Here is a 72,089-nt window from a genome sequence, read left to right as displayed (position 1 = left end):
TAAGCTTTTAGATAGTGCCAGAGCTTCTTTTAGTAAAATGTCTTTAGATTTTTCTAAAGTTATCCAATATTTAAGGATGCCTAATAAAATAGATAATTGTATTGGTAAATGTCCCACATCTGCCATGACAGCATTATTTGTGCTCTTTCTGTTCACACTAAGTATATATTCACAACTTTTTACATTCAGTTTTTCAAGTATAAAATCATTACATAGTTTATAAAAAGATGAATGCTTGAGTTTCGAGGGACTGCCAGCACCCCATATTTCTGATCCATACAGTAAAATTGGCTGAATTTTCTTAGTTTAAAAAAGGCCTTTAACCCCTTTTTGTAAAGTTCAGATTTTGCCTCTGTAAATGCACCAGATGCTGAAAATACAACTCCCAAATATCTATAATGTTTAACATTTTCTAAATTGATATTATTGATAGTAAATTTCAATAAGCGACCAGATGTGTTAAATATCACACATTTAGTTTTTTCATAGTTTATTTTCAGGTTCCACTGCAGCAATAAGATGACAGCTTATTAAGAGCGGTCTGCAGTCCCTTTTCACTTGAAGATAACAATACCATATCATCAGCATATAACAAACAACTCAATGGATTCTTATTTAAGAATGCTGGATCACTAGAGATATCAAAATCATTCTTTATGTCATTAATAAATATTTTGAACAAATTTGGGCTTAAATTGTCTCCCTGTCTTACCCCAACATCAGATTAAAAAAAAACAGTCAAATTATGACTTGATTTGACACATAGTTTAGTATTGGTATACTATATTGATAGCATGTCTTAAACTGTAGTCAGCCCGTCTTATTGTACATATAAGAAGTAGCAATATCCTTTAACTCTACTTTTCGCAATATAGATGATATTCTTTCACTAAATAATTCAAAATTTGGTGACTATGTGGAACGCATCTATCCAATCGAGCTAGAGATAAAGGATACTACAGATACAGTTAAGTCGGCCTCATATCTTGACTTACATCTAGAAATTGACAATGAGGGTCGGTTGAAAACAAAACTTTACGACAAAAGAGATGATTTCAGCTTTCCAATTGTGAACTTTCCATTTCTAAGTAGCAACATTCCAACAGCACCTGCATACGGGGTATATATCTCCCATTTGATACGATATTCCCGTGATTGCATTTCCTATCATGATTTTCTTGATAGAGGGTTGCTGCCCACAAGGAAGCTATTAAACCAAGAGTTCCAAATGGTGAAGTTGAAATCATCCCTTCGTAAATTTTACGGACGCCATCACGAGTTGGTTGACCGTTATGGAAATTCACAAATGATATCGGATATGTTCCTTACGTCGTAACTACAATCCCCTTCCCTTTCATGAATGTGACCTACCGAATTAGACTATTTACCATATTTGTTATCACATAAGCAACACGACGGGTGCCGCATGTGGAGCAGGATCTGCTTACCGTTCCGGAGCACCTGAGATCACCCCTAGTTTTTTGGTGGGGTTCGTGGTTGTTTATTCTTTAGTTTTCTTTGTTTTGTCGTGTGATACGGTGCTTTTTGTCCGCAATTTGCTTTCTGTCCGCTTTTGCTTTTTGTCCGATAATTTTGCTTTTTGTCCGACACTTTTGCTCTTTGTCCGTTGCTTTTTGTCCGTTTTGCTTTTTGTCCGATAATTTTGCTTTTTGTCCGACACTTTTGCTATTTGTCCGTTGCTTTTTGTCCGTTTCGCTTTTTGTCCGATAATTTTGTTTTTTGTCCGACGCTTTTGCTTTTTGTCCGTTGCTTTTTGTCCGTTTTCCTGGTTTAGCTCACCTGTCCCAGAGGACTAGGTGAGATTTACTCATCACTTGGCATCTGTCGTCGACGTTAAATTTTACAAAAACTTTCTCCTCTGAAACTACTGGCACAATCATCCTTAAGGTATCTAGTTTAAAAAAAATATCCGATGATCCCGCCCAATAATCAAGATGGCCGTCATGTCTAAAAATAGAACTTTGGGGTAAAATTTAGATTTTGACTTATATCTCTGAAACCAAAGCATTCAGAGCCAATCTGACAAGGAGTAAAATTGTTCATCAAGTCAAGATCTATCTGCTGAAAATTTTTTTCGACACATCGGATAACAATTTTTGGGGTTGCTGCCCCTTAATTGGTTATTTTAAAGAAAATTAGCAGATTTAGGTTTTTATTTGAATGAAGTTTTATTTTTAAATCGTTATAACGACTAAGCTTACTTGTTATAACGATTAAGCTAACTTGTTTTAACGACTTAACCAACTTGCTTACTAAAAAACTTCTTTTTTAACAGAATTATGTTTGATTATAATACTTTTTTTTTTAATTCATTGATATTTTCCACTTGTATCACATATTAATTTCTTAAATTCAACCGTCTGGGTAACTGAGGCCTGTTCCAGATTTGATTTTATTTCTCTTTCTTTTTCGGGACTAATAACTGGGGATACAGTCATCTATCTTTGGTAGGTACATGCATAATCCGAAGAAATATATAAGAAATTAAAAACCAATTGTTCAGAGAACAATTGAAGGTCTTTCCACCAGTTAATATCTATTTTGATATTAAAATATTAAAAATCAGACTAAAATGTCAGTTCATATGGCTTTATGATGTATAGATATGAATTTAAAGCAAAGGTCAAAATCTAGAACGTCAAATTAACCTATGACCTTGACCTCAATTTCAAGGTCACAAACTGAGGATCTCAAATCAAAAGACCCTAGGTCTCTAATATGTATGGTTAATAAGTTATATCACTTTACACATAATTTTAGATATGATAGGGACAAAAACTCCCATTCATTGTCTACGCACCCTTTCAACTAAAATTATTAAGTTATGACATGTCGCAACTAACAATTTTGTCAAAATAAATTGTCGATATCTTATATGGTTTCTGGAAATGAGTGGAAATAAGCCTAATTCAAAAATTAGAATATGACCTTGACCTTTGACCTTGACCTAATTTTCATTTTTTTGGACCAAGGACCTCAAATCAAAAGATCCTAGGTCTCTATCACTTATGGTGTTCCAGTTTAAAATACATTTCAAAATTTCAAATACAAAAGGGGAAATAACTCTCATATGGAGCGTTCATATTGCTTCGGTTGAAATTGGACAAATCATGCGAAGGATATAACGAGCAATTTTATAAAATAAATTTGACGTAATCTTTTACGGTTGCAAAGGAGTCGTGGACACAAGAAAAAATGTGTTTGGGGAGATAACTCCTACAAAGAAAAGTATTCGGTTACGCAGGGTAAATTTCAAAAGCGCATAAACTGTTCGATATCATATACCAAATATCTAAGCGACACATTGCGAAACAAATATTTATCGCAAGAACAAAATTAGGCGGAAGAAAAAAAAATAATCAGAAGAAAACAATAGGTCTTTCCACAGAAAAGTGAAAAGACCTAAATATAAGAAATATACCGAAAACTTAATAATAGTTACGGGTTTTATGAGTATCGCATTTCAGTGAAGAGGAAAAAAATAACAATAACTTTTAACGCCCTACAGACTTGACCAATTTTAAAAATAAACATTGTTGATGTATTTATTTCAAATATTTCTATTATAAAAGTGTTTTATATTTAGAAATGCACTATGTGTACATGAGATATTGTGCATGTCTATTTCGTTATAAAAATTAATTAAATGCTAAGTAGCCTTTTTTTTTGCTGTTTTTTGTTTGTCTTTTTCATTTTTAGCCATGGCGTTGTCAGTTTGTTTTAGATTTATGAGTTTGACTGTCCCTTTGGTATCTTTCGTCCCTCTTTTAAAAACGATATATTTGGAATTTCTGATTTCAGAACAATATTTAACGAAAAAAAAAATAACAAAAAAAGCACACTCCAATGGAAATTAAACACAGAAAGTCCCTTATCAAATAGCAAAAACAAAAGCTCAAATACATCAAACGAGTGCAAAACAAATATCATATTCCTGACTTGGCACAGACATGTCCTCATTGTAAATATAACGGAATTTGACGAGACTGTTGGACAAAGGTTTAGTGCTATAAAACCAGGTTTAATCCACCATTTTCTACATTTGAAAATGTCTGTACCAAGTCAGGAATATGACAGTTCTTGTCATTCGTTTTTATGTGTTTTGTCTTTTGAAGTTGCCATGTGATTAGGAGCTTTCCGATTTGATTTTTCTCTGAGTTCAGTATTTTTGTGATTTCACTTTTTAGGTAAAAGAGGGTTGTAAAAAACGTTGAAATGATTTTTTTATGGCTTAAGAAACAAAGCATTTTACCAAAATTGATTAAAAGTAATAAGAAACACTTCTTTCGTTGAACTATTCAAACTCTGATACTATTTATACTAAACAAAGATGTCAAGTACATGCAATATCTTTAAAGTGGGAAATTATCTTTGCATTTCTATAGAATTACATTTGATGTATTTCATTATAATACGTTCTTTTGATTGGCTAACTGCAATATCGCGTTATTCCTGACTTCAACTTCACAATAAATTGTAACATCCATGATGACACGTGCTTCTACAATAAAGTGCATAGGTACGTAAAAGAAAAAACTTGATAGTAATCTTGTTTTTATGATCATATCGAAAAAAATGTAGTTACAAGTATTGACAGCTTCTTTTTTAAAGTAACTTCATAGCGTTGACCGTGCGTACATTTTACAATAAAGCGCTTCCGCGCTTCATACAAAATGTACTTCGGTCAACGCTTTTACACCCCAATGAAGTTACAAAAAGAAGCATTTGATTCTTAAATATTTGCTTACAATTTATACTGTCGATTATAATTCAATTTGTATCGTTGTTTATAGATAGAAAGAAGCACGATACGAAATAATTTCTCACAACAAAATGTTGCATTAAATCAGAAAACGTGATAGCAAAAATTATATTCTGCAATCTGGACAGTTAACTAAGCAACACGAACATCCCTTAACGCAGAATTCATTCTATATAATTTGTTTTGACAACGGCTAACTTGGTTAAATAAAAAAAAAACCCGCTATCGATTAAAAAGTTTTATCACATTTAATCATTCCAAAAAGTGAAATAAAACACCAAAATCCAAGGCAATGTACAAAAAGGGTAAGTCCATGACAACTGACAGATTAAAACCCTATCAATCAAAGGAACACGTATCTCCCTTTATGTCATTGAGTGGTTCGGAAAGTTAGTAAGTATCATTATTTATCACTTAAACTTCATTACCACACGAGAGTGTCCATTACTAGTACTTCTGCGAGTTGTAATATTTTGCGGAAATTATTTTTATAAAAAAATTACATAAGTCAGAATAATATACAATACTGAATAATTATATTTTGGAAATTAAAAGACTATCTGAATTGATTCTTAAGATATCGAATAATGCACTTTTTTACAAAATTAATTCTTTAAAAATTCAGTTTTTTGTTACCATTTGATAGCTAACTAGTGCTACCGCCTTTTTCTGTGGTATTCTGTCCTTCCAATAAGCAAAACTGGTTAAGCTCAGCCAGTTGTTTAAAGTTGAAACATGTATCACTGCACAGATATGTTTAGTTTGCGTATTATATTTGAGAACCTCCATATGTGGTGTATTATGGTTATTATTAACAACATAGTGTGTTAGTGACCTAATACAGTATATTTGGGGTCAGTCAATTCCATATGGAGTGAGAGCGTAATATGTCATCAGCACACTGTTTAACAAATTCATCTAACCGATTAGCGTAACATGTGGTATCTAGACTTGTGGCCTACCATAGTGATTAAGTCTTTAATATTTGTCCATATACAAAAACAAATTTCAACAATAACATAGCGTTCCCTTTAAATGTGTTTTATGAATTTATTGTCATCACTTTTGTATTCAAATAAGCCCCGCCTACTAACCTAATATCAAATAAATACGGTCTTAACGCGATTGCTTCAAACCAATTATATGACTATGTAGGAGGTAAAATAGTTACCCATATGACATAAAGTGTTAATGTCAGTCAACCTTTGTCGTTTTTCATACGATATCTGAGAAAAATATTCACCTTTAAATTGGTCGAATATCGTTTAAATGTTATTCCATTAGTTCAAGCACCGAAATGACATAGATACCAGTATAAAATTTCAACGGTTTATGAAACACAATTATTTATTAAAAAGTTATAAATAAATCTTATGATATTTACTCAAAACTGTATTTGTAGGGTAACAGTACGTGATATCCTTGACGAAACATTACTTAACTTAACACGATATATCAGTATAACTCAGTTGTTAATTTAAAGTCTATGATTATGAAACTGGTGAGTGATGAGAAATTAATAACTATGCTATAATATACTAGTAAAAAAACCATTATCTAATCATAAAAGGAAACGATGGATGGCACCAGACATAATTTAGAAAATCAATAAATACAGTACAAACAGAAATTTCCAACACATATTAAAAGTGTTAAAGGAGCAATTCATCAGCAGGATAAATATTAAGCCGATTAAAAACTAGAAACATACAAATACCATTTGCTGCTGGGAGGCAAAATTGCTTTATTTTAATCAAGTTATGTCATAATTTATATTTATTTTCACCATGTGTAAACTAAACAGATATCCCTCCAACGACAGAATGTGAACAAACCCTTATTAGTACATTTACTTTTATTTTACTTCGTTATAGTCACAAAAATGTGTATACTTGAAAAAAAAAATACAAACATAATGTTCGATGATTATTCTGAAATTCATAACTTAATAATATACTTACATAGTTAAAAAGGGAAAGAAAATCGAGAAACGTAGAGCTTTGATTTAATCTAACCGAAAAAAGAATTATTAACGAGTTTGTTCTTGTATGAGCAACATGATCGATTGAATTTGAGTATTCCTTTGATATGTAAAATCAGGAGCCTGTAATTCAGTGGTTGTCGTTTGTTTATATTTGTTTTTTGTTCATTTTATTTTATTTTTTATATAAATAAGTCCGCTTTTGAATTGTTTTGAATTGTCTTATCGGGGCCTTTTGTAGCTGACTATGCGGTATGGGCTTTGCTCATTGTTGAAGGCCGTACGGTGACCTATAGTTGTTAATGTCTGTGTCATTTTGGTCTCTTGTGGACAGTTGTCTCATTGGCAATCATACCACATCTTCTTTTTTATAAGACCTCTCTTGAGTATCGAGTACAAACTAAATTAACAAGAATACTGGACTCCAAGGGAAATTCAAATCGGAAAGTCCTTTGTAAAATGTTTAAATTACAAGCTCAAATACATCGAACGATTGGATGTTTTAGGAAATAATTTTAAAAACCTTTTTTTTTTGTAAATTTATTATTGCAATCGATAAGGTTTGAATGAGGACCGGAATGAAAACCGAAATTGAGATTTGACGTAATCTGTAATATTTGCATTACCGTTATATCAACAGAGAAACCGGATACAAGGAGACTTTGTTAGTATACTTGTTATTTGTACAATAGTTGGCTGATTACATGATTGGTATGAAACGTTACAACTTAAATTTGATTACTAAATGATTGACAAAAAAGTTTGCCAATAAAACATGAAATCGTCCTCTTTTGAAATATGTATCCATTCTATATTATAACCAGGATACTATCGTAACGAAGAATTGTCATTTCAAATGTCCGCTATAAAATATAAATTAAACGTAAAGTCATTAGATACTGATGGCAGAAACATACCTCCGTGGCGTTTAATAGCTTGCTATGCGGTATGGTTTTGGCTCCTTTTTTGAAGGCCGCAGAATGACTAATAGTTGTTGACATCTACGTTTTTGGTTTCAAGTTAATCGTTGACTTATTGGCAATCATACCATATTTCTTATTCTACATTCACATATCTCGATTGTACGTATATTTTGCGTAACAATACCAATTTACTGTAACAGATGAACATTTCGACAGTTGGTGTGTCATCTTAACATCATCAAACCACTATTTACCGATATACAATCCATGACCATTTGTTTAGAATTAATGTCTGTAAAATCATTGTAGAGTAATCCGATTATCGTACTTTTATGCGTAAACAGTTCAATTTAATTCGAACAATATCCCTAATGCACCTCGAAATGAGGAACTCAAAAGTCACGTGTAAAGAAAACATCTCTGTGTAGTGATATTGGGTATGTTTCTATTTTTTACAAATGACTGAGCTTAACCATTTGTGGTGATTAGGAAAGTAGAGGAACATAGAATAAATTTGTAAAAACTATGGAGCTATTAGATGTGTTCAAAGTATTAAATTTTCAAAGAACTTATTGTGTTAAAAAGGGGATATTTTACCACAAGGAGCTGCATCACGAAAGGATGTTCGGGGTATGCTAATTTACGGGAAAAGTAATCTCACTTCGTACCCCGAAAATTTAACTACATATGTGAAAATGTCACAGCTTCGAAACGAGCTATAATACATATCCAAGTTTACGATACAGACTGAGCTACAGAAAAAAACGTTACCATTACCGCCTATGTAAAAACAATGAAAGATATTGACCCAATTGCTTTGTTTCAAATCAGATCAAATTTAGATATTTTATTATATCGCGTTACAAAAATTGTTATTGAGAAATTAAAGCTAAATTAAATATATACAAAAGTTGATGAAACATCACTGAAACGAAAATTTATCAAGCAAACTGTCTATGTTTTTATGAAAATTGTATATGCAACATTATTTCCGATTTTTCTTAAAATGTATTTGGGCAATAATATCACATAATTATTTTTCGATTTTCAACATATCGAATGTATTTTTAAGTTATGAACAACACTCTTACCTCAGGATTAGATTACCTTAACTGTATTTGGCAAAACTTTTAGTAATTTTGGTCCTTAATGCACTTCAACTTCGTACTTTATTTGGCCTTTTTAACTTTTTTTTGGATTCGAGCGTCACTGATGCATATTTTGTAGACGAAAAGCGCGTCTGGTGTATATACTAAATTTAGTCCTGATATCTATGATGAGTTTATTTATCAATATGATGAAAAGGTTTTATTTCATACAAAATCGTCTTTTGACTTGGTCGTTATGGACGCAATGTCAATTATACCAATGAAGGAAGACATCTTGTAAAACGCAAAAGATATATGTCAATTACAATCGTCTGAGGTCTAAAGCTCACCCTTATGAATAAGTAGACAGTAGCATTTCGTGACAGGCATGTGTTCGCGGTCTTAAATATCAAAATACAACAATATTCCTCTGATTTCACTGTATGTTCCTTCAAGCCAAGCAAATACAATGTTCTGACTATTCAAGCTATGCCAGATCTGTCATGGTTACCGATATACGAAAATAAAGAGATACATGTATGATATATTTGGTAATGATACAAGTCTCAATAGAGACCAGATCATGAAGATGTATGTAACTATGTGTTACCGTGCAACCTTTAACAATGAGCAAATCCGATAACATATTAGTAAGTTAAAATAAAATATGAAACAATACAAAATGTATGTATCCGAAATTATGTATTTTAGGTCTATATTTTCTTTAAATGTTCTAAAAGGTATACATCTTCCAATATATTAGAAAAGAATTTAATGTGCCACACTATTGTATCACTATTATAAAAAGTATAAACGGGTAAAACATCACAAAAATGGTAGAGTAATGAAAACAGAGGCTTCATATTTAAACATCCCAAATAAATAGCAGTTTGGTAATAATTGAAAAAAAATAATGATAGATTTTGACTAAGGTTAGATAATTTAACCTGACTGATGTACATCCATCAAAAAATGAATAGAACTGAGTAATTTAAACTGGTATAATTCAAATTCATTTTAGAGTTGACAAAGTAAATGGATAGTAACAGAGATTGTGAAGTTATATGTTTTATGCTGAATTACCTTTACTCTGGTAATTTTGTTCAATATTGAAGTTTTTGGGGAGGAATAAATTCTTTAAAACTGTACGGAAGCAAAATTTACTTACCAGTTAATGCATATGACTGCAAACGAAATATCATGAATAGCGCGACCGACAATTGCAATAAAACCATATTCCCTATTTCCCGGTCAGAGATACTATATGGTATAGTAGTTATTATCATAAAAAGAATTAATAAACCAAATGTCACTCGTTGTCCAACTATATCCGTATAGCAAATACATAATATTATTTACCAGTATACCATCTTGCGTTTCTTTTCAATGGAATTGATACAAGTTGAAACAAAATAAAAGATTCTATGTACGTTAACGTCAGGAAATATTAAATGTTAATTTCAGAAGAAGAAAAAAGCTAGACATTGTTCCTTTCAAGGTCTGTACACAGTGCTCTATCACAAACTTTACAGAAATCACGCACAACGTTAAAGTTGGATTATTTTTGTATGATTGAAAATATTTCACATTTTCAGTTCGAAGCCACCTTGTCAAATAGATAAGATGCTAATTACAGGCAGAACTCAGTATAACTTTTTAATTGGCACAACCATTTATTAAATATATGATACTGTGCAATTTATTATTGACTTTCTGTCTGTTGCTAATTACTAAAAGTTTGAAGTCATATTTCAGACGTGACACTAAATTTCATTGTCAATGTATATTGATTCATAAATTGAACTTATCACAAAAAAATGTCGAGTAAAAAGGATTCTTTTTCTATCTTTTCTGACATCAAAAAATCTTTAAAAGCTTAAATTTATCTGTGTTAATTAACTCATGTCAAGCTTATGAAATTAAATTGACGTAGGACGGAACAAGAAATGTATGCAAAGGTTACCAGGTAAGCATTGCAATAGAAAATTGTATCGAATAATTTTCCTGATTTACTTTCGTTTTGTTTTACATTTTTCCTTGTATGGTGCTTTAAAAATGGAGGATTCCAGACACCAAATTAAATTTGTTACGCAGTGACGACATTTAAATATTACATTACGACTTTTTCCAAGATTTAGTAAACATGTTTTGAGGCAGGTTTACTTGAGCATTACAAAAATAATGCATATGTCCAAAAAAGGAGCCAGTAATCAAGTATCTACTGCTTGGTTTGTTTCTGTCATTATTGACATAAAAAAGAAGACGTAGTATGATTGCAAATGAGACAACTCTCCACAGGAGACCAAATGACACAGTAACTAACAGCTTTTATTCCATCGTATGTCCTTCAACAATGAGCAAATCCCATACCTCAAACGAGAAAATTAACTGGCTAGTTAATGTACAAAAAATGAACGAAAAACAAATATGTAACAGAACAACAATCGACAACCACCGAATTACAGGCTCCCGATTGGGGACAGGCACATACTTACAAAAGAAGCGAGGTTAAACATGTTAGCAGGATCCAAACCGTCCCCTAACCTTGGACAGTGTTGTAAAAGTACAACATAAGAACGAACTATAAAAATCAGTTAAAAAAGTCTAAACTCATCAGATGGATACAAATAGAAATACATATGACCAAAACATAGAATGGACGTGGCCGGTTACATGTACATCCCAACAACAAAAAGACACTAAGTACATATCTGAGAGTACTCCCAGTCACTGACAGCTAGTTCATAGCCAATAATAACTAATAAAAAAACTATGCACTTAAGACTAAATTATACACATTCAAAGTCCAATGAAAAACATGACCTTTTGCAATGCCAAGATACAGGAATCGAAAGATTGTAGATAAATGAATGTGCATATGTTTTTAACAATAGTATTTATATTTTTCATTTACTGGAATTAACACTCCAAAAACAGTGGCATTGACCCAGTGGTTAGCCGTGTTGTAGTGGTTAGTGCATCGGACTACTAACACAAAGGTTCCTGGTTCGATTCCCGTTTGGGACGAAAATTTCAGGAACTCAATTTTCGGCTCTCCTTTGACACCATTTGCGAGTATGGTCTTGAGGAAACGATGATACTCCATCGGAAGGGAACGATAAATGGCTGACCCGTGTTAACTGTTTGCAATAGCATGAATTGTTCTATATAATAAGAATGTTCTTATCCCGGGCATACAAACAATGCCGTATTTGGCAAAACCTTTTCAACTTTTGATCTTCAGTGCTGTACAACTTTGTACTTTTTTCACTTTCGATCTTTTATATCTGGGCGTCACTATTGAGTCTTGTGTGGACTAGACGCGTTTTTGGCGTATTGAATTTTAAACCTGATGCTTTTTGTTATCTATTAATCATGCTTTTCTTTGTCTAATATGGTCTCCTTTTTATTTGTATTGTAGTCCTGTAATATTATGTTGTCATTTCAATGTTATATTTAACTTTGCCATTAAAGTGCGAGGTTTGGCATGCCATAAAACCAGGTTCAACCCACCACTTTTATTCCCCTTTAAAAGTGTCCTGTACCAAGTCAGGAAGATGGCCATTGTTATAATATTGTTCGTTTCTGTGTGTGTGTTGCATTTTAACGTTGAGTCGTTTGTGTTTTCTCTTATTTTTTAGATAAGACGTGGCACGGTACTTGTCTATCCCAAATTCATGTATTTGGTTTTGATGTTATATTTGTTATTCTCGTGGTGTTTTGTCTATTGCTTGGTCCGTTTCTGTGTGTGTTGCGTTTCGGTGTTGTGTCGTTGTTCTCCTCTTATATTTAATGCGTTTCCCTCGGTTTTAGTTTGTTACCCCGATTTTGTTTTTTGTCCATGGATTTATGAGTTTTGAACAGCGGTATACTACTGTTGCCTTTATTTAAGAGAGAGCCATATCTCTTGCACGTTAAAGACACCCTTGTAGATTTCGAAAAAGAGTAGGCTAATGCCACTACAAGGCAGCACTCGCAACCGCAAAGTGGAAAGGGATTAATATAAGTTGCAAAACTTGTTTCCCAATCCACTATAAATAAATATGTTTAAACTAAAGTGGTTGTAAATAAACTCATCATAGATACCAGGATTAAATTTTGTACTTACGTCAGACGTGCGTTTACAAAAGACTCATCAGTAATGCTCGAATCCAAAAAAATTGAAAGGTCAAATAAAATACGAAGTTAAAGAGCATTGAGGACCAAAACTCCGAAAATTTTTGCCAAATACAGCTAAGGTAGAAAAGTGGTCTTATTACGAAATGTCGACCAAGTCAGCTTCGTTTCAACCTTCACGTTGATTTGACTGCTTTGTCTTTTGTTGTTTATTCTTTAGTTTTCTATGTTGTGGCATGTGTACTATTGTTTGTCTGTTTGTCCTTTTCATTTTTAGCAATAGCGTTGTCAGTTTATTTTCGATTTATGAGTTTGACTGTCCCTCTGGTATCTTTCTCCCTTCTTTTATGTCCGTTGTAAACTCTAGAACAGCTAGGATTGGTATAGTATTGATAAGCTCGTATATAGAGCACTGTGAAGACCAACAAAATTGTGATGTAGAGCATTAACTGTGTGAAGTGGTGATTAATATCAATTCAACCAGGTTTTACTCCACCATTTTCTACATAAAAAATGCCTGTCAGGCGTATGACAGTTGTTATCCATTCGTTTGATGTGTTTGAGCTTTTGATTTTGCCATTTGATTAGGGACTTTCCTTTTGAATTTTCCTCGGAGTTTTTTTTATTTTACTTTTTGAATCGTTCTTCTTTCTTATGACTCCTGAGTAGGTTGTATGCTCTAGATATACCTCTGTCTCTTAGTGTAGTCACCACGATGCAAAATCTATTTTTTGTTTATAACAATCAAAATATATTTTTGTTTAATATTTTTTTTCAGGGGGTTTACTCATTTCATCCAATTACTGACTGTTCACCATCGTCTTGTCTGTAATAGAGATTAATTTCGTTGGTGTACACATATATTTAAGTCCAATTGCAAGTTTAAATTCTTAAAACTCTTACACACGAAAAGTGTTACATGCGGAATTTAACACTTATTATTTCACTATTTTCTATTTCCTATTAATGACCATGTAATTTCTTACAGTCAAATATATAGAAACATTCATAACTATACAAATATTAAGTTTTATCTTATTTTGAATTCTAGTGCAACAAAAAATAATCTAAGATAAGATGTGTTAAATACAAATTGCAAGTCTATTTAATAATCAAAAGGTTAATATTAGCGGAGTTGGCTTGTGGTGGTTTGGATCAAATGTAAGATATTTATAATACCGGAAGTGAGTTATTGACCGATATTTGATCGGAAGTGATGTTCAATACTAAAAATAGGTAATTAAATCTGCATTCTATCTAGTAAAATTTTTAATAAAATACAGACAATATTTATGTAGAAGGGAACATATATTTGATTTATTGCACATGGATAGTGGTCATTTTGAAAATCAAAAATGACCGCCATAATGAGATGTTTTTTTTTCGTTGCTACTCCCTGAATATGATAACATACACCTAAAAGCATGTTTAAAGTTTCATGCTTGTATCCCCATTTGCATGATTTGCAAGCTGCTCAACTAAGTATTCCGCCAACTTTAATAAGAAATTAGGCGTTGATAGTGTATTTTATTCTTTTTCAAGTTGATAGTTAAACATACATTTTCTATTTCAAATGTTTAAGTTGTGTTAAGTCCTATAAACTATTACGAAATGATATCAACATAATAATTTAAGATTGCCCCTTTCTTTGAAATTTAATAAGAAATGTGCCAACTTTAAAGGTTGGTTGGCCGTTATGGAATAAACGTTTCACAGATGATACCAGATATGTACCTTGCGTCGTAAGTACAACTCCCTTCCCTTTTCATGAATGTGACCTTCCGAATTAGACTATTTACTGGGTTTGTAAATACATGACCAACACGATGAATGCAACAGGTGAAGCAGGATCTGCTTACCCTTCCGGAGCACCTTAGATTACCCTCAGATTTTGGTGGGTTCATGTTGCTAAGTCTTTCGTTTTTTTATCTTGTGTCATATGTACTATTATTTGTCTGTTTGTCTTCTTCATTTGTAGCCATGGCGTTGTCAGTTTATTTTCGATCTATGATTTTGAGTGTCCCTCTGGTATATTTCGCCCCTCATTCAAAAACTAGACTTACATCCTTTTACACAAGGGATAGTTCGTTAGGCTACATGAATAATCATCCCACTTGAAATCATGGTTCACCATCATCCCTAAACAGTGTTGATTGTTCCCTGCATTGTTTGGTTCATTCGGAAACCAGTTAGTGTATTCGATCAGTTCCATATCGTCTGCCCACATCCACATACCCTCCAGTAACATATCTGTTCCTCCCAACCACACTTCTGTTGAATGACCAGTTGCTAGAATATAGTATTCGGTTATTTATTTTTATATTTATTTTTATTATTTGCAAACGCAAAATTTTAAAAGGGAGGCAAGGGGACATTACATTGGCAGTAAAACTTTAGAATAATTTAATCTTCGTTTAGCTGTGCAGTATTTATGAATTATTTATAATTGTTGTTATTGTTAATTTGCCGTCCTAAATTGTATTAAATGTTTCCCCGATATGATTTCAACAAGAACAATCAATCGATTAATTTGTGAATGTTATACCAGAAATATGCACTGTTAGCATGATACATATATTAGTCTTCTTAACTTCAACATCTAACCAATAACCTGTATAACTATGTTTTAAACCAGTAATTTTTGTTTATTATGAATTTCCAGCTCATGAAATCATGTCATTTTGCAAAAGCAAAGATGACAAGTCCGAATAAGGTTTGTAAAATACGGTTTCGGCAGTTATGTTATACTATTTGAGATGTTTGCACTGATAAGATTCTGTTTTTTATAAATTTGACTGCTATTGGAACCAATGATAGATATAATAAAGGCAACAGCAGTATCACTGTTTGATAGACAAAATACGATTAAGCAAATTAAAAATCCGGGTAACAAACTAAAACCGAGGGAAACACATCAACTATAAGAGAAAAATAACAAAACAACAAAAACACTGAACTATGGATGTCCCATGATGCGTATTGTGCTCAAGAATATATATTAATTTTTTGGTTATTTTATCAGTGATCCAAAAAGCATCTGTACTTAACATATATTCACCTTAAGAAATAACTAAAAGATCACTTAAAAAGTAAGCATTTTTTCACACAAAGATAAGCAACACACGGGTATTGCATGTATGTTATCTTTTCCTTTGTACTCTTTAATTCAGGATGGTTTAGGATAGTCATAATGCAGTCATTTATTTAGTTATGGGTATATTGGAAGACGGTACAGAATATACAGACATGATAAATGGGTACAACTTAATTCTTATATTTGTTTAAAAATTGTTACTGCCGTACATGGGTAAAAAAATTAATCATCAGTTTAGAAAAGAAGAAAATTGCCATGGTGAAAAAATTGAAAACAAAATATTATGTTAACACAAATTGTTAAAAATCGTAATTTCTGTTTTTCAGATTACTTAATATGAGGGAAGTTTCTGTTTTCTGAAATTTTATTCTTCAACTTAATCGTTATTATTTTGTCACAGCTCCCTATATTTTACAGCTAGTTTATTTCACGTATAGCTGTTAAGTTGAAACGTGTATTTTGTTATATGTACCGGATACCATCATTGATTGGCATCAAAACCAGAAATTTTCTGTGCCATGAAAATATAATCTATGTCATTATATTATGAACATAAAAACTTTCGTGGTGACAAACAAAAGCCACTTTTCAACCTGGTTATACTGTAACTAGGAAACAATGCTGGTGACATTTTAGAACCTTCATTAAATTCATCTAACTATCCGATTCGCATTACTGTATATACTTACTGTTTGCTCTTTTCAACATCTGAACAATGAATGTGTTCTCTGCGCCGTTTTCTATCCATGCCAATTTTGCTTTTACTGCATCACAGAGTCGCTAAATATATATATTAATCAATATAACATAATTATAATTATTAACCGGATTTTACTTCTATTATTTCTATAGCCTTTTTTGTAATTAGTTAGCCGTAGTTTAAGTTTCTCTCAGACTTTTTGAGTCAAGTATGCCCAAAGAGGCATCATGCAGAATCCCTTGTCATGCTGATCATTTTTATATTCTGGTTAATGTATGTGTTACGATTTGCATAATGATTGGATGTATCAGGGTTTTGATTCTTTAAAAATTGTAAACTGATTATTGCTAAGTGTTACTAACACTAAGTAAACCTGAGTCAGTGATCAGTCTCACAGTAAAATGCCAAAATACAGCTGGCAGATATAGTCGGTTTTTTTTTTTCAAATATTTGGATGACGACTAAAGTCTACCTTATTTGGTTATGGTTTGAACATTAACTGACAGAAACCCATTATCAAATTTGATAATAGTACTGAACAAGAGTATAATGTTTCGATATATTTGAAATGTGTATATGACAGTGTTATCACAACATGGGAAATTAAGGTTTTGGAAAAAGCGAAAGGTATGAAAAGTGCTGAGTTTTTAGCATTACTATTTTGTTGAATAGTCATAGTATTTATTTCGATTGTTTATTTATTTCTAAATTAATATTTGTAGATTTGAAACAAACTTAATATTTTTTTGTAACAGGTTACTTAAAGTAACTAAATCTCAGTTATATAGTTACCAAAGCTTCCGCCCACGTAGTTGGAACCGGAAGTAACACATAACAGTTGTTTTCATGCGTGGTAAATCCCGAAGGACAGGCACACGACACTATACAAAAAAACAAAGAAAATTCGAAAAAGTTTCAACCAATATCATCTTATGAATGTATAACGTTAAGCGACAAATATTTCATACAGATTCGAGACAGCACAAAAAACGTGACGCTTTAATTGTACATATCTGGTGTTATCTTCTTTAGAGCGCTCAAAGAAATTTACAAAAAGAGCATCAGATTATATTATTTATGAACATAATTTTGGAGGACTTTTGAGTTTCAAAATATTTCTGAAATGCACAAAATCAATTATAATCTTTATCTAAAAATATTGTATATCACGTTAAATTTGAAATACGTATATACAAGGAACAGTAGCCACATTCATTCTAAAAACTTTTTATCCAAGCACTTTGTGTGTACTACTTGAAACTTGCGTCAATAAAACAAACAGCACTCAATCATACAATACCACTCGTAAAGAAAACACATTTGATGTACAATTTCACACTAATATAAATAGATATAACAAGATAATATATGCTGCTTCGAAGCTTAACACAAAGAACTATACAAGAATGACGATGTCAGACACTTTATGGTTTTACCTGACACAAAGAATATAACAGTGAGACTTGTGAGAAGAATGGTGTGATCCATGGCGACCGAGATAAGACGACCGAGATAAGCCATGTCTGTCTGATAGACGCTGTATTTTCCTTTATCTCATTTGCTATGTTGTAATTCATAAATATGTTAATTATTCAAAAGTATTAGCTCTGTTTTAAAATAGAAAATAACATTAATGTGAATAAGACTTGGTATAACTAAATAGGTAGAGAAATCAACCGACACGAAAATAAGTACGTTAAAGAAACCAAATTAACACAATATCATTTTTTTAAAGTGTATCTACCGATAGTAATAAAACAAGTGAGTTTTTGCATGCAAGTACTTTTGATATTAAAGACACATACGAAACTCGAGAAAAACAAGGGATACAATCTATCCATCCATGACAATGGCCACAAAAAAATCGGTACTTGCACACCAAAAAACACACAAAAAAGCACAGGATCATTTATTGATATACATAGATGAAAAACTCCTAACTAGAATCTTTAACAAGAGCGGCGAAAGATACCAGAGGGAAATACAAACTCATAATTTGAAAATAAACAGACAACGCCATTGATAAAAATGAAAAGACAAATAACAGTACACAAGACAAAACATAGCAAACTAAAGACTAAGCAACACAAACAAACGTCAAGATTTCAACTTTCTATTCGTTAAATTCTCATTTCTCAACAGTTACATACCCACTAGCTCATCTTATATAGCGCAGATTTCTTAATTGATACGTTACACTCTCCTGCATTTTCAAACAATACGACCTTACACAAGTTTAGTGGTCAGCACTGCAAATTGGTAAAACTATACGAAATGTAGCTATATAGGTGTCTCAATAGTTATCAAAGATACCAGACTTATAATTTAATACGTCAGATTCGCGTTTCGTCTATATAAGACTTATCCGTGGCGCTCAGATCAAAATGATTAGAAAGCAAAACAAGTATGACTCACTTATATGGTAATTTTAATAAATTTCCTGTTATCAAAACTTTAATTTTTTTTCGAAAAAACATAGGATATTCTTATCCCAGGAATAGATTCCCTAAGTCGTATTTTGCACAACTTTTTAGAATTTTGGGTCCTCAATTTTCTTCAACTTTGTACTTGTTTGGCTTTGCAACTATTTTTATCTGAGCGTCACTGATGAATCTTATGTAGACGAAACGGACGTCTGGCGTATTAAATGATAATCCTGGTACCTTTGATAGCTATTTGCACATATTATCGCAGACAAAGATCGTTAGTTACCAGAATCGTCATATGCATAAATGTGTAATTTTATCGATTGTGCCTAAATTAGTGTGGCGGGTGAAGCATGCAAATCTTGAGACTTTTTATCTTGCAATTTCATACGGTCGCGCACCTTTTTAGAATATGGGATTTCCTCGATTTTTACCGGATTTCCGAATGAAAAATCCGTTATTGATTTGGGATGTACGATGGGTGGGCGAGTTATCGGCTGCCAAATAGTGTCTGACAAAATGCAGCTCAAGTTCAATATTGATGATTGTCATTTTCACAGTTCAGGAGTTATATACCGTCCTTGTAATATTGAAAAATGCCAGGACACAAATTTATGTTAAAAAAATCCAGTTTGCTTTCATTCTGACAGACTCTTTGTTGTTAGTTACCTTGACTTGTCTTTATCGATTTATAAGATTTGAACATCGGTAAACTACTTTTTTTATATCCTCAATGCTCTTTAACTACGTACTTTATTTGGACTTTTGAACTTTTCGAGCGTCACTGATGAATCTTTTGTAGACGAAACGCGCGTCTGGCGCAAATACAAAATTTAAGTCCTGGTATCTATGATGAGTTTATTTGCATACATTTACAAATCAAGAGCCTATTCCTGTAACCGCGTCAAAGAGACAGACATCGTATGTTCATTCTTTATATAAAAGAAACACTTAGGTCACCAGCATAGTGTATTTAAATATATTAAATGGATCAATAAGAAATTCAGGGTCATCAACGATCTAGTAAACGATGTCTGGGTCAATCAGATCGCTTAAAGACTAAATGTTACAGTCGTGTAACATTTCTTGTTGCAATTTATGGTTCATGTAACTGATAAAACAACGCTGTTATTGATAGAACATGGTCAGTAAGGAAGACAACTTGGTAAAAAAATGCTGTTACTTTTTCCATCACTATCGCATTCCAGAATGAATAATTCGTGATTGCACAGTAACATATTTCTATCCTGAGCATACCAGTATTGTCCAATACATTTTGCAAATGTTTTGTATATAACGACCATATTTATAATGCAACATGTGGTCTCGGCAGTGCTCATTAAAACAAAATATTCATGTCATTCCATACAACTATTATTACCATTTTTTTCCCCAAAATAAGATTGATATGATGGACACATGTTAAAGATTTACCACCAATGTAAAAAGTAGAGTAGAACAAAAATACCAGACTCCAAGGAAAATTCAGCGAAAAGTCTTTTAACAAATGAAACATTCAAAATTTCAAAACACATGCATCAAATGAATAGAAAACAATGTCATATTGTTAAGAAAAAGTTACAGGAACTAAAGCAACGCATGAAAATGTTATTTTCTTGAGACACGCACGTGAACAAATGCCAATGCGTAGTAATTTTGCAACTAGGTGTTAATTGTAAGTAAGCACTGTTTGTCAGTGTCATGTGCTTTGGATGTTTCAATGATAATTTTCTTTCGAAGTGTTCGCTTTGCTATACTGGTATGGTATGTTAAAGCTCCTATTTAGGCTTAATTTGGAAAATACTGCTTACTGTGAATAAATTTTGTAATGTAAATGGTTATCAAAGAGAAACAACTGTTTAATACAGTATGTTTTCTTTAAAATATAAAGCATTTTAAACTTTTTGAAATCGAAATTTAGTAATCAGAAACTTCAGCTCCAGGAAAATAAATGTACATTTAAAAAAAATCATTTGTTCTTCGTGTACATCCTTTTAATATAACTGCTATATAAGTACTAACATTAAAAAGTAAATTTTATCAATCAGCGAAATTTACAAAATTTCTTCAAATATTACAATAAATCGCAAATAATCAAATAAATCAACAAATATGTATATATACTGAATATAAAACAAAGATATGCAACCTGTTAATAAAAATTATCTTACCTCCAATGCATTTCTAGGAATATGATAGGTTAAAAGAGTCCTCGTGGAGACCGTGTATATTTGATATTAGGTTAGTAGGGAGGCGGGGCTTGTCTCATACACGGTTAGTAGTGGAGTAACGTCCCTTTATATTCCATATTAGGTAAGAAGGGAGACGGGGCTTATCTCATACACGGTTAGTAATGGTGTTTCGTCCCTTTATAAAAACAAAACGGTACTGAGAAAAAATCTTAAAGATTTCAGCAGACGAAGAAATTGATGATTAAGATTGAAATAAATTCATAAAACACATTTAAACCTAACAATGTGTTATAGTTGGCGTCTGTTTTTGTAGGATCAATGGAAGTAGTTGCTATTAATAGTATTGTAGACTCATTTTGATAGGTCACTAGACTTAATTTCACACGTTAAGATAGTCGGTAAGATAATTTCGTTACAAAGCTACGCTCTCACCCCATATGGAATTTACTGACCCCATATATACCGTATTAGGTCACTAGCACACTATGTAACTAATAATACACAACCATGTATTGTTATTTGATCGAGCCCTCTGTAGCTTCTGTTCAAAGACATGATTCAATTAAATTCAAAAATAAATTTAAATTATTTTCTCAAGAGTTTAGATAGATGTCCAAGAGCCATTATACCAAAACATGTAATAATATACACGTTTTTAAAGTTTAGAATATGTGAATTCAAGACGTCTGTTTAACTTTAAGATATCATAAAAATACTAGTTCGATTAACAAATTGTCATGAATTCAGTTATGTTTTGGAAGGGGGAACACAACCATGAAGCAGTAATGCTCGGGTACCTATAAACATTAAAACCACAGAGCTGATTATTATCTTCAGCACCAAAAGTCGAATAAAATTTCAATAATTATATAAATAAAAAGTTACAGCTTTCTTTCACAACAGGTTATACTGATGTATATATATATATATATAGTCTTCTTAGATTAAACTTTTACTAAATCTTGAAATTTATACAATAAAAAAGTCAAACCGAACATAATTTATATGGGGTGTATTCAGTAAGACTCCTAGTCTACACATTAATAAACTATTCAAAATTACAATGTTCAAACTTCATCTATCAACATGACATTAATTATGAATTATGGATTAATGATTTTACATAGGTTATAGAAGTGCATAATATCATTTAAGTTTAATTAGGTGCATTACAAAAATATTGATTCCATTTCATTTATAGACAAAACACGTTGATGAAACCTATAAGTAAATTTCAATATAAATCTAACATACGTGCTGACAGTTTTACATATATATATATATATATCCGTAGATTTTAAAAGTCTTTTATGACTACTGAAATTCTGTTGTCAAACAATTTTGATGCAATTTCACAATTTCACGTGTTGTTTTTTATGAGAGGGAACGTGTAAAAACGTCCTTTGTTTGTATCAATTTTCAAATTTTGCAAAATATGTGAACTCGCATGTTCAGAGATACGTTTTCACAGCGTAAACATGCACTGATAACTGTAATTATAAAAAAAAATCTAGTGTCACTGAGAATATGTAGAAAGTTGAATTCTATTTAATATCAGATTCCAAAAACCCTTTGTTTCTTCTGCACATTCTGCAACAACTAGATAATATTTCTGGAACAAAAATAAAAAATGGATATTTATTTTTCAAAATTATTTAGGGGGATTTCATTTTACAATATTTGATACGTTTTGGAGAACTTGTTTTCCAACAAACAATCGGAATTCAGTTGCAAACCAATTGTGCTTTTCTTTTGATCGGCTTGTTTCTTTATTCATATATGGCAGATCTACTCCATACAGGAGCATCCCAGGAAGAATGAAAATAAGTTAGCGTTATCCTTTAACTTCACATTCCAATATATAGATGATGTCCTCTCACTAAACATTTCAAAAGTTAAATTACTATGTTGAACGCATCCATCCCACCAAACTCGAAATACAATATGCCATAGGTACACTAGTGCTTTCTCATATATTGAATGACGTCTAAAAATTCACAATAAGAATCAACTAAGAACTAGTATTTACGACCAAATAGATGATTATAGCTTTCCTGTTCTTAACTTTCTATTTCTATTTTGCAACATTCTAACAGGTACTGCATAAAGAGAATATCTCTCTTAGTTAATGCAATTTTATACCTTGTGTTCCCCATGAGTATTTCTTAAATAGGGTTTTGTTACTAACAATAAGGCTATAATTGAAGCAAGATTTCCTAAAGGTAAATTTCTTTTATTCCAAGAAGGAATGTTGTGTGGACGCCTTCATGATTTGGTTGACCGCTCTAATATTTCTATGTCAGGTGTGTTCAATTGTGGTGGTAAAAGATGAATGAAAACATCTTAAGTGCGAACAGTGCATAGAAAGTGTTTATACCACACACGACGAAAAACAGTATTTCAATTAGAAAACACATAAAATAAATCGATGGAACAGTTGGCTTGAAAATGTACCTTTTCTATCATTGACCTTATGATGATGTTTAAAAATCAAATTAGGTGAATTTAGTGGTACATGAAACAATTGTCTTTTTATCATTAATTTTTCTCAAAAATAACAATAGTGTGAAAAATACGTTTCATGGATATATGTATGCCAATTATAACAATTACCGAAACCAAAACAACTTCTACTGATAATTATTACAGTGTCAATGATCTAACCGCAAATTTCAGTTACATAACGACGCAATCTTTTTTCTTTTCCTCTTGTGGCGGAGATGGTGCCGGCGTAGGTTGTGCCCTTTGTTGACGTCTTTGCTGTTGTCCAGCATCATCTGGGCGTGGTCTACGCTGCTGAACAGCTCCCGCTTGTTGTCCTCTGTTTGCGCCTGATTGAGGTCTACGCTGTTGGACAGCTCCCGTTTGTTGTCCGCTATTTGTACCGGATTGAGGTCTACCCGTGAGTTTACCAGCAATTGATCGCAATTCTTTCTCCACATTCTTCATTGGTTCCAAATAGCAGTATTCCAACCACATTTTTCGAAAGCATAAAATTTGCTTGACATGTGTAGTCTGACCGCCAATAATGATTTCTTCGGTGATCAAAAAGCGGTGGCGGACTGCTCCCAGTTTGTAAAACTTGTTTATGTCGTTGCCACACATTTCTTCGTCCAGAAAAAGGCATTTGTTTATCAGTTCATCAGGAGAAAATCGAACGCAGAGCAACAGAAGAAGATCCCTTTCTTCATCAGTCAACTGCCTGTACCGTGAATAATTTCTCAACTTTTTAATTTTATCTGGACTTGCCTGCCGATCCATATCCATTGCATAGCAAATACTATCAAAATAGTACATAAGTTTTGCTATGGGATTTTCAGGAACTTCCACATCTCGTCCGAATTCATTCACACCTACTTCTGTTTTGCCAAGAATAGCGGCAGCCATTTCACATTATTCAGTTGTTTACCTATGGAACTATAACTTTGATATAGTATATCACTTCCTTAATCGGCATCATATTTTACCAAAAAACGAAAGTAAAATTTGAAAAAAGGTTAATTCAAAGTTAAATCATTTTATGATCAACAGTTTGAAGTTTGAAGTTTTCTTCATTTTCAACAAAAAAGCTAAATGTCTTGCCTAAATCGAGTCAGTTCTTTCGTTTTATTTTCAGACACGTGATTACTGTAAATATTTATGTGTTAAATGACTTGTGTATCTAAAATCGGTTATCTAATTTGTTTGAAACATGAGTGTTTCTTTTTAAATGTACTATCATTGTTACACGATATAAAGGACAGTTGATTTTTTTTTATTCGAGCGTCATTGATGAGTTTTTTTTAGACGAAACGCGGGTCTGGTGAAAATACAATATTTCAATCCTGATATCTATGATGAATTTATTTACAACCACTTGGTCGATCACTGCTGGTGAAGTTTTTATTCCCCGAGAGTATCCCAAGCCCAGTAGTCAACACGACATGACATGTCGACACGAATTATTATCGATATGGTTATAAGTTAACTGTTTAGTATAATACTAAACTTGATTTTTTGAATTACTAAGGCATTTCTACCTCTGGAAAGGATTACCTTAGATTTATTTTGCAAAATATTTAGCAACTTTTGTCCTCAATGCTCTTCAACTTCGTACTTTATTTGACCTTTTTAAGTTTTTTTTATTCGAGCGAAGCCGATGAGTCTTTTGTAGACGAAAAGCCCGTCTTGCGAAAGTACAAAATTTTGATCCTGGTATCTATGATGAGTTTATTGATACGCTAAAGCCATTAACCCGTAATACCTGGTTCATTGGCTTACTTGGACTTTGTAAAACGTCACAGTGTCTGGGCAGAAAGTATATGAACCAGGGTTATGTCAAAGAACGTGTCGTACATCAAAGGTATTGAAGTTGTTTGTCATCTTAAGATAGCACAATACAAAGATTTGATATATCCAAATCACCAGTTTTAAAATGCTGTAACTTTCTTTAAAATGCAAGAAAATTTATAAAAGTGGTATTTATGGATAGCTAACAGATTACTCCTTCAAATTAATGCAATGTTAGTATTATACAACAATTATGTAATCAATTATAATGTTAACTGTGTCTACAAAATTTTACAACAAATTTCCACTTTCAATTGAAATTAACTTCTTCATGGATACACCTAGAAGGTTGATTTTATTATATATTGTTCCCAGAGCCATTATCTACAAAAGGGTTTCTCAGATTTTGGATAGAGTGTATAGATCAAATTTTACACCTAGCTAAACATTGTCTACTTTTATGTGGTAAGGATGTTTATATTAATTACAGATTTATGAGAGAATATAATACGATAGCGATAATTTGAGACCCACTTTTGTAGCTCCTGCTATGTTGATTAAGATTTGATTAAGATTTCCTGTATAGTTAAAGAGATGATTGTGTGAACTGACCAATATTTTGCCATGATTAATTGCGTAATAATTGATCACACAATGATTGCACAACAAAAATTTTGCATTCATTTAAAAGATTGATATTTATCTATCTATATATACCTCTTTTATTAATTTATATGCTGTCTTAAGAAAGTAACAGCATTTTAAAGGTTGGAGATTGGAAGTAAAAGAATCTTTGTATTGTGCTACCTTAATCATGTTAATTACGTGTTATAGTGTTATTTTTTTTTTTTTTTGGTGATATCAATTTAACTTGGTTTGGTACTTGCCCATCCCGTTATTTTGTTACTGTGCTATGGTAATTTTATTTTTTCTCTAATGCATAAAAAAATCCTGCAATCTGATTAGTTTCGTTATAACATGTGTGTAAATAACACCCCACCCTTGCTACCAGAGAATAACTTAAATAAAATGGTGTCAAAAAATCCAAAAAATAAAATTTCCCAAAAATAAATATTCCAAATTAGAAAAAAATGATTTCGGGGCAAAATATAAAGATTTTTTTTAAAATTTTTCCACAAATTTAAAACACAGAAAAATTCAAAAATTGGTGTAATTAGAGGTATACCGAATTTTACGCCGGTGTTAAGCATGCATATATAAACCCTGAGTCGCATGAATTTTTCCACACCAATGTAAAAAAAAACTGTACACCCCTGATTACACCAAGATTACTAATAGTGATTACGATTACAAGAATTTACTCAATTTTGACTGCTGTATCCTTATTTTTGACATTTTTATCTATCATGTCTGTTTGTTTTGTTCACACATTAATATCAATATAATGAAATTGTAAATCAAATCAAATCAAATCAAATCAAATCAAATAATTTTATTGGTGTAAATTCCTATACAGAAATGATACCAGCCGACATTTACAAAATACAAATACAAAAATAAACAAACAAACAAACAAAAAACAAAAAACAAAAAAAAAAACCCAACCAAACATATTTTCTCAATGATCATGATAAGAGATACATATTTCATATTTACATTGCGTGGAGGTGTTATTCATACAATATTATTTAATCAAGCTATTACAATCAGCTTTAATTCTATAAAAGCTCTTAACAACATTATGTTTGCTTTAAATGAAATTCAATGTTCAAATCATACATATCGCTTATTCCAGCTGCACTTAGTACTAATGTCCGTATCATTACTTTTCAAAATGAAATTAAACTGATCTTGTTCACACATATTAACAAAAGTTGGAACAATATCACTTAAATTACAAAAGAGTACATTTCTATTAAGTTCTAATGCTTTACACATGTTACATTGAATGAGGAAATGGAACTCATCTTCAATTCCATCCTTACAAATTGGACAAATTCTCTGTTCTAAAAGTGTTCTAGTAAATCTACCAACTTCTATTAGTAATTCACTATTACTAATTCTGATTTTTACCATTTTATAAATTACACTTTTGTTAAGGTCCAGTATAAGATATTTTTTTAATTCAAAATTGTTTATAACTTTGCTATATGTTCTTAGTTTATTATAAAAATTGTATGCGACTGTCATACAAGTGAGAGGTTAGGCCAGCTATAAACTCAGTTTTAATCCACCATTTTCTACAAAAGAACATGTCTGTACCAAGTCAGGAATATGACAGTTGTTCTCCATTTATTTGATATTGACTTTCCGTTTTTAAATTTCGGCCTCGGAATTTGATGTTTTTGTTATTTTACTTTTTATTAAAGCCATGCCTATCATAGGGGATACAAAAATGTGTAACAGCACTCAATATTAGAACAAACTGAAAAAAATCGGTTTCCGCGTGAAATGCTTTACTCGGAAACATAAAGAGCTATGGTCCACAAATAGTAAAAAAAATAACCAATCTAATTAATACTAAATCCTTGAATTGCTCTTGTTCTGATATGTCGCGCTTCAAGGCGCATCAAGGCGCGACAAATCAGAACAAGAGCAATTCAAGGATTTAATTTTAATCAGATTGAAAAATAACATAAGGACCTAAAAACTAACTACGTATGGCGTATCATCCAGATACCTTCTGTAGCTAGCTGAAACATAAAGATAGACTGCAGGGTACAGCAATCAGCAAATCAGGCTGCTGAACCGCTTCAAGTTGATATACTAACAAAACAGAAAACATGAATAAACCAGAAAAAAAATTATAATAAGCTTTTAGGCAGGCAGCACAAGCTGGACTGAAAAAAAAAACGATTCCGTCCCCCCTCGACACACACACACACACATACACACCACTTCGTCCACACACCAACATACTATCAACACATATATCCTCGAATGAAATCATGAGCAAATCTTTTATATTTTTTATTTTCACTAAAATTTTCTCCGGAACCGCGACATGTCCTCTTCTGCTATTGATTCCGGCGATTAGAATTTCCAGTGCTGAAAAAATGGCAACTGCCACAGAAAATTTAACATCAAAGGTTTACATTTATATTTTGTAATCGTATGATTTCAATAATATTTAAAATTTTAATAACATTATATTTTTATTAACATAATCCATTGAAGGAGGAAAATTACTTGCATTTAAGTACTCAATTCGTTCCAAAGACGGCAAAGGGGCTTTCGCCGGTAGTTTTTTTTTTAGGTGCTCAAATAACATGAATAATTTATATACTTACTTTACTTAGTTTGTAACTTTGGTGATTTATCCCTCCAGTCATCAATTTATTTTTGAATAGACTCAAGTCATGTGATGGTATTGGTATATATAATTGTCATACACCTGATTGCTATTTGTCTGCCATCTTCTTCTAGCTACATCTACATCGTTGAAATGCAAAGGGTCTAAGTCTATTGCTAGGTATAATAGGCAGTCATCTGCAAAGAGACGCAACTTTAACTTGATGTCATCCCCAATATTGATGTACAAAAGAAACATCAATGAACCTAAAACAGTACCTTGGGGTACTCCTGATTTTACAAAGGCATTTGTAGATGTTTCGCCTTTAACTGCTACACACTGCTGTCGTTGTGTGAGCTTCTTCAATAAACTGCCCATATTCAACTTTCTGAATATCCTGCAGACTACATGAAATATGTCGGACCGTCGGACAAAGCCGGGGAATAATGGACCGGTCTGGTAAAATTTTGTTGAACTCCGGTCCGGATGTCTAGCAAAATTGCCAAACCATCCCAAATTCATTTTCATCTTTATTATTCATCACAGTGATGTTTATTTTGTTCAACCGCTAGCGTATGCCGAACATCACCAACCAGTAATGTGTAAATCCGGGTAAAAACATATCTGACTGTCAAAAACAACAATGGATGCCATCATTGGCACAACAGGAAATGTTAATAAAACCGGATCAGATTCTGGAAACGGATAAGGATAATTCCGGGTTTGCCGATTAAATACAATAAATGAATAAAAATCCAAGCAGATCACAAAATTTAGCTATGAAATATAAACACTAGAATTGAAAACCATAAGATAAATGAAAAAGAAAGAAGAAACAGGAAATAAATTTTATACAGAAACTCTTATGTTAAATTCACAAACATTGTCAAAATCCAATAAAATGGGACATTACTCTTCACTGAAATGCATTCAAGATTGAAATATTTTGTATCAACTGAACTCAAATATCATCATTTAATAGTAAAAGTTTAAATGTGATCTGAATTTAATGTCATTGCATAGCTCTGTTAGGAAATGGAGACTAAAATATCACATTATATTGCAAAAAAATATTTTCTTCTTGCTGTTGGACTCATCATGGCCAAAAATGACGAGTCCCTGGACTCACCTTCAAAAATCCTTAGCGAGAACCCTGTGTATTGATGATGAGACAATGTGAGACAGAGTCTGGGTCTGTTAGCCTATAATCACATTACACCCCATACTTTTGCACTTGTATTGGGCATTGTTAGGGAGCAACCATTTAAATTCAAGGGGTTTATGGTTTTTTTGTCAGAAACAAGAAAAAAAATTTCGTGCAAAGCGCAAACCATTTTTCAAAAAAAAATTTCGATGCTTCGTGTATCCATTATGTCCATATTATTATTTTTTCTTTAAAATTTAACACAATTTAAGTTATGGGAAAGTCTGGATTCTGAATTTAATTTAGTCATCTGCAATGTCTGCTTAGCCACAACATTTTTTTTTCCATCAAATTGGGGATAAGTATAAATTTTAAGGTAAAAAACAAAAATACCTTGTAAACAGACATAAAAATCTCTTGAGTCTGATAATGATTGATATACATACATAAACATGTAGATTAATATTTAAATATTATGTGTAATTTTTACCATTACTTTTTTCAGGATGTTCTAACAGATTTACGATTATTTTTGCAAGGAGTTAATCGTGAGAGACAAGTGAGTAACCAGGCATTGACAAAGTCAGCATTATACCTGTTACAAACTTTACCAGTAACCAGACATGCAGTATTCGAATACCTTTGTAATGTATTTGAGGAGGCAGTACAAATTCAAATGAAACAGCTACAGTTTCATGAGTTTAATCAAGATGATTTAGGTAATGATACAAACAGTTCACTGAGGTTGATGGAGTTAAAATCCCTCCTGCTTGTGTGGAGTGATTCACTGTTTCACTGTACATAAAACGTTTTGAATGCTTTTGTTTGTAGGTGATACAATTCTGAATTATCACTTTGTCACATAAGAAATATATTATTTAGAGTGAGTCCTCTTATAGATCCACATTGTACAATCACCAGAATGATAAGTGAAAATTCCTGAGCAAAAATGATTTTAAACTGCACAGTGTTCCCTCCAGATATTTTATATAGCATCCTGTTAAACAGAGGAATTGAAATACAATGTACCATCTTGTCTCTAAAAATTATAGCATCTCACCAATAACACAATCTATTTATACAAAACCAATTCAGATTACCATATAGGGAAAACAATCCTTATTATTAATTTGTATGTAAACAGTATGAAAAAGGTTTATTAGATTTAAAAGGAATTTCTTTTACACTAATTTTCAAATATAAGGACAGATTGGTCTTTTTAATCTTTTTGAGGAAGATCCAGCCTGACCATTTCAATTATTTTCTCCAACTTTACTCATGCTTGTTACAACATTCTTATATTCATTCTCAGACTAATGCTTACAGAGTTTGTTGTATATTTAGTGTAATTCTTTAGACTGTAAGACATAATGAATTATATTATTTCTATTACAGGTGAATCAAGTAATGCTTTAGACTCTATCATACAGGATGCTTGTGGAGTGTTATTTAATTTTATAAAGACTAACCCTGCAGCATGGGCACCCATTATATCATCAGTAAGTCATCTCTTTATGAGTTTATGAGTTTGGATTCTTAAGTATTTGCTGGTATTGTTTATTGTGGGTGGAGAAAATCGGCTATTTTGACGGTACTATATTTTTTGGTATTCACATTAGCTACCAGTACTATTAAATAAGTAACCTAAAGTTATATTTAGCAGCCTTTATTAATTTATGGTTTCTCCTGACTTATGGAATAGACAAAACATAATGTCAAAATAATATTACTAAATCCACAGTTAAAATGTAACCGTAAACCAACTTAGTTGGCCTAAACATGTACTGTACTTTATGTTTAATTTCATGATTTACAAATATCTTAGCTGCAGTTAAATAAGGAAAGATCCAAGTTTTGCATATTCCAGACAATTTGTGTTTGTGATATAATTCTACTAGGTATGGGTTTATCTCATTGTAAAAGGCTTACAATGTCCTTCAATAGCTAGCTAGCATCCACTTCTTTTGAACTTTGGTGGATAGTTGTCTCATTGGCACTCATACCACATCTCCTTATCTGCCTTTTTTATATGGTTTAGATTTTTTCAGTGTTGACCAGTAATATTGTCAGTAAGTTTATGTACATTGACCAAGCATTGAAACATATTAAGGTAGATTCATGGTATACCGCCATCTTGGATTGTACAATAACAGTACAAAATTGGTCTAGTTATTTGCCCAAATCTGCAAATTGGAGACAGATTTGCAATTTAACGGTTAGACTGTTTTTTATATAAAGAAAACTTGGTGATATTATATTGTAATATTCAAAATATTTACAAAAATATCATTTATTTTTGTTTTTAGAATCATTTTTTTCAAATGAGCCATTTAAAGGGAGATAACTCTTTTAATAAAAAAAAGTATACTGGACTTATTGGGATATTTTTTATTTTCACTTGTAGATAGAAAACAAGTTTGGTGACAACATTTTTTCTTTTTATTTTCTTAAAACATATATTAAAACCTTTCTTCTCACAATTTATTTCAAAATTCTGTCTTATAGAAATTTTTTAATGCACACAGATGTGTTTTTTCATGAACAATCTAACCAAATTTAGATAATTTTCAACGACTCATAGTTTGAAAAATAGCACAGTAACCCATACTATTTATTATATTTTTGAAAAAAGCATAGTAAAATCTTCATTTTGGCAAATTATAAGAAAATTCTGTCTCAAAAAGTCTATACTTATAATTATCTACATGTACCTTAACTCACAAAGATCTTCTATTTCAGTGGTCTTTGGAACTCCTTGGTCATCTGAGTGGTAAATACTCCACACATAGAGGAGTTCCACATTCAGGATCATTGAATGAGCTTCTACAACTATGGATGACATGCAAACCAACCAAATCTTTGATAGAGGTCGCCACTGAATGCTTTGCAGCAATGTAAGAAATATAAAACTTAGTTCTTTATAAAAACTAAATTGACGAGAGTACTCAATCAAATATTTCCTCAGGTTACAAGAGCGCAATTATTCGTAATGCATTTTCCATAGGGTACCACTAGTGTTCCGTATTTTTTTTCTCGAAGACTACACAAACTAGGGAAAATCGGATGGCAGTTCCTGTTAGTACAAATGCCGGTGTTGCATTACAACTAAAAAAACATATAGGGTCATGCGGCTCAAATTGACTTAAAATGCAGTTGAAAAAAATCGTCTACTTTTTTCGCTTAATGAAAAAGGCATATTTTTAATGGCTCCGACGTGCAGAAATTAAAGATATTTTCTATACTTCGTAAAATGTGAATATGATTTTCTGCAATTTTTAAACCTAATTGGATAAGCTTTCGATTAAATGTAATTCCAATCCTGTATCAACCAATCAGAAGCCGTATAGGATTCTATTCTGAGTACCATCTTGGGGTAAAAAACTTGCCGGTAAAATGTAAACAAATAATTGCGCTCTTGTAACCTATACGGTAGGGAAAAAAATTTCCGAAAATGAAGCGCCCGCGTCAAAAGTCGCGCTGGCGTCTATCTAGATGATATCACATCTTGAAAACATTATCTGATCACTCTCTGAATTTGGAGAATTAGTTTTTGCCCGCCGATCAGGCCTAAAATTGGAACTGATTTTTTCACCAAATACGGTACTGGTCAAAGAGACATGAAGATAATGTTAATTTATTGGCCTAATTTTTCGAAGGTCATCCAGCACTGATCATATTGTCGACCAAACCGTTTTGATATGGAAAAGCTACATCGAATTTTGAAGAATGGCTATATATGAAACCATTTCTTAAAAAAACACGTTTTTGAAACAGACTATAGTTTTTCCAAATGTTGCAAATATGATACTATTTCTACTTTGGCAAGAGAAACTATTCTTGGACTACGATATTCAATGCCAAGATCAATTTTTCTACTTTGCAATTTAACTAAATCGTTGGTATTTGCTTAGGGACCCTTTTGGCCAATTTTCACGAAATTAGCTTTTTGCTAGAATAGCAACTGAGACACGGTCGTTAAGGTTAAAAACCAAAATTTACCTTCAAATTCAAGATAAATACATGCTTTTTCCGATAGAAACAGTAGATATCACAAAAACGTTGCATTCTCTTCATACTTTGTCGACATTCAAGCCCACCCTAGATTCAGATATAGAAATAAATACAAATAGGAAACAGACTATAGCATGAATTCACGTTGATGAAAAGTCCATTTGATCCCGTTTCTCACAATTTCACATTTTTTCCGAGGTAAATGACAATTTTTGATATTTTTCAAAGCCTTGTTAAAAAAAAGTGTCATTTCTCTATAGGTTACAAGAGCGCAATTATTCGTAATGCATTTTCCATAGGGTACCACTAGTGTTCCGTATTTTTTTTCTCGAAGACTACACAAACTAGGGAAAATCGGATGGCAGTTCCTGTTAGTACAAATGCCGGTGTTGCATTACAACTAAAAAAACATATAGGGTCATGCGGCTCAAATTGACTTAAAATGCAGTTGAAAAAAATCGTCTACTTTTTTCGCTTAATGAAAAAGGCATATTTTTAATGGCTCCGACGTGCAGAAATTAAAGATATTTTCTATACTTCGTAAAATGTGAATATGATTTTCTGCAATTTTTAAACCTAATTGGATAAGCTTTCGATTAAATGTAATTCCAATCCTGTATCAACCAATCAGAAGCCGTATAGGATTCTATTCTGAGTACCATCTTGGGGTAAAAAACTTGCCGGTAAAATGTAAACAAATAATTGCGCTCTTGTAACCCTCAAGGCCTTGTTGTTCATAAGACTAAGGGGAGGCTATTCATTATCTAAAGTTAATAATGTTGGATGCCAGATTACGTCCATATCAATTCCATTGTTTTTGCCTATTAAAAGAATATTCCTAATAAGGTATCCATATTTATACCATGTATGGTTAGGCAAAAGTTATTGGACATATAACATGACAAAATATACAGTAAATGAAACTTTTTTTTAGAGTTTCATGGAAAGTTTTGGTGTTAATGAAAATGTTGTGTCACTACAAATTCTGGACTGCTATGTTGACTCTTATTCCTCCAATTTATTTTTCAGGGTGAAAGGTGCACCAGAAGTGTGTGTAGATTCATTACTTGAAGCTTCAGTGAAGTACAGTCCACATTTTGACTGGGTTGTTGCTCATATTGGGTGAGTATTTGTTTAAATGAAGGTTCAGTATAAAAAATAGACAATATTTATTCACTGAATGATAATATAACATTTTGGTAAATTGTTACTTTTGACATTTAACATTGAAACATGAATAAATAAATAAAAGTGAAATCTTTAGTATTATCAAATGTGCAAAAAATAAATAAATTTATAAATTAGTTTCATTGGTAGTTCATAAAGGTATAAGGATCTGCATATTAGTATAGAAAACATTCATGTGGACTCAAAAGCAAGGTTAATTATTTTGATTTCAGCAAATGTTGTATACAAATAATGCAATCAAAGTTTTTACTTTTTCAAAACCTATCAATTTTTCCAGATCATGTTTTCCAACCACCATAATAACAAGGGTTTTAATGAGTGGTTTAAAGGATTACTATCAACATGGTGGAAAACCTGGAGAAGGTCACATGTCATCTGATGATAAAATGCCAAAGATGGCCTCTGCAGTGGGAATTCTAGGACATCTAGCATCTAAGCATGGGCAGGATATTAGAAATGCCTTGATGAAATTATTTGAGGTAATTGATTTAATAGGACTTTTACGGTACTGTCTGTGTTCAAAATTTATTCTATGCATACATTTTACCTTGCAGGGAACAGGAGAAAAATCTTTTGTAGCTAATATATGATGATACTGAGCAAAAAATCTAGAAAGTTGACATGTCATACCATCTTATGACAGTTTGGCCATCTGAATGAAAGAAGTATAACAATACAAAGTGTCCTTGCTCACAGTTTGATGCATAGATTATTTAACATTTTGTAAGGTTTTATATTGGGATTATGTTTGTCCTATGTCCTATGGAACTTTTGTAGCAATTTTTCTTAATAACTTCAAATATGCAAGCATGCTATATCATGTGATGAATTTTTAGATTCATCCCTCAATAACTTCTTTTTGACGAATACTGAATTAATCAAAATGATTGTGTTGTTATTCATACTGTACTTAACATCACTGATTCTTGAATATAAGACTGGAAAGGATATTGTTGTATTGTTAAATTTTCTCTGAAACTGGATTATCATTTATTTTTTAAATTTGAAAAGTCTTTTTTTGTATTTGATATTGTCATGATCATGATGATTGTATTTACTTACTAATATTTATTTTCAGGCCAGTTTAACAGCAGAGAGTGAGATGATCAGAAAGACGACCATTCCTTTCCTACTGAAGCTGGCATCTTTGTCTCCAATGTTACTTAATATTCTTACAACAGATCTTATTAATGCATGTATGTACATGTATTAGAGAAGTTTTATTAATTTGAATTTTATCTTGTAGTTATAAACTCTTCCAAAGCTTATATATAAACTGCAATATTCTGTTATACTAAAAAAAAGCAAAATAAGCAATCTTTGAATGACCAAATTTTCTTTAGACTTGTTTAAGATTAGTGTTTGCTTTTATTTTAAGAATTTATCTTTCATAATCTGCATTATAGAAGTTATCTGTATGTTGTAAACAGGAAATGTTTGTGAAAGTTTTATTTTTAATCTATATGTTATGGGAGCATACCCCTGCCACGGTTTTCCGTAAAAAAAGAAAGATTTTATAATTTATTTTACAGTACCCAGATTAAGTAAAAAGTATATTTAAAATTTCAATAAAAATATAAGACAAATACTCAAAATCACATACTGGGGATTCGTTTATTTTTCGTGGGTACCAATTTTCGTGGATTAAGGAAAACTTACATGTTCATGGATATTTAATTTTCGTGGTTTTGCCGAAGTCTGCATACATGCCATAGAAATTTGTTATTCGCTGAACATTTAATTTTGTGATTCACCTGCATCCACATAATCCACGAAAATTGGTATCCAACGCATAATAATGAATCCACAGTAGTATGATGGTTTCATCTTAAGAGGTTTCAACTACTGTGTTTAATTGGTATGGCTTCATATAAAACTTATAAGGTCTATGAATAATAAGCTTTGATTTTGCATTGCAGTGACCCCAGAAGTACTGAATCAGTTAAATACTATTTTATCTCAGTGGAAAAATACAAGTCACCAGGAATATGAAAGGTAAGTCATGTGATCAAAAGTAGAAAATTGGGATAAATTCATTAAAAAAAATATAGATTAAAAAATGCAAGGACTAAATGAATTAGGTATGAATAAAAGGAGATGAAAGGTACATATTAAAAGTACAATAAAGTAGCAACAGGAGAAAGACAACATTGGTTCTTTTTAGCTTGTCGTCAGTAACAAAAATCTCCAGAAACTACTGAGACAAATTTTACCAAACTTTGCTGTAATCATCATTAGGGTATCTAGTTTAAAAAATGTGTCATATGACCCTGCCTTTTAGTGCAAATCTGACATAGGATAAAAATATTTATCAGGTTGGGTGCTATCTGCACGGAAATTTTCAGACGAATCAGACAACAGTTTTTGGTTATCATCTTAAATATTATTATTGATAGAGATTAACTGTTAACAGTGATTATGTTCAGCAAATTAAGATAAGTCAACACAACCAAAATTGTCAATTGACCCCTCTAAGTCAATTTTTATGCCCCATTTATCGGCATTATGTTTTTTGGTCTATGCATCCGTCCGTCTGTCTGTTCCGCTTCAGGTTTAAGTTTTAAGTCAAGGTAGTTTTTGATGAAGTTGAAGTCCAATCAACTAGAAACTTAGTACAATAGTTTCCTATGATATGATCCTTCTAATTTTAAAGCCAAATTACTTGAAATTAGAGAGTTTCTCCCATTTTCACCGTCCTTTCAACATAGAAAATGATAGTTTGGATGGGGTATCCATGTACCATGGACACATTCTTGTTAACAATATTTTGTAAACTTTTGTTATCTTTTACAAAATCTTCTTCTCTGAAACTACTTAGACAAGTTTAACCAAACTTGGCCACAATGATCATTTATGTATCTAGTTCAAAAATGTGTTGAATGATTTTATTATAGAAAGTATATGGACCATGGTGCTATTTGAAAATTCTGGGGAGAACACCTAGTCCGATGAACCTTCCATCAAAACAACATGGCCGACATGGCTAAAATTAGAGCATAGGGGAAAAACCAGATTTAGATCTTCCTGCCCATATAATTTTCTGATAAATCAGACAACCTGTTGATGGGTTGCTGTCCTGAATGGTAATTTTAAGGAAATTTTGCAGTTTATGGTTATTTTTGATATTATTTCAGATAGGTTTAAACTGTAAACAGCAATAATTTTTAGCAAAGTATTTAAAATCTTTAAATATGTCAACATGACCAAAATCTTCAATTGACATCTTATTGGAGTTATTGTCTTTTAAAGACATTTTCTGCAATTTTTTTGAAATTTTTGTAAACTATTGTTTTATTTAAATCTTCTGCTATTGATTGAACTACTTAATCAAATTAAACCAAATTTGGCCTCAATCAGTATTTGGGTATCTAATTCTTTTTATTATGATTTTAACCTTATTTATCATTATTACCAAAACCACAGTAGATACAGGTGAGCGACAAAGGCTCTTAAGAGCCTCTTGTTAAAGTATTGTGGTGTTTTGGGGAATTGTTGGTATTATCTGTCATTTGTTAATTTTTGTTAATGGGTTGTTCGTGTTCCCCCCATTTCTGATAAATCCTGTGTTTAGGCTGTTGATCTAACCTCATATACTTTGTTTATTCCTTAATTATTAGATTTTAACAAACAGTGAAACAAACAAAAATTGTATTGGAGGAAAAAATAATAAGTTTTCTATTTATTTTACAGTACAATGTTGCACATATTAAAATAATCATGTCATTGATTTCTAAACTATTTTCTCTTAACTCATAAACAGAGTGTATGTTTTGAATATGTAAAAGGTTTCTACTTGAAGTTAATGAATATTGGTTAACTGACATTTAGTTTGAAGCTGGTCATGTTTTGAAAACAAGTTCTTGTGAATTTTTCATTTACATATATTTATATCATAAGATTTTATTTTCTTCACAAAAAGATGAAAGAACTACCTATGCCCAAAAATGAAACTTCCCTTCCTACCCTCCTACATTCATTTGAATGGAATAGCCCTAAAGGAACATCCGATAAATCATATTTCTTTTTAATTACAGTTTCCTCCTGTTGGTGGTGCACCTCGTGATACAGAGTGATATTGGAGCTTATCAAGTCTTACAGTTCTTTCTCCAAGCAGCCATTCCAACAGGTAAGAAAACATTTGCAGGATGTTATTTTCTAATTATCTGACATATTGAAAATGGAATGTATGGGCTGAAAATTCTCATTTTCCAGAATAAACTTTAGTTCATGAACCTAGTCCATAGAGCATATGAGGTAATTTAAGTTACTAAAGTTTAGCTAGAGATTGTTTTGAATCCATTCTGCTGTCAAATCTCTAAGGCTATTTTTATACGACCGAAAAAAAAATTTGTGATCGTTTATTGGTATGACGTTGGTGTTGTCCTTGTTGTCGTCTTCCGAAGACACATTGGTTTTCGCACTATAACTTTAGTTTAAGTAAATAGAAGTCTATGAAATTTAAACACAATTTATGACCATAAAAGGAAGGTTGGGATTGATTTTTGGAGTTTCGGTCCTAACAGGAATTAGGTGCCCAAAGGGTCCAAAATTTAACTTTGTTTAATTTCATCAAAAATTGAATAATTGGGGTGTTTGATATGCCGAATCTAACTGTGTATTTAGATTCTCAATTTTTGGTCCTGTTTTCAAATTGGTCTACACTAAGATCCAAAGGGTCCAAAATTAAACTTAGTCTGATTTTAACAAAAATTGAATTCTTGGGGTTCTTTGATATGCTGAATCTAAACATGTACTTAGATTTTTGATTATGGGCCCAGTTTTCAAGTTGGTCCAAATCGGGGTCCAAAATTAAACTTTGTTTGATTTCAACAAAAATTGAATCCTTGGGGTTCTTTGATATGCCGAATCTAAACATGTATTAAGATTTTTGCTTATGGGGCCAGTTTTCAAGTTGGTCCAAATCATGCTCCAAAATTAAACTTTGTTTGATATCAACAAAAATTGAATCCTTGGGGTTCTTTGAAATGCTAAATCTAAACATGTATTTAGATTTTTGATTATAGGCCCAGTTTTCAAGTTGGTCCAAAACGGGTAAAAATTAAACTTTGTTTGATTTCAACAAAAAGTGAATATATGGGGTTTTTTGGTATATGCTGAATCTAACCATGTATTTAGATTTTTGATATTTGGGCTTGGTTATCAAATTGGTCCACATTGAGGTCTAAAGGGTCCAAAATTTAACTTTATTTGATTTCATCAAAAATTGAATTCTTGGGGTTCTTTGATATGCTGAATCTAATCATGTATCTAGATTTTGGATATTGGACCATAATAGGTAAATGTCCAATTTAAAATTTTTAAGTTTTTAAGTTTAAGTTCTTAGACCACATTCATTCTGTGTTAGACACCTATGTTGTGTCAACTATTTAATCACAATCCAAATTCAGAGCTGTATCAAGCTTGAATGTTGTGTCCATACTTGCCCCAACTGTTCAGGGTTCGAACTCTGCTGTCGTATAAAGCTGCGCCCTGCAGAGCATCTGGTTTGATTTTCTTTAATAATATTTTATAGTTGCTGAAAGGATATAAAAATCTGTAGAAATATAAAAAAAACATTTTTTTTTCGAAATCAGAGAAGAAATTTGATGTTGATTCATTATTTTTCATGGGTAACAGTTATCAAAGGTACCAGGATTATAATTTAGTACGCCAGACGCGCATTTCGTCTACATAAGACTCATCAGTGAGGCTCATGTCAAAATATTTATAAATCCAAACAAGTACAAAGCTGAAGAGCATTGAGGATCCAAAATTCCAAAGTTGTGCCAAATACGGCTAAGGTAATCTATGCCTGGGGTAAGAAAATACTAGTTTTTCGAAAATTTCAAAGTTTTAATACAGGAAATTTTATAAATATGACCACATAATTGATATTCATGTCAACACCGAAGTGTTGACTACTGGGCTGGTGATACCCTCCGGGACGAAACGTCCACCAGCAGTGGCATCGACCGAGTGGTGTTAACAATTATTAAAGGTACCAGGATTATAATTTAGTACGCCAGACGCGCGTTTCGTCTACATAAGACTCATTAGTGACGCTCATGTCAAAATATTTATAAAGCCCAACAAGTACAAAGTTGAAAAACATTGAGGATCCAAAATTCCAAAAAGTTGTGCCAAATACGGCTAAGGTAATCTATGCCTGGGGTAAGAAAATCCTTAGTTTTTCGAAAACAAATTTTATGAATTTCCTGGTTTTTCCTGGTTTAATGTAAACATTGCAATTTGAATGGTGAATGAAGGACAAATATTTGTGTAGGCCAACTTTGGAAAAACCATGAAATGAAATATTCATGAAAGTACACTTTTCCCTGCATCTAAGAAAAATTGAACTCATTGGGTTATTTGGGTTGTTTCTTTTAATTGTCCATGTCATCTCCTTTTTGCATGTATTTATATTTGAGTTTTGGGGTTGCTGTCTCTTTCACAGTTTTTCTGAATTTATATCTGTTTTATTGTAGGTACAGAGGCCAAAGTAATCCATGAAGATATACAAGATACTTGTTCCTTTCTAATTGTAAGTTGGATTATTATACATTCTGTTCTAAATAACAGTGAGGGGTCTCGGTGGTCAAGTGGTCTAAGTAGTTCTTCTTCTGTTATCACTAGCAAATTAACACTGGGATTGTGACTTCGAACTCTGCTCCTTTGGGTGTACTCCACTCCAATCTTAATTGACTAGGATTGTCAGTTTTCCTATCGAAGGTTGGTGGTTTACTCCGTGCACTATGGCTGCCTCCACCAATAAAAACTGGCCACCACAAAATAGCTCAAAGTGGTGCTTAAAAGTAGTGTTAAAACACCAACAAGGGTAAGTATGCTGTTAACAACAAAAATAGCAGCAAACCATACAATTATTTGTACCATTACATTGAATATACAAAATTCCATATTGATGTTATATAAGCTTTGTAAATGCAATTTCATGAACAGTTAATACATTACAGTATGTTGTAATTATAGGATCAGCTGTTAAGAGAAGTACAAAGTGCTGTGTATCACAGACAGAATAATGGAATGGTGGAAGTCCCCTTTCTGGCCTCACTCACACCAAAGGTTAAAGAGTTGACCAGGATGCTGTTACAAAGTGATGGCATGATGTAAGTATTGGATTGTGCATTTAATGTCCCTGTTCTAAGTTCATAGTTTATATGTTGGCATGTGTCATTTACATCTTGATATACATGTGAATGTTAGATAACTGATTATGAGGATGCTTAGTAAATAGTATTACTGTTATATTTAAGGGATTATTTGAAATGAAAAAAAATGATCTATTTCAATGAATTAAATAAAAAATTTAAAGAAATTTGCTTGTTTGAATAATTAAAAGATTAAGAATGTCCAACCTGGTCGACAGGTCAGACATGACTTTCCTGCATTCCATCAATACTGCCATCAACAATTAGTGTTTATCTGTAAAAGTTTTTTTTAAACATCATCGATCTTGTCAACCTTTCATGAATTTGTGTAAAACTGTTCTATAAGAATCGTAACCAGAGAAAAATTTGAAAATGTTTTTATTTCCGCCAAGCTGTCAAATTCATGTTCACCAATTTTAATCAATTTCTCATATTTGTTTTCATAAAACATTTATCCAAACTATTAAAAGTGTAAAATAAACAATTGACAGGGCCTCGGCATGAAAATACTTAGCTTCTCTTTGTGTGTATTTTAGTCTAGTCGTCATCTTATTAATTATCGAGTTGACCTCTAAAGTCATCCGATGACCATATAAGCGATGTAAACATAAATATAGATATAAATAGACTAAGCAAACTATTACTGTTGGATTATTCTAGGTCTATTAAATTTCATATTATAGATGAAAAATAAATGTTTATCAACGTTTTTACCTGTATAAAAATGATTTTCTGTGGATCGAATCGGTCTATCAAATGATTTACCTTTTGTTTCACTTTCAATGTTGACATTCTTTTCCTTTAAATAACTTTACACATACAATTCACGTGTTATCCATCTCATGCTAAGAGGTTTAATTGAAGTTCACATGAATATGGATTCAATGAGGTCAATTTCGTCAAAATAAGCTAAAAAACATTGATTATGAATTATTCACTTGCAAGTGAATAATTCATAATCAATGTTTTTTTAGCTTATTCAAGTGAATAATTCATAATCAATGTTTTTTAGCTTATTTTGACGAAATTGACCCATATTGGATGCTAAAAGCGAATTATTATTTCACTATTTGCATTTCATTAATGATTGAGCAAAAAAAAATAATATCTTAGATTTTTTATATATCTCGCAGCTAGTGCCCCTTTAATTTTAAATGGACTTATTATTTGGCAGTTTATATTGAAAGTTTTAGACTGAATTTTTAAGACATAAATAATTTAATTTCGTCAAATTAAGCTAAAAAACATTGATTATGAAGTATTCACTTGCAAGTGAATAATTCATAATCAATGTTTTTTAGCTTATTTTGACGAAATTGAACCATATTGGCTGCTAAAAGCAAATTATTATTTCACTATTTGCATTTCATTAATGATTGAGCAAAAAAAAAAAATATCTTAGATTTTTTATATATCTCGCAGCTAGTGCCCCTTTAATTTTAAATGGACTTATTATTTGGCAGTTTATATTGAAAGTTTTAGACTGAATTTTTAAGACATCAATAATTTTATCAAACCTGCATGGAATTTGATGAAACTTGGACACAAGCTTTTTCATAATTAGTAATAGCATCTGAAGAAAAAATTAAATATTTTGCTGATAATAAACTTTTAGGCAGTAAACATTACACTTTTATTCTGAAAACAGCAATAGCAGGTAATGCGGGGTTCACACATTGCCGATTATTGCTCCCGTTTGAGATCAGACAGCGATACGACACGAAAAGTGAAAAAGTCGGATTAGTATCCTCAATTATCTGGAATGTCCTATTATTGTCTGAACGCAGTCGTTTTAGTTCGTAACAGATTCCTACTGGTCGGGAAGGGTCCGAATAGTTCGGCAAAGCACCCCGACAGTTAGGTGCGTCCCGTAACATTCGGGGAAACTCAGCCGATTTTGTCTAGTCAGATTACAATCGTTCCTATGTCGTGACAGATTCTGCTGTATCGGATCGAATTCCTAACAATGTTCTGTGTATTCGGGACGGTGTCCTGTGGAACGGGAATGATCTGGAGAAGTCCCGACAATAACAGAATACAATACGACTGAGACCAGACAAAGCCGTTTGCAATGCGATAGAGCGGACCGTGATAGGATTACGTTCCGACAGTACCTGATCATCCCGATTATGCCGACAGTTTTCGAACGGATAAATCCCGTAAGCGTCGGTTCACTGTCTTGTCACTATCTGATCTCTGTCGGATTACATTCGGTAGAATCGGGACGCAGTCGTGACAGACTCGGTCGAATTTTACCTGGCGAGAGATACAAATCGAATTTCCATCCACGATTCACAGGATCTTGATCAGACTTTTGACAAATTTTAATCGGGAATGGTCCTGTCAAGGACGGCAGTAAAAATCGTGAATGTGTGACCCCAGCTTAAGACACATTATTCTGCGGAATCTTTTACAAATATTTTTATTTATACAATGATTTTGTGAAAGAAAATGTGGACTGTGAATGATATCTAAAATTTAAGAATCGGCACACATTGGTATGAAAAAACATGACTAAACTTTCAAAAATGATCAAAGCACAAACTGTTGCAATATATCATTGTTTTGGACTTCATTTTAATTTGAAAATGTATAGTCTAGATTTACACCAAGACTGACTTTATTAGAAGACAAAAATCAAAAGCACTGTGTCTCCAGCCACCCTTTAAAGTCATTTAACATGTTCTTTTTTTAGTTCAGTTCATGATTTATATTTTATGTTCATTACTTTTATTAGAAATATAATTTGCACCTAGCGTAAGAATCTTAAATAACCCTAGTATTTCTAGCACAGATTGTGTTTTAATCTATATTAACTCTGTGCTCAATATACTTGTTGTTCATACCCATGTGATTTGATTCATACAATTTTGATATCTTGCTTGGGAGATTTATAGTGTCAAACTGATGTGGATGGTAATCTATATGAGAGCATTCTTCCATATTTTTTATGTAAACTGAAAATAGGTTTCAAACAGTGGTTACCATTGCCAATCAGAAATATTAATAACGAATTTTAAAAAGTATGCACATTTTTTATTTTATGTAAGCTTATTATTATCCTACCATATGAAGAACTTTCTTCAAAAGGTTTCAGAGTAACTGAAAAAAAAATTGTAACCCATCCCATGTTTCCTTTAATGTGGATGAATTTACTAACTGATTTTAGCTGGGCATACATTTGAACATTTAGAAATAGAATTCAGAATAGAAATATGTTTGGGTAAACCAAATGGTTTAATGCAAGTATCAAATTTTCCAACTCTTGATGTTCAAATAAGGAAGAAAATGGGTGAAGATTTCAATTTTTTTTATGACTGACGTGATGTTAGTTTTAGTATTAAACTTTGTTGCCTCACTATGATTTTCTTTGCTATAACGGTACTGATAATGTTTTTTAAAAGAGTAAACAGTCATCATTTAAATGATATGTTGATGTCCTGAATTATCTTATTATTATTTATCTTTTATGTTATTTTTCAGATCACTGTGGCTGATGAAGTTGTTATCTTATGTAGCATTATACAGTGGGGAGGAATGCACATCAGAAATACTAGTCTGTATAATATCTGAAGCCACTAACTATAGACAGGTATATAAATAAAAACATGCACACAAAAATCTCTTTTTATACGACCGCATTCGTCGTATATTGCTATCACGTTGGCATCGTCGTCTGCGTCGTCGTCGTCCGAATACTTTTAGTTTTCGCACTCTAACTTAAGTAAAAGTGAATGGAAATCTATAAAATTTTAACGCAAGGTTTATGACCACAAAAGGAAGGTTGGTATTGATTTTGGGAGTTTTGGTCCCAACATTTTAGGAATAAGGGGCCAAAAAGGGCCCAAATAAGCATTTTCTTGGTTTTCGCACTATAACTTTAGTTTAAGTTAATAGAAATCTATGAAATTTTGACACAAGGTTTATGACCACAAAAGAACGGTAGGGATTGATTTTGGGAGTTTTGGTTTCAACAGTTTAGGAATTAGGGGCCAAAAAAGGGCCCAAATAAGCATTATTCTTGGTTTTCGCACAATAACTTTAGTTTAAGTATATAGAAATCAATGAAATTTAAACACAATGTTAATGACTACAAAAGGAAGGTTGGTATTGATTTTGGGAGTTAAGGTCCCAACAGTTTAGGAATTAGGGGCCAAAATGGGACCCAAATAAGCATTTTTCTTGGTTTTCGCACCATAACGTTAGTATAAGTTAATAGAAATCTATGAAATTTAAACACAAGGTTTATGACCATAAAAGGAAGGTTGGTATTGATTTTGGGAGTTTTGGTCCCAACAGAATAAGGGGCCCAAAGGGTCCAAAATTAAACTTTGTTTGATTTCATCCAAATTGAATAATTGGGGTTCTTTGATATGCCGAATCTAACTGTTATGACTGTGTATGTAGATTCTTAACTTTTGGTCCCGTTTTCAAATTGGTCTACATTAAGGTCCAAAGGGTCCAAAATTAAACTTAGTTTGATTTTGACAAAAAAATGAATCAGTTAGGTTCTTTGATATGCTGAATCTAAAAATGTACTTAGATTCTTGATTATTGGCCCAGTTTTCAAGTTGGTCCAAATCGGGGTCCAAAATTAAACTTTGTTTGATTTCATCAAAAATTGAATAAATGGGGTTCTTTGATATACCAAATCTAACTGTGTATGTAGATTCTTCATTTTTGGTCCAAAGGGTCCAAAATTAAACTTAGTCTGATTTTAACAAAAATTGAAATCTTGGGGTTCTTTGATATGCTGAATCCAAAAATGTACTTAGATTTTTTATTATGGGCCCAGTTTTCAAGTTGGTCCAAATCAGGATCTAAAATTATTATATTAAGTATTGTGCAATAGCAAGTCTTTTCAATTGCACAGTATTGCGCAATGGCAAGAAATATCTAATTGCACAATATTGTGAAATAGCAAATTTTTTTTAATTAGCGTTATCTTTCTTTGTCCAGAATAGTAAGCAAGAAATATCTAATTGCAAAATATTGTGCAATAGCAAGATTTTTTTTTAATTGGAGTTATCTTTCTTTGTCCAGAATCAACTTAAATCTTTGTTATATACAATATACAATGTATATTCACTTTTTACTACCAACTGATAAATTAAAATAATCTTTACCATTCAGTGATAACAAGCAGTTTTTTTACATCTTAATATTTTATGATGTATTTAAATGAGTAGTTATTGTTGCAAACTCCATTAGAAATTTGAATTGAGATTAGTTTTGGAATAAGGGAAAGGGGGATGTGATTAAAAAAATTGGGTTCAATTTTTCTCATTTGAAATTTCATAAATAAAAAAGAAAATTTCTTCAAACATTTTTTTGAGAGGATTAATATTCAACAGCATAGTGAATTGCTCTAAGAGAAAACAAAAAATTTAAGTTCATTAGAACACATTCATTCTGTGTCAGAAACCTATGCTGTGTCAACTATTTAATCACAATCCAAATTTAGAGCTGAATCCAGCTTGAATGTTGTGTCCATACTTGCCCCAACCGTTCAGGGTTCAACCTCTGCGGTCGTTTAAAGCTACGCCCTGCGGAGCATCTGGTTCATTATGTCTTTTTTTCAATATCTGTTTATTAAAGTCACATTTAGACAGTTACACAAATAGATATAGGAATATGTGGTGTGAGTGCCAATGAGACAACTCTCCATCCAAATAACAATTTATAAAAGGAAACCATTATAGGTCAATGTATGGCTTTTAACATGGAGCCTTCGCTCATCCCAAACAACAAGCTATAAAGGGTCCCAAAATTACTAGTGTAAAACCATTCAAACCGGAAAACCAACGGTCTAGTACTAGTATATATTTATTTATTTCTAAATTTTAAAGGAACTTTTAATAATTGTATTTTTATACGACCGCAAATTTTGAAAAAATTTTCGTCGTATATTGCTATCACGTTGGCGTCGGCGTCGTCGTCGTCGTCGTCGTCGTCCGAATACTTTTAGTTTTTGCACTCTAACTTTAGTAAAAGTGAATAGAAATCTATGAAATTTTAACACAAGGTTTATGACCATAAAAGGAAGGTTGGTATTGATTTTGGGAGTTTTGGTCCCAATATTTCAGGAATTAGGGGCCAAAAAGGGCCCATATAAGCATTTTCTTGGTTTTCGCACCATAACTTAAGTTTAAGTTAATAGAAATCTATGAAATTTTGACACAAGGTTTATGACCACAAAAGAAAGATTGGGATTGATTTTGGGAGTTTTGGTTTCAATAGTTTAGGAATAAGGGGCCAATAAAGGGCCCAAATAAGCATTTTTCTTGGTTTTTGCACAATAACTTTAGTTTAAGTAAATAGAAATCTTTGAAATTTAAACACAATGTTTATGACCACAAAAGGAAGGTTGGTATTGATTTTGGGAGTTTAGGACCCAACAGTTTAGGAATTAGGGGCCAAAAAAGGGCCCAAATAAGCATTATTCTTGGTTTTCGCACAATAACTTTAGTATAAGTAAATAGAAATCTATGAAATTTAAACACAAGGTTTATGACCATAAAGGAAAGGTTAGGTTTGATTTTGGGAGTTTTGGTCCCAACAGTTTAGGAATAAGGGGCCCAAAGGGTCCAAAATTGAACTTTGTTTGATGTCATCAAAAATTGAATAATTGGGGTTCTTTGATATGCCGAATCTAACTGTGTATGTAGATTCTGAATTTTTGGTCCCATTTTCAAATTGGTCTTCATTAAGGTCCAAAGCGTCCAAAATTAAACTTAGTTTGATTTTAACAAAAATTGAATCCTTGGGGGTTCTTTGATATGCTGAATATAAAAATGTACTTAGATTTTTGATTATTGGCCCAGTTTTCAAGATGGTCCAAATCGGGGTCCAAAATTAAACTTTGTTTGATTTCATCAAAAATTGAATAATTGGGGTTCTTTGATATGCCAAATCTAACTGTGTATGTAGATTCTTAATTTTTGGTCCCATTATCAAATTGGTCTACATTAAAGTCCAAAGGGTCCAAAATTAAACTAAGTTTGATTTTAACAAAAATTTAATTCTTAGGTTTTTTTGATATGCTGAATCTAAACATGTACTTAGATTTTTGATTATGGGCCCAGTTTTCAAGTTGGTTCAAATCAGGATCCAAAATTATTATATTAAGTTTTGTGCAATAGCAAGAAATTTTCAATTGCACAGTATTCACCAATAGCAAAAAATCTTCAATTGCGTAGTATTGTGCAATAGCAAGAAATTTTCAATTGCACAGTATTGCGCAATAGCAAGAAATCTTCAATTGCACAGTATTGTGCAATAGCAAATATTTTCAATTACTCAGTATTGCGCAATAGCAAGAAATATCTAATTGCAATTTCAATTGGAGTTATCTTTCTTTGTCCAGAATAGTAGTTGAATTAACTTAAATCTTTGTTTTATACAATACAGATATATAATTAATATTTCAATTGGAGTTATCTTTCTTTGTCCAGAATAGTAGTTGAATCTACTTAAATCATTGTTTTATACAATATACAATGTATATTCACTTTTTCTACCAACTGATAAATTAAAACAATCTTTACCATTCAGTGATAACAAGCACTTTATTTTACATTTTAATATTTTATGATGTATTTAAATGAGTAGTTATTGTTGCAAACTCCATTAGAAATTTGAATTGAGATCAGTTTTGGAAAAAGGGAAAGGGGGATGTGAAAACAAATGGGGGTGGGGGTTAAATTTTTATACTTTCAGATTTCATAAATAAAAAGAAAATTTCTTCAAACATTTTTTTGAGAGGATTAATATTCAACAGCATAGTGAATTGCTCAAAGGCAAAAAAAATATTTTAAGTTCATTAGACCACATTCATTCTGTGTCAGAAACCTATGCTGTGTCAACTATTTAATCACAATCCAAATTTAGAGCTGAATCCAGCTTGAATGTTGTGTCCATACTTGCCCCAACCGTTCAGGGTTCAACCTCTGCGGTCGTATAAAGCTGCGCCCTGCGGAGCATATGGTTTTAGCTTCAATTATCCATTGTACATTTTTTGTAGCTTCAATTATCTTTTGTACATTTTTTGTAGCTATCTAGATGCCTGGACTTACAGAGCACAGTAGAAGTCAAACTTGGGGATGTTTTGCCCTGTACAATACACAGACTTGTTGATATGTTAAACACACAACAAATGGATAATGTTAAGCAGTTGCTTGGCAACTTGTTGTGTCTTGTCCAATGGGAGAGTACATCACATGTAGCCAAAGAATATAGGTCTGTTTTCATATAAATAGAAAATGTTTTCTTTAATGTAAAAGTTCAATAATTTACACAGAAAACATAATAAAGGAAAAAATATATACATAACATTTTATTATGATATAATCTTATTCTCTTTGTCTAATAAAGTAGTAGGTCCGGTAAGGGCCGATTTTGGCCTCAAATTTCAGGTTCATCTAACGAAAGTTTTTGGACACTTTTTAAACACTTAAGTGTCTATTTCAATTGATTCGATTAGTTTATGTGAAAGATTTTAATTGATTTAGTCATAAAAAACGCTCTTATTCAAGCTTAAATATGAAAAATCTATCAAATATGCCAAAAAACGTCACTTTTCAGATGGTTTTTGTCAAAAATGAAAGTGGCCGCATCTGTGTTCATCCTAAACCTTTATATATGTTTTGTATTATCATCAAATACAACTTACATTTCAATATTATAAATGAACACGAGTGCGTCCACTTTCATTTTAGATGGAAACCGTCTAAAAATTAACCAAAATTCTAAAATTTTGAAGATTTCAGTAATTTAGCATGACTTAATGATGCTAGAACGCGATATTTGTGCATTGTTTTGTCAAAAACAGCTCATATTTATGTAGCAGTAGCATTTTACTTTCCAAAATATAGCTTAAAGATTACATTTTCACAATTTTCTAAAACTGCTATATTTTGGGGCCAAAAAGGGGTCTTACTGAACCTTCTCCTTTAAGGAAAGCATGAATGTTTTTCTTTTGATATCTTTAAAAATGTGTTATTCTGTATGCTATTGCCTTAATGATGTCACCAATATTATTGCAGTTCAACTAGTTGAATAGCTGATACATACTTTTTATGAGAAAAAAAAACGTAGATGAAAACCAGAATTATCGAAATTTTCTTTCATTAAAAATACTATATATAATATTTATAAAAAGGAAGATGTGGTATGATTGCCAATGACACAAACTCTCCACCAAAGACTCAATGACATAGAAATAAACCAATATAGGAACTATACAAATAAATCTGCATATTTTTTTTACAGATCACTATATCAGTATTGTATACATCAGCAGTGGGAATCGTTCCTTCCTTTACTTACAAACAGTGATACAAAGATTGCTATAACAATGCTTAAAATCATCAATATAGTAAAACTCCCAAAAGTCCTGTCAAGCCCTGTTACTCTTACATTGTGTTCATCCCTGTCAGAATTGTTCTTCAGGATATTAGAAATAGAAGGTAATTAATGTAACAGTAGAAATATCAGATCAGTCTAGAAACAAAAATGAGGTATGAAATACCAAATAGTGAATCAAACCTAAGGTCCCTGAGATGCAAAAGACGAAGCAGTCTACAAATCACTACAAGAAAACTAAAGACTGAACAACACAAATCCTACCAAAAACCTTGGTTGATTTCAGATCAGTAAGCAGATTCTGCTCCACATGTGGCTCCTCTTGTGTATTATATGGTAAAATCTGGATTGCATATAGTAAAGAGATACAACCATCTTTCAGGGTACATTTTTAACTCAGCAGTGTCATAATTAGAATAAGTTAAACTTACCTAAGAAATAAATAGTCTGTCTGATATACTAATTATGGCAATAATTGTACACTTTGATACAGAAAAATTATTGATATCAATAATATTTTTTCAAATATAAACAAGTTTCAAAAATATCTATCCCTGTTTAATAATTAGCCTCTGTATAACAATAGTTAATTTAAAATGTGTTGGTTTTTAAAAAAATCATATCATTTTTATATTCATACTTAGATAATTTTGTACACATTTCAAAGTTGAATCATTACTAGATTTGTATTGTTTCCTAGATTCAAAGACTGCATTTGAGATGGTAACAGTGTGTAAACAGTGTATGAAACAGTTAATCAATAGTTCCTATGTGCAGACCACCATATTAAGATTTTTTATTGAAGCTTTGTTTACAAAGGTAATTCAGGTTTGAATGTAGACTTTTTCAGTACATGTAGTATGCAATAGAAACACAAATTGTTTATTTGCCAATCATGGACCCTTGAGGATAAAAATTTCTGCAATGAGTGTAATAAAATTATGTATAAAAAACAGCATTATAGAGTATGAAATAGTTAACTGTGTAGAGAATTTTGCTGAATTATTGCTTGTATACAAATCCTGAATGAAATTTTTACGACAGATTTTCTATATATACTGATGCAGGACATCTGTTATCCGAATTATTTATTTGTATTCATTTTTTCTTTTTTTCCAATTTTGGTACTATATTTAGTATATTTAATTTTTTTTAAAGTGTACTGGATCGTTTTTGATAAAATCCAACAACCTTGTAGAAAAATTGTTGATTATTATCTAACTATAGATTTTTTCAAAATGTGAAAATTAGCAAATGCCTACAGGTATCAGAGAGTGACTTCCCCTATAATCATATTAAATCGTGATACAAACAAAATAAAAAGACTTAAAAAAATTTAGGGAATATTTATATTTAAAAATGAATTTGAGAATTAAGGCTTTTCTACTAATTTCAATTTCAGGAAATTTCAGTTTTATTTGGTGGTAAAATAGATCCATCGTCTCTGACGTCAGAGAAAGATACATATACTAAACTGAAGGAGGAAAACATGAAACATGGTTTATCTTTGACCTTGCCAAGGTCACACTCTAGTGTATTCCATGCTGGTGTTATAGGAAAAGGTCTGAAACCAAGAACACATGTGCAGGTTTTAAAGCAGGTAAAAAATAACCTTCAACTGAAACATGCTTAGCCGAAATTTTGAAGAGCCAATGTTGTATAAGTACTTCTTAAAAGGTGTCATACCACCAATTAAAAGTCCCTATCTGTTCAACCAAATTTTGCAATTTTCACAGCTTTCTAAATATTTTACCTTAAGTTTAACTTCATAGAAACTAGGCAGTGTTCTCCCCAGAAATTTTGGATAGCATCACATTTGGCGTAAAAAAATAAATTGTATTTTTTTTCAATGTAATCTATCGTGTTGTGGCAACGCTTTATTTCCTTTATGTTATATACATTATTGTTTATTAAAAAATGTATAATAATGTTTGTATGCTATACTGGTAGGCCCTTAATTGGTAAATAAAATATTCTATTCCACCCTATTCTTTGTTTTTATATTGTTGAATTCATAACTGAGAATACAATTAAACTATAACCATGATAACAGTATTTTCAGTTTATGTTTTCCATATTCATTTATAGTTCCAGAATTATTTTTTTCCTCTTAGTCTAAATAAAAATATATGTGTAGTTCCAGTTACCCTACCTATACCCAGCTAAATGAATGGATGGTTTATTAACGTAGGATCTTAATAAAAAATTTGAATAGAAAAAATTCTTTATCATGTCTTTGAAACATAGTGGTTCATGGTCCCAGTTGTTTCTTTTTACAAAATGATATATTTTTAACAAAGTTATCTACAAGTAGTCTGTTAATGCTTAGTTTTCTCTTTATGTATCATTGTTTTCTGTCTACTGTGCCATTTGTGCATATGTAGTTATTATTGTAAAATGCGGATTTTTGTCATATCTGGTCCGGTTCCGATCAGTAGTTTACACTAAAATATTAAATGGCCGCCGAAAGCAATGAAAAATACGAAAATAAACAATGTTTGAAAAGAGATTGGGAATGAATATGGCGTTTTAAATGCATTAAATGGAGGAAACATATACACAAGCCAATTTTGATCACTTTCTAAAGAAAGTACAAATTTTTTTTTAGCCCAAAATCAAAATTTTCACTCTCGATTTACAATAAGTAATAGGAAGAGAAAGAAAGTAATACTAAAATATTAAAAATTGTAAAAAGATGAGACTCAACCTCATTTTAAAAGAGAAAAAATTCATTTAGCAAACATATATTTCGATATTTTTTTTATGATTTTCTGATTACGTTTTCTCCTTGTCGAAATTTGCCGATTGCAAACCACGTGGTATTAATCATGTCAAAGTGTCAGCTTGGGGTATTCGTATCCAAACAGTTATCACCCAAAGGGCAATTAACACCTATTTAACCACTCTAAATTGCCTCTATTGTCCGACTTGAAGGGATTACAATTAAAAGTGATATATTTTTTTATGATCATAAGTAGTAATTAGATGAAAGTTCAAAATTTAGGAACGAGAAAAATAACATCCTGAAAATAATTATAGCGTCGCGGTAATAATTATAACGTCGCGGTAATAATTATAGCGTCGCGGTACCGCGACGCTAAAACAGCCTGGGGAGAACACTGACTAGGTATATCCTGAATTGTACAGGTGTCACCTTTCTGCATGCCAATTTTCAACATACATTCAAAATTATATAAGAAAGCAGAGAGCTTCCGAAAGGAGGTACCACTAAAAATAACCCCTGGTTTTCTGGAAATCTTAAATTAGTATACTATGGAGCGCATTAATCCTCAATTTTTAATGCAAACTCATAGACAGGTAAATTTTGGCTCAAAATGGTCTTAATATATTTCTCTTTCAACAAAACTTTCATTTCTGCAAATTTGTTAGTTAGTTTAGGTGAACAATGACATCAAATGCACTTTTTTTGTCCGAGTAGGCCTACTTTCACATACGTTCTAAATTTGAGGGAGTAATTGGTGGTATGACACCTAAAAATGAAATATTTGTAAGAATTAACAATAAGTCTTTTATACATGTTAATAGTACCATGCATATGAGATCATTATTATTCTAGAAAGTTGATAAAGGGACAGACATTAGAAATACATTTCAAGTTGTGCATAATTAAGAGTATTTTTATACCCCTGCTTTGAAAAAAGGGGGTATACTGCTTACCTCTGACTGTCCATCCATCCATCAGTCCATCAGTCAGTCGTACCGTCTCATGAATATTTTTCTCAGGAACTACTTAACAAGGAATTCTGGAATTTGGTTTCATGGTTAATTTAAGTCAGTTATACTGTGTGATGGGTTTTCAGATTCCTCACCTAACAACTTCCTGTTTACCGAACACTTGTATCATTTAACACAAAATAGCCAAGTTGAAAATTTTCGTCACATTTTTCTCAGGAACTACTAGACAAGGAATTCTCAAATTCGGTTTCAGGGTTTATATAAGTCAGTTATACCGTGTGATGCATTTTCAGATTAATTATTTGACAACTTCCTGTTTACCAAACACTTGTATCATTTTACACATAATAGCCAAGTTGAAAATTTTCGTCACATTTTTGAAAACTTCCTGTTTACCGAAACTTGTATTATTTTACACATATTAGCCAAGTTGAAAATTTTCGTCACATTTTTCTCAGGAACTACTAGACAAGGAATTCTGAAATTAGGTTGGAGGGTTTATATAAGTCAGTTATAACGTGGGACGCGTTTTCAGATTCATCATTCAACAACTTCCTGTTTACCGAACACTTGTATCATTTTACACATAATAGCCAAGTTGAAAATTTTCGTCACATTTTTGACAACTTCCTGTTTACCAAACACTTTTATCATTTGACACATATTAGCCAAGTTGAAAATTTTCGTCACTTTTTTCTCAGGAACTACTAGACAAGGAATTCTGAAATTTGGTTTCAGGGTTTATATAAGTCAGTTATAGCGTGTGATGCGTTTTCAGATTCATCATTTTACACATAATAGCCAAGTTGAAAATTTTTGTCACATTTTTCTCAGGAACTACTTGACAAGGAATTCTAAAATCTGGGGGTACCATCAGTGAGCAGTAGCTCGCAGTTTTACTTGTTCTAGCTACACAAACTCTAAAAAGATCAATCACTAATACAAAATTCTGGCACTACTACAATAAAGTCTAGAGTTTTAACCTTCTTCTTAATTTCAGCCGCAAGTTGTACGAAATAAACAGTGCTTAGTGGAGCTATTAGCAGCATGTTCAGTGACAGCCCAGGGACCAGAGGAAGTTCATACACCAATGGAAACAGATAACATGTTCCCTGTTAGAAAAAGAAGGTCTATATTATCAGCAGAGTTATGTAGAATGGTTGGGAGTCTGATCACAGAGCTAGCTACACCAGATGTATTGTATAATAATAGATTCTGGCCTGAGGAGGACTCGATTAGAATAACTGTTGAAAGGTATTACTTTGAACAAATATAATACTGGGTCATATGGGTATTGTCACAGCAAAAATATTCTTAAAGGTTTAACATGAATTGTATAATTTTCACTTTTTTCTTTGAAGTCATCTCTTCATAATTTTTTATAAAAAGAAGTACTCTGGGTTCATCTATATTTTTGTGGTTTGAGTTAAGTTGTATTTTTGTGGATATTTGACATTGTGTTTTGCGTCTATACAAGCCTGTTGTGTTGTACATGATGTTTAAATGAGGGTGGTAAAGCTTTTTTTCGTGCAACGTGTTTTGTCATTTTTATTTCACCTCCAGCCATGAAAAATTTTTTGTTAATCACTGTACATGTGTTTCGTGAAATCGGTAAAAAGATCAACGTGCAGGAAAATTTTTATTGTTTGTTCATCATGAAATGGCAATTTTATTTCACGTTCTTCCGTGCAGATACCCCCCCCCTTATGCCCCTCTTCAATGAACCCATGAAAATTGGTACCCAATGTATATTAATGTATCCACAGTATGACTTATCTAAAATATCATTGTTTATCCTTTAATTAATCAAAAGTTGATTCCAAGTCATAAATAACTATAGGTAAACATAACAATAGGGATTTTAATTTGAGACTAATAATTAAAAATGTTTTTATTACGCTGCATCTGATATATACTTATCACAATCTTTATTTTGCAATTGTTGAATTCTTTTCTCTTGTTATAAAGGGTATATGCATACCTGTCAACTTTTCAAAATGCCCATGGGGGGTTACTTCCTATATTTTTAGTGGTATGAGTGTGCCGCAAAACAGGGTCCCTTTTATATGCCCAGCTGGTTAGAACAGGGTCCCTTTTTCATGTTCTGCTGGTTAGAACAGGGTCGCTTTTGCATGCCCTGCTGGTGAGAACATGGTTTTTTTTAAACAATGTCAGACCTGCCAACTATCCCGATTTTCGCGGTATCATCCCGATTTTTATCCCTCAACCCGAATCCCGATATCGGGATCGTAAAACAAGTCAAAAACCTGATTTTCACAAAAAATACCCGAAAAAATTATTAGTTACCGATTTTGAAGTTTTTCTGATCAATTTTTAAAAATCTATAATTTTACCTGGGGACATATTATGACAAGTTTATATTAACCCTGTGCTAATCAACGGTCACAACAGGTGTCATAATTTGTTGTTGCAAGTAATCGGATTACCTGATGGGTCATAACAATCCTCAAAATTAATTAATATTTGTAAACAGAAATTCAGTCAAGACGGCCTTTGATTTTTAACCAATTTATCATATAAGCACAATTTGCAACGTTTACCGTAGTTCCATGACAAAATCATATTAACTTAAAGATGAGAACAGTGTAATGAACTCTTAAGAAAACATCGTTTATCTTGAAATCCATTTAATTTTTGAAATCAGACATGAGTCTGTTGATTTAAAATCGATGCCATTTTGTATACACTTCTACTGTATATAAGCCTCCGCCGGTAAGAGCACCTCTGAACACAAAGAAAGATAACTCAAATTTTATCCATTTTCTCATTAATACTGGCAGACTTAATAAAAATCTGAATTTATTTTTCTAACTTAAGGACATATAGGTTCATGTCTTTTGAGTCGTGGTCTGAAAACAAGCAGGTCTTTGGAGGGGATAAAGGGGGGGTCCTTCATTTTAAATCCTTCTTTTTTTATTGTCATTTTTCTCTTTTCTTAAATTGTTTTGTCAATTTTAAAATAAGTACAAGAATCATGCAAATAAAAGAAATCAAGGCTTATAAGCTTATCATCAGTATACAAAAAGAAAAAAGAAGAGATATGAGACAATTTTAAGAGTAAAAAACAGTGCACGCAGAAATGCCGCAAAAACTGTAACCCTTAACCCTTTCTCTGGTCGCGCACTAAATCCCCATGGGGATTTTCAAAAGTTGGCAGGTCTGCAATGTATTTGTCTAGTACTGGATCTCTTAATTAACTGTTTAAGTTACATACTAGAACCCAGCATCTATTTTATACAGTCTAGAACAGGGTATACATTTTCAGAGCTTGTCTAGAACAGGGTATGTTTTTCAATATTTCTGTTTAGAACAGGATATGTTTTTCAATGTTTTCTGTTAAGAACAGGGTATGATTTGGCAAGTGCAGTCAGCACAGTTATACCCAAAAGGATAGTCAGTAACCCCCTCCCAGGGTTTTTGTCGAGCCTACAACTTTTGTTGCAGAAAGCTCGACATAGGGATAGTGATCCGGCGGCGGCGGCGGCTACGGCGGCGGCTACGGCGGCGGCGTTAGCTAACTTCTTAAAAGTTTTATATTTTAGAAGGTGGAAGACCTGGATGCTTCATACTTTGTATATAGATGCCTCATGTTATGAAGTTTCCGTCAGTCACATGTCCAATGTCCTTGACCTCATTTTCATGGTTCAGTGACCACTTGAAAAAAAAGTTAAAATTTTTTGTAATGTTGAATTCTCTCTTATTATAAGTAATAGGATAACTATATTTGATATGTGCGTACCTTGCAAGGTCCTCATGTCTGTCAGACAGTTTTCACTTGACCTCGACCTCATTTCATGGATCAGTGAACAAGGTTAAGTTTTGGTGGTCAAGTCCATATCTCAGATACTATAAGCAATAGGGCTAGTATATTCGGTGTATGGAAGGACTGTAAGGTGTACATGTCCAACTGGCAGGTGTCATCTGACCTTGACCTCATTTTCATGGTTCAGTGGTTATAGTTGAATTTTTGTGTTTTGGTCTGTTGTTCTCATACTATATGCAATAGGTCTACTATATTTGTTGTATGGAATGATTGTAAGGTGTACATGTCTAGCGGGCAGATGTCATGTGACCTTGACCTCATTTTCATGGTTCAGTGGTCAAAGTTAAGTTTTTGAGTTTTGGTCTTTTTATGCCCCACCTACGATAGTAGAGGGGCATTATGTTTTCTGGTCTGTGCGTCCGTTCGTCCGTCTGTTCGTTCGTCCGTCTGTTCGTTCGTCCGTTCGTCCGTTCGTCCGTTCGTCCGTCTGTCCCGCTTCAGGTTAAAGTTTTTGGTCAAGGTAGTTTTTGATGAAGTTGAAGTCCAATCAACTTGAAACTTAGTATACATGTGCCCTATGATCTGATCTTTCTAATTTAAATGCCAAATTATAGTTTTGACCCCAATTTTACGGTTCACTGAACATAGAAAATGATAGTGCAAATTTCAGGTTAAAGTTTTTGGTCAAGGTAGTTTTTGATGAAGTTGAAGTCCAATCAACTTGAAACTTAGTATACATGTGCCCTATGATATGATCTTTCTAATTTAAATGCCAAATTAGAGTTTTGACCCCAATTTTACGGTTCACTGAACATAGAAAATGATAGTGCAAATTTCAGGTTAAAGTTTTTGGCTTCAGGTTAAAGTTTTTGGTCAAGGTAGTTTTTGATGAAGTTGAAGTCCAATCAACTTGAAACTTAGTATACATGTGCCCTATGATATGATCTTTCTAATTTTAATGCCAAATTAGATTTTTACCCTATTTCACGGTCCATGGAACATGGAAAATGATTGAGTGGGGCATCCGTGTACTTTGGACACATTCTTGTTATCTACTACTATATGCCATAGGTCAACTATATTTGGTGTATGGAAATATTTAATGATCTTTATGTCAGTCGTGCAGGTTTTATGTGACCGTGACCTCATTTTCACGGTTCATTGCACAGTGTTAAGTTTTTGTGTTTTGGTCTATTTTTCTTAAACTATAAGTAATAGGTCAACTATATATGTTGTATAGAAGCATTGTTAGCTGTACATGTCTGCCTGGCATGTTTCATCTGACCTTGACCTCATTTTCAAGGTTCATTGGTCTTTGTTTAGTTATCTTGGTTAATGTTAAGTTTATGGTACAGTTGTTATAAAGCTTAGCTTTTTGCTTAGGACTATCAACATAATATCAATGATTAGTATAGAAGGCGAGACATTTTAGCGTGTGCACTCTTGTTATATGCAAGATGGCTGTTATAGTTCTACAAAACCTTCAAGGGGGGGGGGGGCCTTTAAATATATTTTGATTTTTTTTTTGGTTCTTCATACTTTTACAAACCTATAGCCTTCTTCTTCTTCTGTATGTATTAACTTCCAATTATGGAACACCTCCGCAACTGATATTTTCCAGACGGGAGTTAATTAAAACTTATATTGTATGCACTAAAAGTTTTCAACAAATAACATTAAAAATTTAGATTCACTGTACACGGATAAAATGTAAACTATTTAAGGACTGATAAAATAATTTACGCAATTAAAAGGTAAAAGTATCTAGGCCTTATCAATATTTATTTTTAAGATTTACTGTACACAACTAAAATCTAAAAATATAGGGTGCTTTATACAATGGAAAGCGCATTGTAAAGTTAATTGTTTTGTTAAAATTGTGAACACAATTGATCTTTCAAAATTTCCATTTGGGAGCATCCATCAAGTCTATTGGGGAAATCCCCTGCAAATAGTGACAGTTGGCAGGAATGTATATGAATGAATAAACTCATACTGCAACTGGAAAAAGTGTTTGTCCCCAAACTCCCCATGCTATTTTGAAACATGATATGCTATTTCATTTACACAGTAAACCATGTTTATTTTTCAGAGATTTGTTTGTTTGGAAGATATTTGAAGATAACCAAGTATTATGGGATGTGTTTGATTTATATTCATCAAGTAAGTAGATACAGATAAAATTTGTTGTCTCATTAATAATTAATGAAGAAAAACACATTTGTATTCCACATGCTTTCATTGCTCAACTGGGGCCTCAGTGGCCGAGTGGGAGGTAGTTACTACTGTAATCACTAGCCAGTCAACATTGGGGTTATGAGTTCGAATCCTGCTCATTCATATGCACTTGACTCCAATCTTAATTGACTAGGATTGTCAGTTTTCCTATTAAAGTTCTGTGGTTTTCTCTGGGCACTCCGGCTTCCTCCACCAATAAAAATTGGCTGCCACGAAATAGCCTAAATGCAATACTTAAAAGTGATGTTAAAACACCAAAAATCAAAAAATCAAATCATTGCTCAACTGGACATTTGTTGGAAGGTCTTTAGTAATAAACTGCAAACACTTTATGTAAGATAAGAATGAATGAAATTAGAAACCAGAAAAAAGCAGAAAGTTGAAGAAGAATGGTTAACACTCAGCATTTTCTTAACATATTTGGCACCTGGCCCTTTGTGTCATAAATTGGTATCTCGTCCTTTTTGTCCGAAGACATTTGGTTTCCAGACAATTACTTTAGTAAATGTCAATAGAAATCTATGAAATTCAAACACAAGATTTATAACCACAAAAGGAAGGTTTGGATTATTATTGAGGGTTATCATCATAATTTATGGTCCCAACAGTTTGTGTATTAGGGGCCAAAAAATGACCAAAATAAGCATTTTTCTAGTTTCCAGACAATGACTTGTAGAATAGTGTATAAGTCTCTCTGAAATTATACCACACCTTTCCATACCACATTGGGATGGTTAGGATTGGCTTTGTGGGGTTATGGCTCAAACTGTTTAGAAAATAGGGGGAAAATAAGGATTTCCTTGTTAATGGACAATTAAAAGTACTCACAAATTGTCTTTGGATTACCTCTGTTACACTGCTTTTAAATTATATTTATAAAGAAATATTGTATTGTCTTGAGGTGATTAGATGACAATTTTATTTTTTAGAAGTTTCTATTTTAAAAAATGCTGATTAAGGAATCTCTTTTTTTAGCCATGATTATGTATACCATTTTCTATTTTAAGTTATGGTGTATTTAAATGGATTATTATTGTTGCAAATTCCATTGGAAATTTGAATTGAGATTATGACCATATTTGAGGGAACAATTTTTTTTTTTTAATTGTTGGGGGGGGGGGGGGTCAAATCCCAACAGCATAGTGTATTGCCCAAAAGCAAAAAATTGAATATGAATTCTAATTCTATAACAAATTCTTAGGTTTTTGACTACAATAATTCTGTGTCAGAAACTTATTATGTGTTGAATATTTAATTACAATCCAAATTCAGACCTGAATCAAGCATGACTATTGTGTCCATTTTTGCCCCAACTGTTCAGGGTTGGATCTCTGCAGTCGTGTCCAGCTGTGCTCAGCGAAGAAATTTATTATTTTATGAATTAAATGAAATTGAAAACTCTAGAAATGTAGCTTTAGAAATCAGTCATCAGTTGCATGTTTTTTCATAACTAATGTGAATCCTCACAAATATATATGGAACTATAAATAAAGAGATATTGAATGAAAATACTGAGTTGGATCAAGGTGACAACAAACACGTTTTATTGAAACTGCAAATCAAATCTCTTGATTAAGTCAACTTTTCTGATTAACTTAGTTTTGCCTGAGCAATGTTGCTATCATCATGATCATGATCAACAAGTGAAACAATTTGATAAAATAGAATAAAATTTACATCTTGCATTAGAATTCATTTGGTTACTTTGTAAAAGGTTTCTTGTGAAAAATCTAAAGGGAAAATATCAAGTTATAGAGTCCAAGAATTATACATTATTCAATTTTCATTAAGAAATATACAATTATAGAGTTAACAATTATCCATTTCACAATTTTTCATTAGATTTTCATAATTGTTATTTTTCAGGTCCACTGGCAATGTGTAGATGTTCTCCTGTGTTGAAGTCCATCACAGCTTCTCTAATGAACTACTTTGAGTGTTGTAGACAGAAACAGGCCAGTCATTCACCAAGGCAGATGGAGGCATGCTGTAAACTTGTCAGATGTTTGTCAAAGGTATAACAATCTTTCAAAATACAGAAATTAAACATTGTGTAAAGTTTAAGGCTTTTTTTTTCAAAGAACAGGTACTGTGGATTCATTTATTTTCATTGGTCCAAATTTGAGGAATACTTTCATATTTGTGGATTTAATTTCGTGGTCTTGGCACAGTCTGCATACATTTCTTCAGAAAATTTTCAATTCGTTAGACATTAAATTTGCAGTTCCCCTTTACCAACGAAATCCATGAAAATTGGTTTCCAACAAATATTAATGAATCTCTGCAAATTGATCAATCAAATTTTGTCTCACCTGCCATTATAGTAATAGGAGTGAGATTTAAACATGCTATTTATTGCATTCATAGGACTGACAATTGTTATAACTCTATTATTAGGTCACAATCATGATGTCCTGTTCTGACTGAACTGATTCACAAAATCATCCACAAAATTTTGTAGAATTGAATTTTATTTAGAATTTATATCTTTTTATGCTTATTTGCAATTGATTTGTAATGCATAAGCACAGAAATAATTTAATTTTTAAGTTCCCAACACTGATTGCAGTTTGACTGTCAAGAAATGCAGTATAAATGGCATTTTTCATAAATGACAAAATGCAGATTGATAGGAATACCAACAATAAATTTTCCTGCATAATAGTATGAATTGTAACTTGAGTGAAAGCAGTAAATATTTCTTCACTACAGACAAAACCATTTAAAGTTCCTTAACATCAATGTTTTCAAAACCAATGCATTTCATTTAACATGACATCATCTCTGTCATGTTGCTTAGTCTTTAGTTATCTATAATATTGTGTTTTGCAGACAGTTAGTTGTTTGTCTTTTGGTCTTTTTTTCAATCTTTGCCATGGCAAACTGTCAATTTGTCTTAGACTTATGAGTTTAAATGTTCCTTTTATGTCTCCCTTTTTTTTTAAGTGTTTATTTTCTGACAATACATAAAAAAACAACAATTGCAATGCATTAAATTGGAAATTCTTGTAAAAAGAAATGTACAAAAAGGTGACAAGGATGAAAAAATTAATTAATGTAGCATACAGGCCTGGGGCCATTACATTGCAATGTAATGCATTACATTACAATTACTTTGTGATTCTTCCATTATAATTACAATTACAATTACATTTTTTCTCACATGTAATGCATTACATTACAATTACTTTGCCTGTGTAATGCATTACATTACACATTACTTTTTCAATATAAAAACAAAAAGCATTTCAAAAACAGAGGTATATGTACATACACTGTATTTATACAGTGTAAATACTGGTTAATTAATATGTCTATTGCACTTTATCATCATAAGTGGTTTAAATGTGATGCCATTAAGAGAACAGCGATCAGTTCTGTACACTTTTCCGGCAATACTTAAAAGCCTTTCTACAGGAGCTTATGTGTGGGAAATGGCTAAATACTTGATAGCTGTATTAGCCAAAGAAGAAAGGCACACTGAATTTGACTTTCATTATTCCAGTGCATTGATTGAAATTTCTTCACATGGCTCAGACAAGTAGATGTCAACATCATGTACTGCACCTTACCTGTGTCTATACCCTTTGATTGTAGGAGGCATGAAACTGAAAAAGTCACTTTTAAGTTTCTTAGGTGGTGGTAAAAAATAAATAAATTATCATATAATTTTGTTTCTAACATTGATCACTTAATTATTAAGACATCATTAAGGATTTCAAAGGGATATAATAAATGTGTCATTAAAGGATTATCTTGTGAAATGCCTAAGGGTTCTGTGAGGACAAACATAAGTTAAGAAGATTTGATTGCAATAAAAACATTGTGATATTAATTAGGTGAAATAACAACACAGGCAGGACCCAAACCACAGTTTGGTTTAAAAATGTTGTTTGATATATATTCAATATTTCATTGAAATACATGTAAGGTGTGTATAGAATTATGAAATTTTCATCTTCATATTTTTTTCATTGATCTATATAGTTTTGTTTGATAATTTTTTTTATAAGATTTTTCATAGACCACCAAACACCAAAATATTCCCAAATCATATTAAACAAATATCAGAAACCAAGATCAAAGACTTGCTATTTTTTAACCATTTTATGTTTCTTACCTTATAATTAATGTGTGTTTTAAAGATTGATGTAATTTATTTAATACAGTAATTAACTGTGACAAAAATTTTATTCCATACTTTCTTTTGTTTTTGTTAATATTTTATTTTTGTTATACAATATTCTTCAATTTTATCTATTAAATTATATTTTACCAATTTGTAATGAAAAGTAATGTACTGTAATGGAGGCATTACATCAATTTTTAACTAAAGTAATCATTACATTACATGTAATTGTAATGCAGAAAATGTGCATTACAAATTACTTTGCATTACATCCAAAAAATGTAATATTACAATGCATTACAATTACAAATTACCATTACCCCAGGCCTGGTAGCATACTAATTTAAATTAATTTTTTTTATCTTTGAGAAATAAATAATACAGTACTTTAATAACGTTCATGACATCTTCATTAACCTTGTTTCTTCTACAGAGTCGACTCCTACCAACACCACTCAAGTTTATATCAGAGTTATTCCCCTTAGTGACTTCCTATGAAGCATATTTACTTTTGGTGGAAATGTGGAAATACATCAAGGTAACAATAATTATTCAAAAGCAATGAGTCCTTTGACTATACCTTTAAATTATATATAATAATCTGACAAGTAGGAGGCAGAAGTATTCCAACATGTATCAATATATTTGCAGTTTTACAGCAGACTTAAATAATCACAAGTTGCAGGAAAACTGAATGTTGAATATTTGTTTCTCTATTCTTACACAACTTATCCTTTTCCTGACATGTTGATTATTTTTATTTAATCAATGTGTGGTTCATTTGATCTCAGTTCTTTATTGGTCAATATTGGACATGATGTTAAATTTTCTTCTTGTGACAGCATGAAAAAGGCAATGCCTGATGATGTCACATAGAAAGAACACATCATTTTGCAGATCATTTGAAAAGAAGGAATAATTATGCCTGCATATTGTTTAAAAATCATTAGAAAAACAGATTCCACCACCAAATCTAGTGTAATAAGATATTTATCCACTCTGGACAGTTAAATTTTAAATTTCGAAAACTCTTGGTGATTCTCACGTTTTGAATTTCAAAAATTAACTATCGTGAGTAAATAAATATTGTATCACACTTGATGCAGTGGTAGAATCTATATTCATTAGTTGTAAGGATTATCTGTCAGATATTTGTCTACTTTTTGTTCTTAGTTATTAATCAACATTTATACAATAATACATCTGATAGACATCTGCTTATTGTAGTGTAAAAACATGAGTTCAACTTTAATTTTTTTAATTTCTATTCAGACGATCATAAAAGATAATGATTTAAGGAAGTAAGATATAAAATCTTATGGTATTTTGGTCAATTGAAAATAAGAACTGTTTATTTTTGTTGCAGGAGAATCCTCCCACTGAAGATCCAGAAGAAGTCAATAAAAGAGGTTAGTTATTTAAATGGAATATTCTTTAAAAAATTAGGAGATGTGTTATAATTGTCAATGAGACAACTATCCATCAGAGTTCAAATAAATTGATAGTGACCAATGTTAACTTATTGCCAATGTAAAACAGTCTTCCCTTTTCTTGCAGTCACTTTTTTGTCATTCTATTGTTTTTTGCCATGGTATCGTCTGTTCATTTTTGACTTATGAGTTTTGCTATCCCTGTGGTTCTGCTGCTCCTTTTCTATGGAATAATACTTTGATTTTAGTCGAGCATTCAACTTTTGTAGAAAAAGCGAGACATAGCGATCCTACATTGCGGCGGAGGCCACAAATATTCACTCTGTGGTTAAAGTTTTTGAAATTTTTATAACTTTCTTAACTATACTGAATTTCTACCAAACTTGGACAGAAGCTTGTTAATGACCATAAAATAGTATCCAGAAATATTTTTTTATCTGTTTATTTTACTTATAAATGGACTTTTCTGTCAGTTAACATTACATTCACTCTGTGGTTAGTTTTTGTCGAGCAAGAAGGTGGAAGACCTGGATGCTTCATACTTTGTATATGGATGACTCATGTTACGAAGTTTCCGTCAGTCACATGTCCAATGTCCTTGACCTCATTTTCATGGTTCAGTGACTACTTGAAAAAATGTTAAGATATTTTGTAATGTTAAATTCTCTCTTATTATAAGTTATATGGTAACTATATTTGGTATGTGCGTACCTTGCAAGGTCCTCATGCCCGTCAGACAGTTTTCACTTGACCTCGACCTCATTTCATGGATCAGTGAACAAGGTTTAGTTTTTGTGGTCAAGTCCATATCTAAGATACTATAAGCAATAGGTCTAGTATATTTGGTGCATGGAAGCACTGTTTGGTGTACATGTCCAACTGGCAGGTGTCATCTGACCTTGACCTCATTTTCATGGTTCAGTGGTTATTGTTAAGTTTTTGTGTTTTGGTCTGTTTTTCTTAAACTATAAGTAATAGGTCAACTATATTTGTTGTATGGAAGAATTGTTAGCTGTACATGCCTGCCTGGCATGGTTCATCTGACCTTGACCTCATTTTCATGGTTCATAGGTCAATGTTTAGTTTTTGTCGAGCCTGCAACTTTTGTTGCAGAAAGCTCGACATAGGGATAGTGATCCGGCGGCGGCGGCGTTAGCTAACTTCTTAAAAGCTTTATATTTTAGAAGTTAGAAGACCTGTATGCTTCATACTTTGTATATAGATGCCTCATGTTACGAATTTTCCGTCAGTCACATGTCCAATGTCCTTGACCTCATTTTCATGGTTCAGTGACTACTTGAAAAAAAGTTAAGATTTTTTGTAATGTTAATTTCTCTCTTATTATAAGTAATTGGATAACTATATTTGGTATGTGCATACCTTGCAAGGTCCTCATGCCCGTCAGACAGTTTTCACTTGACCTCGACCTCATGTCATGGATCAGTGAACAAGGTTAAGTTTTGGTGGTCAAGTCCATATCTTAGATACTATAAGCAATAGGGCTAGTATATTTGGTGTATGGAAGGACTGTAAGGTGTACATGTCCAACTGGCAGGTGTCATTTGACCTTGACCTCATTTTCATGGTTCAGTGGTTATAGTTAAGTTTTTGTGTTTTGGTCTGTTTTTCTTATACTTTATGCAATAGGTCTTCTATATTTGGTGTATGGAATGATTGTAAGGTGTACATGTCTAACTGACAGGTGTCATCTGACCTTGACCTCATTTTCATGGTTCAGTGGTCAAAGTTAAGTTTTTGAGTTTTGGTCTATTTTTCAAATCTTTATGAATAAGGTCAACTATATTTGGTGTATGGAAATATTTTATGATCTTTATGTCTGTTACGCAGGTTTTATTTGACCTTGACCTCATTTTCACGTTCCATTGCTAAGTGTTAAGTGTTTGTGTTTTGGTCTGTTTTTCTTAATTTATAAGCAATAAGTCAACTATATTTGTTGTATTGAAGAATTGTTAGCTGTACATGTCTGCCTGGCATGGTTCATCTGACCTTGACCTCATTTTCATGGTTCATTGATCAATGTTTTGTTTTCTTGGTTAATGTTGAGTTTATGTGACAGTTGTAATAAAGCTTTATATTTAGGTCTATCAACATAATATCAAAGATTAGTAAAGAAGGCGAGACATTTCAGCGTGTGCACTCTTGTCTTGGTTAATGTTAAGTTTATGTGACAGTTGTAATCAAGCTTTATATTTAAGACTATCAGCATAATATCAATGATTAGTAAAGAAGGCGAGACATTTCCGTGTTAAAATATGAATAACTTTCTTAAACTATCCTGGATTTCTACTAAATTATGATCGAAGCTTGTTTATGATTATAAGATAGTAACCAGAAGGAAATTTTGTGAAAAAAAAATCCTATTTATCCGTATTTAACTTATAATTGAACTTAGTTTTTCTGCCAGTAAACATTACATTCACTCTATGGTTTAATTTGAAATTTTTTTTTAAACTATCCTTTTTTATGATCAAAAGGTAGTATCTAGAAGGAAATTTTGTAAAAATATATTTCCTGTTTTTCTGTATATTTCTTATACATGTACATTGATGTACATGTATATAGACTTAGTTTTTCTTCCAGTTAACATTACATACAGGCTGCAGTTAAAGTATGTAAAACATTTATTAGATTCATAAAGTAGACGAGACACTGGATTCCACGGAACCCTTATAAATTTTTTTAAAACCAACTGAGCATTGATTTTGTTTTCACATTTTTCATGCTTTTGTTACAAGGAATGATTTGATATTTGGTAGGCTACTTATAATGTTGAGTTGTACTGTATAAGGGAGTTTTGGATTTGTCTTCGCTTCTGTTTTATATTTGGTCAGTAACTTATGATAAACTCATCATAGATACCAGAACTTAATTGTGTACACTAGATGTATTTTTCGTCTTGAAAAAACTCATCAGTGACTCTCAAATCATATTAGTTAAAAAGGCCAAATAAAGTATGAAGTTAAAGAGCATTGAGAACCCAAAGTTTGGAAAGGTTTTGCCAATAAAGCTTGAGTTATCTTTTCCTGGGATAGAAATTCCTTTATATCTTGAAAAATTCCAAGTAAGGATTCTGATGTTGAGTTGTACCTTGTTAGCAATTTTCAGATATTCCAAACTTTGCATGACTTGCATATAACATCTTATTCACTCTACCATGACAACAATGCTTAAAGCAGAAAGTATGCCTTTATAGACAAATTACTAAGCATTTCATTTGACTTTTAAATAGTTACACTATCAGTGCCATTTGTTGAACAGAAACTTCATAGACTTTTTACATGGCCAAAATGTTCATTGTATATTTTCAGTGAGATGTTGTTTTGACCACTCTTGTATGAATAAAAGGACATATTGCAGGCACGGTTGGAAAACCATTAAACTTTCACATACCTAAAAAAAAAGGTGGTGTTTCAACCCTTGGAACCCCCTAGATCTGTCAATGTCTTGAGTACATTTTAATCGGCCAGCAACCTTAAAAAAAAAACACTTCATGGATCTTTGAGCAGTGTGGTGCAGGCTTCAACATTAGTTTTATAACTAATGTGATTTTTTCATACATAACAGTTTTAAATTGCCACTGATATTTTCTACCTTTTCAAACAGCCTATCTTGAATTAAAAAATACATCATCTTTGTATACTGTGTACTACAATTATGTTTGTGTATTTTCCAGTTTGTGAAGCACGCCATACAGTCTGTGTTAGATCTATACTACATAAAGATATCAACAGAATGGGACACATTTATTCAAGATTCTTTCATGAGACAATGCCACCATCTGAAAACAAAATGGATGATTAAAATTATTAAAAAAATATATGCTTATTTTAGTGATTGGTTGTTTATCTATTTTTTCATAAGATATATTCTTTGCAACTTTGCTCCAAGACTGTGATGGATTGATTACTTTTTAAGATATAAATATGTGGCCATGCATTAAACCCTTTAACAAGGAAGCTTTACTTAGGGGCTGTCACAGATGTTATTTTATTTTCATTTTATCATTTCTTTTTTTTTATCCAAATTTTTTAAGAGAACAATGCTGTTACTTGCATGAGGTAGAAAAGCCAGTAGCTGCATCATTTTTTTTTAGCTCACCTAGCCTAAGCTCACCTGGCCTGAAGCTTTTCTCATCACGTTGTCGTCGTCCGTCGTCGTCGTCCATCATTGTTAACTTTTACAAATATCTTCTGGTCTATTGGGCCATATCAAACTAAACTTGGCCACAATCATCATTTGGGTATCTTGTTTAAAAAATTCGTAAGGGTTCCACGGAACCCAGTGTCTCGCCTACTTTTGCTTTTAATCGCAGACTCAACAAAAATGAGGAAAAACATCAATAAAAATTTCCCTCTCAATACTGTCTTTTGATTGAAAGAAGCTTCCAAGTTTGGTAAAAAAAATCCAGGATAGTTTATGAATCTAATAAATGTTTTATAAACTTTAACTGCAGACTGTATGTAATGTTAACTGGAAGAAAAACTAAGTCCATTTATAAGTAAAATACGGAAAAAGTGATTTTTTTTTTACAAAATTTACTTCTGAATAATATCTTATGATCAGAAACAAGCTTTTGTCTAAGTTTGGTAGAAATCCAGGATAGTTTAAGAACATTATAAAAATTTTAAAAACTTAAACCACAGAGTGAATGTTTTGTTTCTGGCAAAAAAACTAAATCCATTTATAAGAAAAATACGGAAAAGTGGAAATTTATTTTTACAAAATTTTCTTCTTGATACTATCTTATGATTATAAACAAGCTTCTGTTCAAGTTTGGTACAAATCAAGGATAGTTTATGAAAGTTATTAAAATTATAAAAACTTTAACCACAGAGTGAATGTAATGTTTCCTCGCAGAAAAACTAAGTCCATTTATAAGTAAATATGCAAAAGTGGAAATTTATTTTTACAAAATTTACTTCTGGATACTTCCTTATGATCATAAACAAGCTTCTGTCCATGTTTGGTACAAATCAAGTATAGTTTATGAAAGTTATTAAAATTTTAAAAACTTTAACCACAGAGTGAATGTAATGTTTCCTCGCAGAAAAACTAAGTCCATTTATAAGTAAAATACGGACAAAATGGAACTTT

At 31.9% G+C, this 72,089-nt stretch overlaps 3 protein-coding genes and 1 long non-coding RNA gene across 4 annotated transcripts; 2 read left to right on the top strand and 2 right to left on the bottom strand.

Moving 5' to 3' along the window:
- Positions 1-13,573: 13,573 nt before the first annotated feature.
- LOC143062105 (perlucin-like) lies at positions 13,574-18,227 on the bottom strand. Its single transcript, XM_076233921.1, has 5 exons — positions 18,122-18,227; positions 17,478-17,566; positions 16,675-16,765; positions 14,955-15,180; positions 13,574-13,717 (listed from the first exon to the last, which is right to left on the bottom strand). The coding sequence occupies exons 1-5, from the start codon at positions 18,204-18,206 to the stop codon at positions 13,684-13,686; spliced, it is 525 nt and encodes a 174-aa protein (XP_076090036.1). The 5' UTR covers positions 18,207-18,227; the 3' UTR covers positions 13,574-13,683.
- Positions 18,228-21,202: 2,975 nt separating this feature from the next.
- LOC143062847 (uncharacterized) lies at positions 21,203-21,580 on the top strand. The gene is made up of 2 exons (XR_012974866.1): positions 21,203-21,352; positions 21,425-21,580. It is a non-coding gene; the product is annotated as an uncharacterized LOC143062847 (long non-coding RNA).
- Positions 21,581-22,920: 1,340 nt separating this feature from the next.
- On the bottom strand, positions 22,921-24,778 carry LOC143062846 (uncharacterized). The gene has a single exon (XM_076234657.1). The coding sequence runs from the start codon at positions 24,688-24,690 to the stop codon at positions 23,980-23,982; it is 711 nt and encodes a 236-aa protein (XP_076090772.1). The 5' UTR covers positions 24,691-24,778; the 3' UTR covers positions 22,921-23,979.
- A 3,787-nt stretch (positions 24,779-28,565) lies between these two features.
- LOC143062845 (integrator complex subunit 5-like) lies at positions 28,566-70,812 on the top strand. Its single transcript, XM_076234656.1, has 22 exons — positions 28,566-28,622; positions 30,475-30,688; positions 31,365-31,468; positions 32,709-32,863; positions 35,010-35,102; positions 35,446-35,647; positions 36,247-36,364; positions 37,088-37,163; positions 39,203-39,294; positions 41,654-41,709; positions 42,156-42,292; positions 45,818-45,926; positions 50,388-50,572; positions 51,605-51,801; positions 52,398-52,516; positions 53,100-53,297; positions 56,394-56,647; positions 61,270-61,340; positions 63,282-63,430; positions 65,978-66,082; positions 66,911-66,953; positions 70,669-70,812. Exons 1-22 carry the CDS (start codon positions 28,590-28,592, stop codon positions 70,794-70,796), a joined length of 2,838 nt encoding a protein of 945 aa, XP_076090771.1. The 5' UTR covers positions 28,566-28,589; the 3' UTR covers positions 70,797-70,812.
- The last annotated feature ends 1,277 nt before the right edge of the window (positions 70,813-72,089 follow it).

The sequence above is a fragment of the Mytilus galloprovincialis genome, chromosome 2, assembly GCF_965363235.1.
Source record: "Mytilus galloprovincialis chromosome 2, xbMytGall1.hap1.1, whole genome shotgun sequence".
Classification (NCBI taxonomy): Eukaryota; Metazoa; Mollusca; class Bivalvia; order Mytilida; family Mytilidae; genus Mytilus; species Mytilus galloprovincialis.
Note: the sequence above shows the minus strand (reverse complement) of the source record. Positions and strands in the feature narration are given on the sequence as shown.

What these genes read in the sequence shown, in the direction of transcription:
- LOC143062105 (XM_076233921.1), bottom strand. Translation starts at nt 18,206, where the DNA reads ATGGCTTATCTCGGTCGTCTTATCTCGGTCGCCATGGATCACACCATT. An exon ending in TGTTATATTCTTTGTGTCAG is followed by an intron (nt 17,567 to 18,121) that starts GTAAAACCATAA and finishes TTTTTTGTATAG; the next exon opens with TGTCGTGTGCCTGTCCTTCG. An exon ending in CTACGTGGGCGGAAGCTTTG is followed by an intron (nt 16,766 to 17,477) that starts GTAACTATATAA and finishes ATATATATTTAG; the next exon opens with CGACTCTGTGATGCAGTAAA.
- LOC143062846 (XM_076234657.1), bottom strand. Translation starts at nt 24,690, where the DNA reads ATGGCTGCCGCTATTCTTGGCAAAACAGAAGTAGGTGTGAATGAATTC.
- LOC143062845 (XM_076234656.1), top strand. Translation starts at nt 28,590, where the DNA reads ATGGCAACTGCCACAGAAAATTTAACATCAAAG. An exon ending in TGGGTTGTTGCTCATATTGG is followed by an intron (nt 35,103 to 35,445) that starts GTGAGTATTTGT and finishes CAATTTTTCCAG; the next exon opens with ATCATGTTTTCCAACCACCA. An exon ending in ATACTTGTTCCTTTCTAATT is followed by an intron (nt 41,710 to 42,155) that starts GTAAGTTGGATT and finishes TTGTAATTATAG; the next exon opens with GATCAGCTGTTAAGAGAAGT.